Genomic DNA, 72,089 nt, shown 5'->3' on the forward strand with positions numbered 1-72,089 from the left:
GAAGAGAGGGGCGGTGGAGAGAGAATAGAAAATTAGGGTTAAAACGATTAAAACCTAAGTTATATTTCATCAATCCCCACTTTAATTGACATTCAAAACATGTTTTATCCATTTATCTTATCTAAACATTCATTTTAAAATTCCAAAAATTTTAGAAAAATTCTAATAAACTTTATATATTCTTATACATTTATTTCCTTATTAATTATCATTTATTTATTTATTATTTTACTCAATAAATTTAATTAGATCAATTTTAATAGTTTTACATTTCTATTATCTCATATATATATATATATATATATATATATATATCAAATTCGACATCCGCTCGGACAATAAGTCCAGTCAAATTTATGTCGAGGGTTCATCTTGCACTCAGCCGCTATACTTGAGTATAGAGTCTGGTCCAATTGAGTGATGCGGCTAGCCTATCCGATCGGCCATTTGGTTCGGTCGGCTAGAGCACTTGACAGTGACACTAGACTTATTTCAACATAACAATAATACGCCCCGAGAGTTGACCCCTTATTGATTTGGATCATCACATCACCCAACTCGGGGGGTCTTACCTTACTCGCCGTATCAATGTCTATATAGAAGTTTAGGTAGCGTTTGGTTTTCTCCTAGGAATCGGAATGGGAATGAGCATGTGTATCATTCTTAAAAATAATAGTTGGTTAGTTGAATATTTTCAATTGGAATAAACCTAATTGAAAGTGTGATGGAAGAAAAAGTGTGATGAGAAAAAATAAAGAGAGGGAAAGTATGATGAGAGAAAATGAGGAGAGAGAACGTGATAGGAGAGATTGAGAAAAGAAAAAGTACGATAAGAGAGAAAGTGTGTTGAGAGAGAAAGAGTGATAGGAAAAAATAAAGAGAGAGAAAGTGTGATGAGAGAAAATGAGAGATTGAGGAGAGAAAGTATGATGAGAAAATGTGATGAGAGAGAAATCATGATGAGAAAAATGGAGAGAGAGAAAGTGCGATGAGAGAAAATATGGAGAGAGAGTATGCTAAGAGAGATTGAGGAGAGAGAAAGCATGATGAAAAAAGAGGAGATAATGAAGAGAGAGAAAATAATAAGAGAGAGTGTATGATGAGAGAGAATACAGAGAGAAAATGGTAGCCAAGTGAGCGTCACTCACTTGGCTACCAGGATTCATAAACTCTAGTACTTAGCCTGGAGGTCTAGAGTTCGAATTCTAGGGAAGGCAAAAATCCACTGGCCAGGGGTGGGAAGACTTAGTGAGTAACAGCACGGCCGAGAGTCGTCGGTCGACGACATAAGGGGTCGCCAGTTGGGCCACCCAAGGAACCGCCAAGGGGCTGCCCAAGGGGTCGAGGGGTCGGGTCATTACAGAAAATGAAGAGAGAGAAAGTATGATGAGATAAAATATGGAGAGAGAGAGTATGGTAAGAGATATTGAGGAGAGAGACAGTATGAAGGACAAAATGAGGAGAGAATGAAGAGAGAGAAAATAATGAGAGAGAGTGTGTGATAAGAGAGAATACAGAGAGAAAATGGTAGAGAATATGTGATGAGAGAGAATGAGGAGAGAGAAAGTATGTTGAGAGAGAAAATATGATGATAGAATGAGGAGAGAGAAAGTATGCTGAGAGAGAACAAGGAGACAGAGTGAAATGAAAGAAAAATTGAACAAATATACTAAGGGTATTTTCGTCCAAAACTTAATTCTTATTCCCATTCCATCAAAACCCAAGGAAGGGGGTGAGTTTCATCCATACCCAAATTTTTGGATTTCATTCCAAAATCTTGACTCCATTCCCATCAACCAAACACAAGATTTGGGAATGAATCCATTTCCTCATTCTCAAATCTCTAAACCAAACGTCACCTTAGTCTTTGAAGATATGAATGCACTTGGATGACTATTCAGGGTATTTGGGAAGTATGAGCAAATTCTAATGATCTTTTCAATGTGTGAACTTAATATTTTATATATATATATAGAATCAGTGGTTAATATATAAGAAATAAATAAAATGGGCAAAATTCAAGAGAGCACTCCTTTTTTATTGAATTATCAAAGGGACACCCCATTTTAATTTTTTATCAAAACGACATCTCATTCCTATAAAATGACACAAATACCTCTGGCATATTACATGTTTTTGACGCGTGCACTCCCGCCGCAATAATTGCCAGGTACACAGTTATAGTAGGTATGGTTTTGTAGCTGTTATAACTGTGCAACATCTCAGTTGTAGAAGATACGAAACCATATCTACTACAATTAATATATTGTGCATCCCATAGTTCAACCCGAGCCAAAAGTTATGACCTTTTAAAATTTATCCATCATGCGTGTTGCAACAGCTATGAAATCATAGTTGCTACAATTACAAATTCAACTTTAAGATGTTATGACTTTTGATTCGGATTGAACCATATGATGCACAATATATCAAATTAAAGATATGAATGAGTTTCTATTTGATATATTATGTATCATGTGGTTTAATCTAAATCAAAAGTTATAGTATCTTAAAGTTTGCCCAGTATACATGTTGTAATAGCCACGAAACTGTAGTTGCTATAACTACAAGTTCTAACTTTGAAAGAGCTTCAATTTGATATATTGTATGCCCCATGATTCAATTTGAGTCAAAATTTATGACTACTCAAAATTTACCCAATATACACATTGTACTAGTTACGAAACCATAACTGCTACAACTATGTGTCAACTCAATTATAGCAGTAACAAAACCAGTTGTAAATGAATTGAATGTTCATGAATAAACTTGGTATTCAATTTGGTAAGATCTTGTTTATATTCATTTAATACACACAAGATCAATTAAATGAAAAAACTTGAACAACTTATTAAACTAAACAAGCAAGCTTGAATACATATGTGTTCAGCTCATTAATATTCGTGAGCAGTGTTCATGAACATCGTTTATAAATAATATTTGTGAATAATGTTCATTAATCTAACTTTTATCAACATACTAAATAAATAAATAAAAGTTTCAAAATGAACAAACAAGTTGATATTATCAGGCTCAATACTCAATCAAACAAGCTTAAAATGTAAAAGTTCAAACAATCAAACAAACTTGAATTAAGAGCTCAAAGGCATCTAACGAAACAAACTCAAGTCAAGCTTGAGCCACAGGCATAGTAAGGTTAGTACTCGGTGACAGATGATAAGTGTAAAGTATATAGGATTTTCACCGTATTTTTGCACTACATTCGACCAACTTTTACATGCATAATTTGATATAACTTGGTTCCATGCTTCATTTTTATATTTTATTATTCCTAGATAATGTTCTTATTTATTTTGGATGATAGAAGCGAAGATTAGCATGAAATGGGGAGCAAAAAGGCTAAGGAAAGGAGTCTTGCCCTACCACGAGCAATCATGGTCAGTGCCACTGTCCATGGCAGGCTCTGCTGCTAGGCCACAGGAGACCGTGGCCAGCGCCAACTTCGTGAACTTGTGTTGTTTATCTCTGCTACTTGTGCTGCTCCCCGAGTGCTAACTCAACTTCGTGAACTTGTTTCAACCTCTTGACCTATTTCTGGTTGTCTAGGACGACGGTGGCGCGACTTGGAAAGGAACGGAGAAGGGGCGACGAGTTTAGGGCTTCGAGAGGAAAGGAGAAGGGGCGGCGGGTTTAGGGCTTGGAGAGGAAAGGAGAAAGAAAAACATGGAGTAGGTGAAGAGACCATAGGTTGGACGGAAATGCTTAGGGATTGAGAAGGTAAAGGCGAGAATGAGGTGACAAAAAAAATTGAGGAGAGGGAAAGAAAAAATGCAACAGAAAAAAATGGCGAAGGGGAAAAATGGCGAATGAAAAAAAAAAACAACGGTAGTCAACAACACTTAATAGACAACGATTTTCAAAAACCGTTGTCATAATCCAAAAAAAACGCACATAGACAACAGTTTTCAAAAACTGTTGTTGTAGCCTTTAAAAATCATTCGTAGCCCCAAAAAAACATAAATAGACAACGATTTTTAAAAGCTGTTGTTGTAAGCCAAAAAAAAAATTCTAAAAGACAACGGTTTTTGTTAAAACCGCTGTTAAAAGGAAAAAAAAAACAATGATTTAGCATAAAATCATTGTCGTTTGAGTGTTGTTGAATGAGAATTTTCTTGTAGTGGTCTTACCTTACTCGCCGTATCAATGTCTATATAGAAGTTTAGTCTTTGGAAACATGAATGCACTTGGATGACTAATCAAGGTATTTGGGAAGTATGAGCAAATTCTAATGATCTTTTCAATGTGTGGACTTAATGTTTTTTTATATATAGAATGAGTGGTTAATATATAAGAAATAAATAAAATGGGCAAAATTCAAGAGAGCACTCCTTTTTTATTGAATTATTAAAGGGTCACCCCACTTTAATTTTTTATCAAAGCGACGTCTCATTCCTATAAAATGACACAAATACCTCTGACATATTACATGTTTTTGACACGTGCACTCTTGTCACAATAATTGTCGGGTACACAATTATAGTAGGTATGGTTTCGTAGCTGTTATAACGGTGCAACATCTCAGTTGTTGAAGCTACAAAACCATACCTACTACAATTACAAGTTCAACGTTATAAAGTTATAACTTTTGACTGAGATTGAACTATAAAATATACAATATATCAAATGATCTTCAATCAGATATATTGTGTGTCCCATAGTTCAACTCGAGTCAAAAGTTATGACCTTTTAAAATTTATCCATCATGGGCATTGCAACAGCTATGAAACCATAGTTGTTACAACTACAAATTCAACTTTAAGATGTTATGAATTTTGATTTAGATTGAACCACATGATGCACAATATATCAAATTAAAGATTTGAATGAATTTCTATTTGATATATTGTATGTCATGTGGTTTAATCTAAATCAAAAGTTATGGTACCTTAAAGTTTACCTAGTATACATGTTGTAGCGGCTATGAAATTGTGACTACTATAACTACAAGTTATTACTTTGAAAGAGCTTCAATTTGATATATTGTATGTCCCATGATTCAATCTGAGTCAAAATTTACTCAATATACACGTTGTACTAGTTACAAAATCGTAACTGCTACAACTGTGGAAACTCAATTATTGCAGTAACAAAACCAGCTATAAATGAATTGAATGCACATGAATAAGCTTGGTATTCGACTTGGTAAGAGCTTGTTTATATTCATTTAATACATACAAGATCAATTAAATGAAAAAGCTTGAACAACCTATTAAACTAAACAAATAAACTTGAATACATATGTGTTCAACTCATTAATATTCATGAGCAGTGTTCATGAACATCGTTCATAAATAGTATTTGTGAATAGTGTTCATCAATCTAACTTTTATCAACATACTAAATAAATAAATAAAAGTTTCAAAATGAACAAACAAGTTGATATTATCAGGCTCAATAATCAATCAAATAAGTTTAAAATTTAAAAGTTCAAACAATCAAACAAACTTGAATTAAGAGCTCGAAGACATCTAACGAACCAAACTCAAGTCAAGCTCGAGCCACAGGCATAGTAAAGTTAGTACTCGGTGACAGATGATAAGTGTGAAGTATATAGGGTTTTCATCATATTTTTGTAATACATTCGACCAACTTTTACGTGCATAATTTGATATAACTTGGTTTCATGCTTCATTTTCATATTTTACTATTCCTAGATATTACTATCGTTTATTTTGAATGACAAGAGAGAAGATTAGCGTGAAATGGGGAGCAAAAAAGACTAAGGAAAGAAGCCCTGCCCTACCATAGGTAATCATGGTCAGTGCCACTACCTGTGGCAGGCTTTGCCGCCAGGCCACGGGCGGTCGTGGTCGGCACCACCGACGGCTGTGGTCAGTGCCACGGCCATAAGTGACCGTGGCCAGCATCACGAATTGTGGCCATGGGATCTGAGCATGTAATTATTGGTGCGAGAAGCATCCGACAGTCGAACATGTGTTTTGATTATGTCAAAGGGTCCAAAGTTAAGTTGTTTTGTTATCTAACAAGTTAAATGAGATTGTAGGAAAGTCTTAATTGTACTTAGGCAAAAATCCTAGCTGCAGTTAGACAGGTGGAAAACCCTAGGGGATGATAACCCTAGGTCCTAGGAGGTGGTAACCCTAAGCAGAAAGTCTTGGCTAGTCAAGGGCTTCAGGTAAAAGTCCTAGAGTCGAGGACTATAGGTGGAAAGTCCTGGTGTCACGGACCAGGTGAAAGACTGGGCGGGTCGTGGAGCGGACGTCCAGCGGAAAGTCTTGGAGCTTCGAGCACTGAGCAAAAGTACAGTTAGTTTGGAGGATCAACTAGAAATAGGTAAATTCTCCTGAGTTGAGTAGGTGAGGACGCGTTCCCCGGTGAGGGAACAGTAGGCATCGGTTCGACCTAGAGTTTTCGGTTGGAAATCCGAAGTCAGAATCGGATAGTCCGATGACTGTCAAAATATTATGTTTAACTTATTTTATTGTGTTAAACTCTGTCTTGCAGGATGTGTTTTGTATTTTGGACTAACCCATCTTACAGGGGGTGAAAAAGCAGCAAAAGCCTCGGATGAATAGTCCTGAAGCGCCCTCTATGGAGCTTGGAGGCACCTCAGGTCACTGGTTGATGACCTTCGTGCAGCAGGGCAGAGGGCGCCCTCATGGAGCTTGAGGGTACCCTGAACGCTAAACAGAGGGTGCCCTCATGGAGCTAGAGGGCGCCCTGGACATAGGTGGAGGGTGCCCTCCATGAGGTTGGAGGCGCCCTCAGGCGGATAAGCTACGAAGTGATCAGAGCTCATCCACGCTGTGGATTTGGTGCGGATGAGGGTGCCCTCCATGGTGTTGGAGACATCCTAAACGGGCTTTATAAGGCATATTTGAGCAGCAGCAAAAAAACAACAACGAAATCATAATCTGTCTTCTCCGTGCTACTCAAAAGACGATCCAGAAAAGCTATAGCAAGACCCCGACGACCAGGAGCTTCAAACTTATTATTTTCTGTTGTCGATATATACGTTATTACTACTTTAATTGTATTTCAAACTGTAATATTCCCGTGCTTATAGTGATTGCTCAAAGTAAATGCTCAACGAGTGTGGGCCTTGGAGTAGGAGTTGTCCCATGCTCCAAATCAAGTAAATCTTGGAGTTCGTGTGTTTGTTTGTTTATTATTTCCGTTGCTTTTTTACTTTGAGTTTTTCGAAACAAAAGTGAAAGCCACGAGCGCTATTCACCCCCCCCCCCCATGCCCTCTAGTGCTTTAGATCCAACAGCAACGCCTCGCCATGGGCAGTTGTGCCCAGCGGCATGGCCAGTGGCGAGCAACCGACCCCAGTGGCTATAAAAGGCGATTCATTCCATCAAACCAAGGGGCTTGGGCCGGAGGACTTCGTCCCCCTGCTTGGGAGAATGTTTCCTCTCTTGGGTAAACTCTAGAGGCATCATCTTCATCTACTCCGGTGATCCGTCCACCTCCGGTGCAAGAGAACCACACCAAAGATAGCGGGAATCTTCTCCCTTAGCATTTCTTATCTCTATTCTCTATTTTGATTTGTGTGAATGCTCTATTTTGTGTCATTGGTTTGTAAATCATTCTCAATGGAGTAGATCTATAGATCTAAGAGTAGGAAGTAGTTATGATATGATGTGATGTATGAATTATGTATTTGAATATTTTCTTGTGCTATGATATGTTTATTGACATGTTCTATGTATGTTGTGCCTTGTATGTATTTAACGAAATGTGTGTGAGGATGACTCATGTAGATATAGAGTTTGTTTTTTTGCCGTGTAGAGGAGGTACTTAGAATTGTATGAAGGGGGAATCCTGTGATAGAGGGTATCCTTACTCTCTATGACATCCCCTTGAAATGAAGGATAATTCCCTATAAGGGAAGCTAATTAGAGTTTGTGGGGTTTTCCCAAATTAATGTTAGGAAGTGATTTACATAATCTAGTGATTGTATGACCGGAGTCTCTTAGTGATAAAGGGTAACCCTTTAACCGGGTTTTCTAGGTTACCTTTTCTACTTAATATTATTAATCTATCGTTAGGAAGTACGTTAGATAACTCTAGCGATTGTATGACCAGTTAATCAGACTTTCTAGAGTTAGTTCTTTACTTAATGACGTTAAAAATTGGGTAAACTCTCTAGTGTGATCTTTATGGGGTTGTGCCAGACTTTTTTTAGATACCGTACAAGAATGTAAGTATAGAGTTAGGTAGATGAACAATCTATAGAAACATTAACTAGCATCATAATAAAACTAAAATCCTAGGTTATCCCCAAATCCAACTTCATAATCTCCCTTCGTTTACTTGCACTCACAGTCTTTCCCTCTCTCTCTACCCTATTACTTGATTCACAATCCCTATGGATTCGATCTTTTCATTACTTGATGACATCTCCGTGCACTTACTGATTTGCCACCACATGAAGTTTTTAGCCCTATTACCAAAGACTATGACAATCAATATTAGTTGGATAACATTGTGGTTAATATAGATTTCTTTTCTTTATTCTATTTTGTTGCATTTTCATGTCCTTCTCTGATAAAGCAAAATAGATGCTCATAATTAATGTTTTAATCAATTTAATACTGTGAATTTTTCTCCTTATTGTTATGAGATTTATTGTGTAACATGACATGTGATTCATGATTGTTCACTACTAGTACTTGACCCTATATATAGAGTAGGTGGAGAAAAATAGGATGTTATCCCCGACTATAATGATTGGTTGTAACAATAATTATATTGTAAGGTGTGTGAAATAACAAGACATACAACCGATAATTGCAGTAGGTCTCACAACTTGCAAATCAAATTTTAAAATTGTATTGCAAATCAAAACAAAGCAAATGAAGCCATGAAGATAACACTTGAAGAAAAAGAGTTAGTTGCATCTACCGAAATTATTATTACTCCTATTGTTGATGTTAATCTTGATATATTTTATCCTGCCTATGATGATGTTGTGAATGGAAGTGTAGAAACTTGTACTATGGAAGCAATACTCCAAGAATCACTTCTTTTGGTTGCACGACCACTAAACACTATGGATGTTGTAGGATTAGAAATTTTTGATGATCAAAGTGTAGGAACTTGCATAATGGAGACCAAGCCCCAAAAATCACCTCTTTTAGTCACTCACCCGCCGGAGCTAGAACCTAGCCTAACCACACATGAAACCATGTTTGATAATTTACTAACTTTGATGCTTGATGTAGGTAAATTTTCATTTGATATATCTAAATCTACTAATCAATATTTTCTCGAGAATGTTTGTGGTAGGGCATATTTTTTATAGCAACCGCATGGATGAATTCATGGGAACCATTGAAGATGGGTATATTCAATGATGGCCTAAGACCTGGCGCAAGCAAGTACCTTGCTCCTCCACGAGCAAGGTTTAAGTCAAATGCAAGGCCAAGAACCCTTAGCAAGAGGGTTCTAAAATATCTCACCCCTCCAAGGGTGAGATTTAAATGAGTCAAATAAGTGGTCAAGCTAATAACCTAAAACAAGCGATTCTTGGGAGGCACCCCAAGTTCTTGTTCTCATTTCTCTTTTGCATAGCTCAAACCCTCTACTTAGTTTTTCTTGTCTATTACAGAGGATTCAAAATTGGGTGGGGGGATGCAACCACTAGAAGGAGGGGTTAATTACTTAGGCGTTTGACACGCATCACTTGGTAACCTTTCTAAACTTTCCTCCATAATATATTTTGTAATTATTGAAGATATTGAAAAGTTTATGTATGGGGGATTTGTACATACTTTAGGTTGTTAGTTAGTTTTTTTATGTCTCTCATTGCATGATAAAATCTACTTTTAGCTTGTATCATATCATGTTTATCTCTTGTGGATGTTTCAGATTCAAATAGAAACACCTATGCATGCTTTGTCCATTAGGCAATATTTTGAAGTGTTTAGTATTAGTGCTATCATGTGGATGCATTCTCTCATTTTTGGCAATTCATATTTTCCTATCTAGTAGTAACATTTAATAGAAGTGATGTTGAGTTGATTTTGGTTTTACCATATGCTTACTTGATAGTTTGACCATTACACTTCACTTTTGATTTATTTTTGAAAGGTTAATTTAGTACAATATAGTCATCATTTTGTTGGACCAGTACCATAGTGACCATAGGTGATGCTTTTCTAATATTTTAGTTATTGGAACATGCTCGATTTGTGAAAACCCATTAGGAAAAATTGAAATCCCAAGGGAAAAAAACAAGGGAATGTTTGAGATACAATAAAACACTTGAGTGACAAAAGAAAAAAATGAAAATGAAAGAAAATGAATAGTGGAAATAAATGGATAAAAAATAGTCGTCATAGGTGGAAATGATAAGATGACCCTTTGAGATCGAATTAGATTACTGGGAAAACATATATCCATTTCTCTTAATTTCAAGCATACCTTTGAGACTTTATGTTGGGAAGAGGAGACAAACCTCGCATAGGGCAGATAAGTGACTAACGCTAGAAACTATGGGAACACAATGGAATGATGACTTGGCTTAGGGAGGAACTTAAAATATTAGGAACAAATTATACACTGTGCACCTAAGATAGCTCGTTAGGTTTGGTGAAACTAATTCAATACCTTCTCTTAAAGATGATACTACTTGATAGGGTTAGATATACTTATTGAAATTTAAGAGATATGAACTCACATGCATTCTTGATATTGATGTTTGCTTGAGGACAAGCAAGAGTTCGGTCTGGGAGAATTTGATAAGTGCGAAGTATATAGGATTTTCATCATATTTTTGCACTATATTCAATCCACTTTTGCTTGCATAATTTGATATAGCTTGCTTTTATGCTTCATTTTCATATTTTTATTATTCCTAGATACTGCTCTGGTTATTTTGGATGACATGAGTGAAAATTGGAGTGAAATGGGGAGCAAAACACCAAGGAAAGGAGCCCTGCCTTGCCACGGGCAGTCGTGGCCAGTGCTACGGTCCATGGCAAGCTCTATCGCCATGCCACGGGAGGTCATGGTCAGCGCCACGGGCGGCCGTGGGTAGAGCCACGAGTAGCCTGGCCAGCACCACGGGCGGCCTGGCCAGCGCCACGGGCGGTCGTGGCCAGCACCACATGCGTGTTAGATTTTAAGGGATGTCCTAAGGAAATCACCTTACAATTTTTACTAAATATAGATTCACTATTTGAGTACATATTATATGTTTGATTGTCTTAAACTCATTTACTGAATGTCATAATACAATTCATAGCATGAGAGAAATTATGATTGGATCACAACTATTGATTATTACTATATGTGTAATTATGAACGTATTGGAATTTTCCTAGTCGTCGAATTGATACATTCGGACATCATCAATTCTGTAAGACAAGCAGTGTTATACTCCTTGGTTTGCCAAGCAACTATTTTATCACTAGCTAGACATTGGAATGTCAAGAGTTAAACATGGATGCTAGTTATGGTAACTAGTTCATTGGAGTGACTCACTATAAGACTTCATATAATTATCTATATATATGGATATGTTTGTGAATTTCTTACTGTAACTCGAGTGCAAGTTTTTTTCAACTTGAGGTATATAAGTCATCTTGGTCATAGATACTTATACTTTGACATCTTAAGCAAGCACCTCATTAAGGTGTGGATCCAGGATAATTAGGTATAAGTCAAAATATCTGAAGATATTTGGATAGCCCACAGAGGATTCACCGCTCCTTGCGAAGGGACGTATACCCTATGGACACTCGTTAGGATTATTATTCAAAGTCTTTGGCCAAAGCATCACATGTTAAGAGTGTGAGACTCTTAGACACATATATTAGTAATTTGAATCCGTAGAATGAGGAAATATTACTTGGGCTAGGTGTGACATAGTCATTCTAGTGGGGACAACCACATAGAGCATATCCCGGACCACGTGGGTATAAGACGAGTGAAAGGAACAATGCATAACTTACTGTAGCTGCTGAAGGGTTTAGAATTAATTCTAAGATCAACTATAATTTTTTGACTAATTGGGGATCATGATGTACTACTAGGTGTCACTCATGACCGTTCTATAATTAAGTAGTTAATTATGGATGGCCAAGATAAACTAGGAACCTATTGGGTCACATGCACTATCAGTCTCTAAAAGACATAAAACAAGTTAAAGAATAGGATTCTTAGATCAAGAGATAAATGTTTGGTTGGACCATACATAAGACAGATATGAAAATATTTATCATAATGAAAGAGCGGATGGGCTACTTCTCTTATGGTAGAGTTGAACCATAATTGGTTTAATCATGAATTAGTCATGAACCAACTTGGTTTAGTTGTGAGCCAAACCAAGGGGTTAATGGGTTAATTTTTGGTTAAGGGATAATGGGTTGGATTTGGTCTTTTTAAGCCAACTCATTAAAGAGGCATATATATATATAGATGTAGAGAGAATTAGATACAAGTTTTATTATTTGGTTGATTGATTTTTGGAAACCGAATTCTCATCTTCCTCTCCTCTCTCTCCCGCCGCTAACAAGAGGGCTTCCCCTCTTGTTGTCGTGACCACCACAAGGGAGAAAATCTCTCCCTTGTGTGCTTCTCTTCTTCTTCCTCTTGATCCCTCTTCTTCGCTCGTGGCTAGTAACTTCTGAAGGAGAGCTTGTACTCAAGGAGTTGTCTTGAGGAGCTCGGCATGGATACGAATAGAGGTGAGGTTCGACAACGTCGCTATGATTGATGCCCTTATCGTTACAGGTCATTCATAAGGTATTATACCTAGCGTAACTTTACTTCCTATAAAATTTTAATTATGTGATCATGTTTGGTATGTTGTATCCTTGTATGCGTCTGGTGAGTGTAATGTAATAATTAGAAATTATTATTATTTTATTTTTCGCTGTGCATGTTTACGAAACGTGTCTAACACGCACCCGCATCGGGCATATCCCAACACTGGTATCAGAGTCTGATTGTACTTTGACATAATCATAAAATTGTTTACCGTTCATAATTAATATTGTAATTAATTTTAGAATTTTTCTGAAATTATTAAGACTTTTTATTTTTGGAAGTTTCCTAAATCGTTAGGAAATTCTATTTTTAATTTCTAATATAATTTTAGAAAATTAAATTTAAAAATATTTTGTTAATTTAGAAATTATCATTTCTGGAATTTTCTGAAATTTTAAGATATATTCTATTTTTGAAAATTTTTCTAATTTGTTAAGTAATACTAAATATGGAAAGATTCTGAAATTATAAAAAAATTTAGATTTGAGATATTCTAAATTAAATTATAGAATTAATTTTTTCTAGAATTTTTAGATTTATTAAAATATTCTATTTTTAGAAAGTTTCCTAAATTATTAGGAAATATCAAATTTGGAAAGATTTAAAAAATTATTAAAAATCTAGATTTGAGATATTCTAAATTAAATTATTTAATTAATATTTTCTAAAATTTTTAGATTTATTAAAATATTCTATTTTTGAAAATTTTTCTAAATTATTATGAAATATCAAATTTGGAAAGATTTAAAAAATCATTAAAAAAATCTAGATTTAAATTATTATGTAATAAATTAAGAAATATTAATTATTTATTTCCTAAATTATTAGGAAATTAATTTGAAAATTTGTTTCCAAAATAATTAAAGATTCTTGAGTGATAGAAAAATTATAGATGAAATATGTTAATTAAATTTAGAAATTAGTTTCCTAATTTGATTAAATAAATCTTGATTTATTAAAATCAGGTTTATAATATATTTTTATTTTCAAAATAGAATTATAATATATGTAAATTTATGTCATATTCATACCATATTGTATGTCATGTAAATGCATTAATTATGACATGATTAGATTTTGTCATGCGTGTGATGTAATTAGATCTTACCATATGTGTGATGTGTCATGATATGTCATGCGTGTGATGTTCCATGTCATCACTTATGTCATGCGTGCGATGTGTCATGTCATCATTTATGTCATGCGTGTAATGTCATGTAGATAGAATATTTACATGATATAGATGAGACTAAATCTCTTACACAATATTAAAACCTACACCTTCCGTTAATATGCTAAGAACTCGAGTTTAAGTTCTTGTTTGAGTTGTTGGCCAAAGTCAAACTTAAACTAGAAATTAAATATGTTCAAATCATAGAGATACAATCTCATGATTAACGAGTTGATTTTAAATTTGAAGTGTTGATTTATTGTGCCAAAGCCATGATCAATGTGAATAAAGGTGAAGTTGGGTGATATGCATTTAATGTATACTTGTTAATGTGTTAACAATCCAATGTTTATGCGAAGATCAATTAGGTGCTACCATAATGTAATAGTTGCGTATAAGTGATATGCAATCGGTAAACTTGTTACCTACCGCTATAGTTAAGAATGACTTGTTGGTCAAAGTCAAGATTATTCTTATCTATAGTAGATATCAACCCACTTGGAGAAAACCTACCATGTCCCAAATTCAAAAATAAGGTTATTTAAATTTGATAAATAAATGGATTTTTATGTAAATTGTTTACATAAATAATATCACGTCTTTCATACATTCTCATTTTTATATTTCTAGGTTAATCATTTAATTATGACTTCTATTAATCTACGTTCGATTTTGGACTCGAATAAGTTGACTAGGCCGAACTTCTTGAACTAGTTTCAAAATTTGAGAATTGTTCTCAAAGCTGAGAAACTAGCTTATGTTCTTGATCAGCCTTTTATCACAAGTCTTGATGCCAATGCAACTGCGGACCAATTATTGGCCCTTCAGAAATATAAGGATGATTCTATGCTTGCAAGTTGTATCATGCTAGTTGCTATGACTCTTGAACTGCAGAAACAACATGAGCATTTGGATGCTTATGATATTGTCTATCATCTTTGTGAGCTATTTGATGAGTAAGCTAGATCCGAAAGGTTCGAGATCTCTAAGCTTCTCTTTTACTCAAAGATGCAGGAGGGTTTGTCTACAATACAATATGTACTAAAGATAAATGGCTACATAGAGCATTTAGCATCACCCAGTTTTACAATGGATCATGAGTTAAGTATTTACTTAATTCTATATAGTTTATTGAAAAGTCATTCATAATTTATGATGAACTATCAGATGAACAATTTAGAATTGACCATTCCTGAGATGATTAATATGCTCAAGACTATAGAGCCTTCTGTTAAAGGTGAACAGAAAACTATGATGTTAGTATACTTCTCCAAGAAAGGTTCTAAGATGAAACAAAAACATCAGGCTAAGGGGAAAAGCAAAAAAAAAGCCAAGACAGTAGAACTTACACAAAAGGGCTCATGCCATTATTGTGGCAAGATGAGACACTGGCGAAGAAACTGCAAAATCTATCTTGAGTCCGTGAAGAAGAATAAGGTATCTGATGCCCTATCCTCTTCAGGTATTTTTATTATTAATTGTCATACTATTTTCTCAGACACTTGGATATTGGATACTGGGTGTGGCTCACATATATGTAATAACATACAGGGGCTAAGGAATAGCAGAAGACCCATCAAGGGATAAACAAGTTTACAAGTTGGGAATAGAGCAAAGGTTGCTGTAGTGGCCATCGAAATATACTTATTACAACTTTCTAATGGACTTGTCTAAGAACTAGATAATTCTTATTTTGTTCCCATATTAATAATGAACATTGTTTCTATTTATTTTTTAAATAGAAAAAGTTTTCATTTAACTTTTAGTAATAATTGTTGTTATAACGTTGAATGATGTTCTTTATGGCACTGGAACTTTATACAATGACATCTATGCGTTAGATACATCTAGTGACGCATTCAATATCGATATGAACAATAAATGCGTCCGATTAGATAATCAATTAACCTCTTACTCGTGACATTATCGCCTTGGCCATATAAGCAAGAAATGCATGTCCGAATTGTAAAAGATTGTAGTTCTTAAATCATTTGAATTAGATACATTTGATACATGCAATTCATGTTTAAAAGGCAAGATGACAAAGTTATCTTTTTCTGGAAAGGGTGAACGAGTTGATGTGTTGCTTGGGCTCGTACATACCGATATATCTGGACTAATGTCAACTCATGCACTAGGAGCTTATAGCTATTTCATTACTTTCATTGATGATCACTCTCGTTATGGGTATATATCTAATGAAACACAAGTCTAAAGCCTTTGAAAAGTTTATAGAATTCAGAAATGAAATAGAGAAACAACGTGGTAAAAATATCAAGATACTTCAATCTAATTGAGGTGGTAAGTATTTAAGCCAAGAGTTTCAAGATTATCTAAGGGATAATGGTATATTATCTCAATAGACTCCGCCATATACGTCATAACATAATGGTGTATCAAAAAGGTGTAACCAAATCTTGTTGGACATGATTAGGTCAATGATGGATCGTGCAAATCTTCCCAAAATCTTTTGGGGTTATGCACTCATGATAGTTGTTTACTTGCTGTACAAATTCCCAACGAAGGCAATCTCAACTACTTCATATTGAGGTATGGACTAGTAAGAAATCCCTTATACCTTATTTGAAGATATAAGGATGTCCTGCTTATGTGAAGAGGACTATATCAGACAAGTTGGACGCTAAGTCTGATAAGTGTTTATTTATTGGATACCCTAAGGAAACTAAGGATTACCAATTATATCATCCATTAGAACAAAAGATGTTTGTTTCAAGGTATGTTACCTTCCTAGATAAAGAATTTCTCTTATAGGAAGCAAGTGGGAGTATGGTTGAATTTAATGAAGTTCAAGAGACTCCAATAAACACTAACGAGATGCTTAGTCAAGAACCACAACCAATTATGGCACAACCTCCTCGTAGATTAGGAAAGACACATAATATTCTTGAGAGATATAGATCTCTTGTAAGAGAATTGAATGACGTGTTACTCATTGAGGATGAGGAACCTGTTGATTACAAAGAGACTATGAATAGTTCAGAAAAGGATAAGTGACTTGCAACTATAAAGTTAAAAATGGATTCCATGTAGGAAAACCAAGTTTGGAATTTGGTGGACCCACCTGAAGGCATTACGCCTATAGGGTGAAAGTGAGCTTTTAAGAAGAAAACTGACATGGATGGTAATATAATTACTTACAAGGCAAGGTTGGTAACAAAAGACTATCGTCAAAGGTAAGACATTAACTATAACAAAACTTTCTCACCTGTAGTCATGCTTAAATTCATTCAGATACTCTTAGTCATATCAGGTCATCATGATTATGAGATATGACAAATGGATATGAAAATAACTTTCCTTAATTTGCTCAAGGATGTGTTGTTGGGTGCTACTTGGAATTCCGTTCTATTTCACTTGAAAAAAAATTTATACAAGCACAGAACTTTTCCTAGCAACCCATGTGGTTTTCAGAAGTTGAACTTGGATTGTAAACGAAACTTAACATTATTAATCCAAGTTTAACTCATGTGTTCATCAAAAGTTAAACTATATTGCAGAAGTTGATTAAATATCTATTTCAAGGATTGGCTTCCAGGTCATTGGCGAGACACTTGACCTTCTTGGTTATAGGATCATCCACCACTTCCTAGACAAAGTCTTTCAAAGAAATTGAATATTTAAGCTCCTTACAGTAACCTTAGGTTTAGCTACAGAGACCACAATCGAAGCACAAGATCGAAATACAAAATCAATACACAAAATCAAAACACAAAGTCGAAACACCAAATCGCTAGCCTCTTGTGTTGGTATTTCAGGCTCCATACAAAGAAAACAAAACTAGTTGCACTACAGAATAAATAACTAGTTGTACCTTTCTTCGTAGACAAAGACCTCTTGATCTTCTACTGTATTCCTCTCCTCTTATTGGACGTCATGTGGGTGATGATCTACCAAGACAAAAACACCCGAACCCTTTTTGTTTCCAAGCCGCCTACCACCAAAAGATGCAAAGAAAAGGGGCACCTCCTTCTTCTTTTTCTCCTCCAAAACTGCTGGCCACCAAGGTGCTTCGTCTCTTCGTTTTCTTTTCCTCCAAGCTCCGACCACCAAGAGAAGATGGGGTGCCGACCCTAGAGGGAGGAAAGGGAAGAAGAAAACGAAGTGGGGCACCGACCCTAGAGGGAAGAAAGGGAAGAAGAAAAGGATGGGGTGCCGACCTTAAGAGAAAGGAGAGGGTTTTTAGTTGTGGAGAAAAACTTATCAATTCTTAATTGATTGATTGTTGTGGGCCAACCTCCTCTCCTTTTATAACCCTTTGTACCAGATAAAAAAGGAGAAAAAGTAATAGATTTTTTTAGAATTATGTTGAGAGAAAAAAATCTCCCTTTTCATAACTCCTTTTTTTTTCTTTTATTGTGGTCGGCCCCTTGCTTGGGCACCAAGCAAGGCTTGGCTGGCCCTATGCTTGGGCAACAAGCAAGACTTGGTCGGCCCCTTACTTGGGCACCAAGCAAGGATGTGGCCAGCCCCTTTCTTGGGTAGGAAGCAAAGCTAAAACGGGTGAATGTGAAGCTTTATAGAGGCTACAACAGGGATCGAGAGGAGGAATTGATTTTGGCCTCCTGATGGACTTGAGCTTCCTGTGTTCGACTCGAACACCCAACTCAAGTTTATCAATAATAACTCATACCACTAAAGAGTTATTATTGAACTACTGCACTAATCTCATATTATAATATGGGCTCCTACTTATCATGAGTGTGTTAGTCTCCCTATGTTTAAGATATCGTATGTCCGTTAATTAAATGAGTTACTGACAACTCACTTAATTAACATCTAGCTCCAAGAGTAGTACCACTCAACCTTATTATTATGTCGGACTAAGTCCACCTACAGGGTTTACATGATAATCCTTATGAGTTTCTCAAGGGGACATCATCAACCTAAATAAATAGGACACAATTTCCTTTTATAATCAACAGTGCACCATATAAATGGTACTATCTCCCAACTCATCAGGCCTATTGATTTAACGAATAAATTTCACTCATTGATAAGTCAAAGAAACAAATACTAAGTATACGTGTTTGTTATTATATCAGGATTAAGAGAACGCACATCTATAATAACAGAGGTTCTATTCTTTTATGCAGTCAGTATAAATCGAATAATCTCAAATGGTCCTGCTAAATACACACATAGTGTACTAGTGTAATTTTATAGTCAAGACAAACTAATACCAAATTACACTATAACCGTTCCAATGGTTTGTCCCTATTCATCTCGATCGTGAGCTACTATTTATAATTTATAAGGAACTGATAACATGATCTTCTGTGTGGCACCACACACCATGTTATCCATAATATAAATTAAATGGGCAACTGCATTAACATATAAATATAAAATACAACATTTGACCAAAGTGATTCTCATTTCAAAATATAAATATTCATATAAAAAGCTAGACTTTTAGTATACATCCTAACATGTGTATATGACACAACCCGAATGTTTCACATCTATTTACAAAAGTAAAATAATTAAGCTTCAAATGTCAATTTATGGACTAAAGCAAGCATCCAGGTGTTGGAATATCTGTTTTGATGAGGCGATCAAATAGGTTGATTTCTCACAAAATCCAGACAACCTTGTGTGTATCAAAAGGTTAGTAGGAGTATAGTCGTATTCCTAATATTATATGTTGATGACATATTGTTTATAGAAAACGATGTGCTAGTACTACAGTCGTTAAAGTTTGGTTGTTCAAAACATTCTCCACATGGGAGAAGCAACTTACATTCTCAGGATGAAAATCTATAGAGATGGATCGAAAAGATTGCTTAATCTTCACAGTCAACATATATAGACAGAGTACTAAAACAGTTTAGTATATCTGAATCCAAGAAAGGTTTCATACCTATAATGCATGAAATTCACCTTTCAAAGTTTATGTGCCTAGGCACAGAAGATGAGAGGATTTGAATGGATAAGATACCTTATGCTTCCGCAATAGGATCTATCATGTATGCTATGTTATATACAAGGCCTGATGTATCGTATTCTCTAAGTATTATGAGCAGATACCAGTCTAATTCAGGATTGGATCATTGGGTGATTGTTAAGATGATCCTTAAGTACTTAAGAAGAACTAATGATATGTTCTTAGTTTATGGAGATGGTGATATGATCATACGTGAATATACAGATGCTAGTTTCTAGACGGACAAGGATGACTCCAAGTCCTAGTCTGAATTCATATTCATATTAAATGGAGGCACGGTTAGTTGAAAAAGTTCCAAGAAAGACACTATTGTAGATTCTACCTATGAGGCGGAATACATTGCAACTTCGGAAGAAGTTTAGATCAAGAAGTTCGTTACTAAACTTGGAGTAGTTCCATCCGCCATTGAAGTATTACCTATTTACCACGATAATATCGGAGTCATTGCACAAGTAAAGGAACCTAGGTCTCATCAATGATAAAAACATGTGTTTCGCTGCTATCATCTGATCAGGGAGATCATTAGTAGGAAAGAGATACAACTCGAGAAAATTCCCACTGAAAGAAATCTAGTGGATCCTTTGACAAAGGCTCTACTACAAAGCAAGTTTGAGAGTCACGTCCATGCTTATAGTTTAGGACACTGTGGCGATTGACATTAGGCTAAGTGGGAGTGTTAGATTTTAAGGGATGTCCTAAGGCAATCGTCTTATGTTTTTTACTAAATATAGATTCACTATTTGAGTAATATTATATGTTTGATTGTCTTAAACTCATTTACTGAATTTCTATAATATAATTCATAGTATGAGAGAAATTATAATTGGATCACAACTAGTGGTTATCTTTACATATGCAATTATAAACGTATTAAAATTTCCCTAGTCGTCGAATTAATGCATTTGAACATCATCAATTGTATAAGACTAGCACGGGTTATACTCCTTGGTTCATCAAGCAGTTGTTTTCTCACTGACTGAAGACATTGGAATGTCGAGAGTTAAACGTGGATGCTAGTTATGGTAACTAGCTCATTGGAGTGACTCACTGTAAGACTTCATATGGTTATCTATATATATGGATATGTCTGTGAAATTCTTATTGTAACTCGAGTGCAAGTTTCAAAGAGAAAGATTATGAACCATTTTATTTGAAAAAATTAGATAATTTTAAGCATGCAAACAAAATGTTAAGTAAATTAAAATTAAAACATGCATAAAGATTTAACCTAAGCACGATTTAAGAACCAAATATTGATTCCTATCTACTGGATTAATTAGGAATTTTCTTAGAATATATTTTCTTATTATTTTTTTAATTTGACCTTTGTGATATTTAGAATACCAATTTAGCCCTTGATAGTTTCTAAAATTTTGAACGTGTGTGCATAAATGATCCTTTTCTAGTTTTTATATTTGATCTTTTTTCATTTTCATCTTTTAATTTGTTAAAAATTTCTAATCGATAAGACTTTGCTAAGCTTACTCTTAATTCTAAATTTTTCTTTTTTAATTTTTAATTTTTTGTTTTAAGTTTACAGAGTGATTTAGACATAGATTTTATTCCTAAGTATAACTGATTAGGAGGTAAGAAACATACCTTACTTATTATATCAGATTTGAAATTGGATTCCCCCCCCCCCCCTTCATTGCTATATTTTTTTGATGTGGCTCCCCCTTCATTGATACTAGCTTCCGAGTTACTTGGTTCTTCACGACTAGCCATCAGTGTCAGTCCAGCATAGACTTCTATCTCGGATTCGGATGAAGAACTTTCACCCCAAGTGGTCTTGAGGTTCTTGTGCTTGGTTCAACTTGACCCTCTATCTTTCTCGTTCTTGAGCTATAAGCAATCATCCTTTATGTGTTATTCTTTCTGATAATTGCACCATCGAACCATATACGCTTCTTGGTTTGCATCAAGATCTGAGTCTGACTCGAGTTCGTCCTTCTTATTGACTCTCAGTGCCAGATTTTGACTTGACTCTTTTCTTGTACTTGTACATCTAGATTCATATAATTCTAATATTGAAAAAAAGACCTTCTAGCATACTTACCTCTAGATCCTTTGATATGTAATACACATCTATAATCGATGTCCACTCTAGAGTTCTGGGAAAGGCATTGAGTGCATAGCAGATTAAGTCATGGTTGTTTACCATTTCACCGAGATTGATCAGTCTGGTGATCAACTCCTTAATCTTCGTGTGTAGTTGAGCCACCATCTCATCTTTTTCCAAATGGAGGTTTGTTAGCTTACTCCAAAGAATGTCCCATCGTGCAAGCTACGCTTCGGATGTGTCTTCATGGAGCTCCTGGAATTTCTCCCAGAATTCTTTGGCTGAGTCTAGTTGACCTCTTGAGGTAGCAGAACACTGAGCAGATGGAACTTTGCTTTTCCGTTGGCCACGAATTCTACTTGTTCCTTCTTGGTACAACGATCTTTTTTCTTTTGTGTTTTCGTTGTTATCACGAGGTTCCATAAAATCATATTTTATTGTTAGCAATATATCAGAGTCAGTTTTAAAAAATATCTCTATTTTTCTCTTCCAATGAGTAAAGTGTTGGTTGATACTGGAATATCGTATCGGTTTCCCTGTACAAAAATTTTGTACAAGTCATGAACCATTCCTAACAACCTATTGTGTTCTTTAGAAATTAAATTAGGAATCACAAGCGGAACTTAACATTATTGATTCCAAATTTAACTTATCTGTTCTTAGAGGTTTAGACTTGGTTATGGGATCATCCACCACTTCCTTGACAAAGTCTTTTAAAGAAATTCAATATTCAATCTCTTTATAGTAACCCTAGGTTTAACCAAAAAGAGCAATCGAATCACAAGATCAAAAAAGAAAAGAAAATAACACAAAACTCGAATCACAAATTCGAAACCTAGAATCATATGCCTCTTGTGTTTGGTATTTCAAAATTCTGACAAAGGAAAAACTAGTATGATGTGGAATAAAATTACTAGTTATACCTTTCTTTGTAAGTAACAACATCTTGATCTTCTATCATATTTCTCTTCTTATCTCAGACGTTGTGTGGGCAATGATCTACCGAGATGAGAACCACCAAGACTCCTTCCTTCTTGCAAGTTTCGGCCACAAACTTTCAAGCTCCAAGGGATGCAAGAGCAAAGCCTCCTTTCTCTCCTTCTTCTCCTAGCAAGAACCGGCCACCAACAAGAACTCCAAGAGAGGGATGCACCAGCCACTAAAGAAGAAGAGAAGAGGAGAAGAATAGGGTCGGCCACACCAAGGAAGAGAGGAGAGGAATACTAGAAGATATATTGTGAGGTGAGGCACCTCTACCCCCTCTTTTATATTTCTTGGTCTTTGCATATAAGGAAATTTAATTATAATTAAAATCCCCTTATTCTCCTTGCCATTGGTTAATAAGGAAAATTTAATTAAAAATCCCTTTTAACCCTTTACATGGTCGGCCACCTCATGTGCTCCAAATAATGTAAGTTTTAAACACAAAATAAAAACTTCCTTATTTGTTTCCGGAAATTTTTAAATAAAATTTTCTCTAATTATTTTTCCTTTCATGGTTGGTTATGAAAGGAAATTTTATAAATTAAAATCTCTCTATTAAAACTTGTGGATGATTTCCAAAAAGGAAAATTTTCTTTAAAATTAAAATCTTCCTTTTAACTACAAATAAGGAAAGATATCTAATCTTTCTCTTAATCTTTTGTAGAAAACTATAAAAGGAAATATTTAAATTTTAAACTCTCTTTTAAAATCATGACTTCCACATATGGAAAGATTTTAAATAAAATCTCTTTTATTTTTATATGGCCGGTCACACCAAACCTGGGCTCCAAGCTAGGGTCGACCACCTTTACTTGGCTCAACCTTTGGCTTGGTCGACCTAAGCTTGGACTCTAAGCTTGCTTGGCCGGCTACTTAAGGTTGGGTAGCAAGGTGGGTATAAGTGGGTATAACACTTTATAAATAAGAGGCTACGATATGGACCGAGAGGAGGAATTGGTTTTGGTCTCCCGATGAAATTAAGCTTCTCGTGTTCGCCCCGAACACCCAACTTAATTTTATCAATAATAATTCATACCACTAAAGAATTATTATTGAACTACCGCACCAATCCTAAATTACATTTTGGGCTCTTTCTTATCATGAGTGTATTAGTCTCCCTATGTTTAAGATATCGAATGTCCACTAATTAAATGAGTTACTGACAATTCACTTAATTAATATCTAGCTCCAAGAATAATACCACTCAACCTTATCGTCATGTCGGACTAAGTCCACATGCAGGGTTTACATGACAATTCTTACGAGCTCCTCTTGGGGGCATTATCAACCTAGATTACTAGGACACAGTTTCCTTCTATAATCAACAACACACATTATAAATAATATCATTTCCCAACTTATCGGGCCTCTTGATTTATCGAGTTAAATCTCACCCTTTGATAAGTCAAAGAAATAATATTAAGTACATGTGCTTATTACTATATCGGGATTAAGAGCACACACTTCCATAATAACAAAAGGTCTAGTTCTTTTATTAAGTCAGTATAAAAGAACTTTCCTTAAATGGTCCTGTTCAATACACTCAGAGTATACTAGTGTAATTTTATAGTTAAGATAAACTAATACCAAATTACACTATGATTATTTCAATGGTTTGTTCCTTTCCATCTTAGTCGTGAACTACTGTTTATAATTTATAAGGAATTGATAACATGATCTTCTGTGTGTGACATCACACATCATGTAATTTACAATATAAATTAATTGAACAACTACACTTAGCATATAAATGTAGACATTTAACCAATGTGATTCTTTATTTCAAATATAAATGTTTACAAAAAACTAGGCTTTTAATATACACTCTAACACAAAGTCCCCCTCGAACTTAGGCAGATGAATGCTAGATCCGACCATCTTCTTCTTTGCTTCGATCGACAGTTAATCCTTCTAAAGGTCTCTTACTCTGATACCAATTGTTGGTCCCTTAGTGGTCGACTAGAAGGGGTGATTAGCCCTACAATTACAATTGAAATACCTTTCTCTTTCTTTCGGCGTTAACTTCGACAATAAAAGTTAAATGAAATAACTGAAAGAAATACGCAGCAAAAAGGTTACTTGGTTTGCAACTGGGGAGGCTACTAATTCAAGGCAAATGAAGCTATTTAAGTCATCTCCTTCTTCAACACAAGTCGGAGGCGGAGAAACTTTATACAAGACGTTGACAGCTCACGAACAATTAAGAACAATAAAGAATTTGATTACAATTCGAGTGTTGTGGAAACTAGGTGAACCATGGCTCTATTTATAGCCTCACTGGTCGAAGTGACCGTTTGCTGACGTGTCATCTCTAGGCACCTGGACCCTATCCGAACGCCCCCAGCAATGCAAATTCTATCGACTTTGCAATGGCTGAAAGATAGAATTTTTTTCATATCCGGGCGCCTAGACCGGTCAAGGCGCCTTAACCTTTTCTGACGTGGACCCGAAAGTTATCCACAACAATTGCTTTGTGACAAGGTGCCTATTGGGCACCTTAAGGGTCCGGGCGCTCGGACCAGTCAACCAAGTGCTGACTCGTCTAGTGTCTTCTCCGATCGTTGGCTTCTTCTTCGGTCTCTTGGGTGATCCTCCTACCTTCGAGAGTTAAACTCTCCCGAACCCAGCTCCGGCTTTCTCCTCGAGCAGCCTTCCGCTCTGGCTTATCATCCCTTGAAAATGTCATGCACATCCTTCTCGCTCCACCGACGTACTCTTTCATAGCTTCTCGTCTCTCAGATGCGCCGAGCCTGTCGACTCGTTTCTTGTGCCATCATTCTCATCCACTGCATCTTCTGCTCGACTTCTTGCGTTCATAAGTCCCTGCAAACTTAGATGCAAGACATCAAATACGCAGAGTCTAACTTAACTTGGTTGACCACATCAAAATTAACACGGGATACTTATACTATGTGTGTTATGCCTTATATGTGTTTGATGAAATATATGTGAGGATGACTCACGTAGATGTAGAGTTTTATTCATTGTGTAAAGGAAGTGCTTTGGATTGTATGAATGAGTAACCCTGTGATAGAGAGTTTCCTTACTCTCTATGTCATCCCTTAAAACAAAGCACATATCCCTACAAGGGAAGCTAATTAGAGTTTGTGAGTTTTACCGAAATTAATGTTGGGAAGTGATTTACGTAATCTAGGGATTGTATGACCTGATGCTCTTAGTGACAAAAGGTAACTCTTTAACCAGACTTTTTAGATTATCTCTTCTACTTATTATCATTAATATATCGTTAGAAAGTACATTAGATGACTCTAGTGATTGTATGATCGGAAAGCCCTAGGGTAACCTTTTAATCAGACTTTCCAGAACTACTTCTTTACTTAATGGTGTTAAAACTGTGGTAAACTCTCCGATGTGATATTCACGGGGTTGTGCAGGACTTTGGTTAGATGCCCTACAAGAATGTAAGCATGGAATTAGGTAGATAAACAATACATAGAGATATTAACTAGCATCATAATGAAACCGAAATACTAGGTCATCCCCAAATCTAACTTTACCATCTCTCTTCGTTCACTTGCGCTCACACTCTTTCCTTCTCTGTTCTTTCTCTCTCTCTATTGTCTACTATCTCCCTGCTCTTTCTTTCCTCCTTTCTTTCTCTTCTCTTAACTTTTTCAGCTCTCTCAACTCTCATTCTCTTAAGCTTGTTTGTGACTTCAACCACTCTTGATTCTCTAGATAGTAATTGATTCACAGTCCCTGTATATTCGATCTTTTTATTACTTGACAATATTTTCGTGCACTTGTGAATTTTCCATGACATTAGCAGACTTGTCGAATTGGGCACAGGTCGATTCTTAAGGATTTCATCGCTCTAGGTTATGCCCTCCCACCTAGGAGGTCACTATGCATCGTGATTTATCTGTCTATATCTTGTCGTGAGGCCGACGATATTGGGTCGTCTGGGGTGAACAAAATCACTTTTTTACCGGATTCAACTAAGCTCAAGCTCATAAAAAAAATCAAGTCAAACTTGAATAAACATTTTAACAACTTGGTTCATTTTAAGTTTGATTTGGCTTAATTTGGTGATCTTATCAAACAAATTTGAATACCACAAAATTTGACTTATTTACAACCCTAACAAAATCATAGCTCCTACTACTTGTTCTGATTTAGGCAAGAGTATAGGTAGAAGTGCACGTGTTAGAAGCACGCAGTGTGTTAGAACGTATTTATGTGATTTTAAAGGGTAAGGTGCCCTTTTAATAAAAAAATAAAATAAAATGGAATGCTCTAGGCATCTGTTTTTATTTTTGCCCAAATAAAATTTCATATAGAAAATAATTAGAATCTAATATTTTTTATCTACTCCAAACAATAAGCTAGATTTTTTTTTTCCGCTAACCTTGGGAAATATATATACCAATATAAATTATAAATGATAAAAAAAATTGACTAATAAATTACACGGGAATGTAGCTCACGTTACAATCAAATTAAAGATGTTTAACTCACTAAATTTTTTGTTCTGCATATTCTTCTTTATTTAACACAAGTTTAACTTCATCTAGCTATTTAATCTGTAAAGAATTTATTGTCCTATATATACTCTTCTTTATTCAACAAAGAAAAATGATATGCACAAAGAAAAAAATTCAAAGAAAACTTCAAGAATAGACATATAAAATGATGGAGCCCACAAAAAGTAAAATTATGGGTCATGACTTTATGTGTCTATTCTTGAGATTTTCCTTAAATTTTTTTTCTTGAGCATATCATTGTCCTTCAACAAAAGGGCATGATTCCAAATGCCACAAAATGAAATATGATAAAAAAAAAAAAAAAAAAAAAAAAAAAAACAGTTAATCAATTTAAAAACAAACAATAAATGGAATGCAAAGCAACTCACTTACATAAAGATCAGAAGAGGTTCGGTCCCCCTTTGCCATTTTTTATTTTTTTTATTTTTTTCTGTTTTCTCTTTATTTACGATCTTTATAGAAGATGGCAAAAGATCGACGTGTGGGCCATCTCCCGCTCCCAGTTCCCATCACTGCCGTCCGTTCGTGGGCTTTAAATCTTAATACGACAATTTCCTTAATCCTAAGTCACTAGTCTAATTCAGTATTAGACTGGTCAAACTATGTAACTTTGGGCACGTTCTACTTTCCTTATAGCTGGGCTCTGCTAGCGGGCATGCTGCCCTGCCACTGCTACGGCCATTAACTGCTGCGGCACTTCCGTCACCAGACTCAACTGCAGAGACGATGGGCATTTTGGAGGCATTACGAACGTCGTCATCTCGCCGTGAAATCAGATCCGAAAACCGCGTCGGCTGCTTGTCCGGCATCTTCCACTTCCTCTCCCGTCAACACAACCGCTCCCTCAAACGCCTCACCTCCGGTAAGCGGTAACTCTACCTGTTTCCAAGTCTCCCCGTCTCGCCGTTCACCGTTCCGGCCGTTGTGTGTGCTACAGCTAAGAAAACGGAGAACTCCACCGTCACGATTACCTTGCCTCCGCCTCCTCCGCCGACGACAGTGAAGACGATGGATGCCGGCCGGCGACCCTGCGAGACTACGCGGAGCCCGACGATCCCACTGCCGCCCACCGTCGCCGCGATTCCGGACAGCCCGCGGCGCCCGCCGACGGTGGTGGCGAGGCTAATGGGGCTCGAGGAGGACACACCCGCCCCCTCGATGGCTGCCACGCCACCGGAGGAGGACAAGCGGCAGGAGCTACTTCATGCGCTGGAGAAGTGCGACGAGGACCTCAGGGCCCTGAGGCGGATCATCGAGGCCGTCCGCGCGAATGAGGCCGCCTCCCCCGTCGTATCGGCGGCGCGCCGGGTCGAACCCGGCGCTGGTATTTCGAGCAAGGAGCGCTGCGACGGCGGCGATCAACCGAGCCCCGTTTCGGTTCTCGAAGCGATATCGTCCCCTCGATCTCGCGACAGTCTCTCCCCAAATGGTAAGTGTACCACGCAGCAGGCGACGCCATTCATCGCGACCAAGATCCCGAGGCCATCGCCTACCAGCGTCCTCTTCGTAGATAGTAGTAAGAACAAGAATTTTGACGACACAAACACATTAACAATTCTTTAAAAAAAAAAATCCGTATGCGAAGCTCGAACTACTACTTGACGCATCAGTTAATTGTGCAGGAGGAGACGACAACAATAAAGTGACATTGTCCGACGATGCTCAAAGCTGCTCCTTCGACCGTCGGAAGGTGCTCGACGAAACGCCCAAGTGCAACGCGATCGTCGAGATCACACAGCCGAGCAAGGGCAGGGGCATGGCGCGGTGTCGCAGGTGGCCCAGAAGGAGTTGGGCGACGGCCAAGCGTAGTGTGGGCGAGAGATGGGAGGACAGATTTGGAGAGGTGGAGAATTTGGGCGTGTTGGTGGAGCTTGACATCCTGTGGGAAATGGTGGAGGAGTTGGTGGTGGACATGCTTGAATTGTGTTGGAATTTGCCGTCGCGGTCATTCGAGTCTGGATGTAGGTGCAGGAAGAGTTTGTGTTTCTAGTCTCTGTTGCGTAGTGGATCGTGTTGTAGTTTGTCACCCATCGAGGGACTCTGATTTTTCAATTGTTTAGATTTTGCTCGATTAAGTTTTAGAGATGGACGGGTTCGAGATTCAAAATATACTTTACACTTTCTAAAGCTGATGATCACAAAATTTCCAACTATTTACATGGAAAAAAAAATATAGAACAAAATGTCAAAAAGATTAAAAAAAAAAAATTAAGCTTCTTTCATTAACAAGAATGAGTGAGCTCGGAGATCAACCTCGACACTGGCCGATGAAGACCTGCAAGGGGAATGCAAGGAGATGATGATCATCATCAACATTAGCTGATTAGTACTTCGAGATACTTTCCTCATCTGAATTCTCATCCATTACCATGCTCCCCTTCAAGCAACTGGACTTGGAGTATAGTGGATCTTCGTCGATAGGTTCTTCGATTCCGGGGAAAGCTAACGGATAACAATCATCTTCTTTGCTTCTTACTTTGTCTTGTAACTTATCGTCGATAGAACTGCAATCTAAATTTTGTAGGACACTAGAAAATCGCCTGCTACTACCTAAATCAGACACATTGCCTATTTCTAAGTCAATCATCTCTTTTGATCTTTTAATGCTCATCCCTCCATTCGAAGCAGTGGAGAAGGCATCCAATTCGAGCACCCAAGACCGAAAATCATTCAATGATGGAGGAATCTTTGTGAAGAAAACATCTTTTATGTTTCCTAGTAGCCCCTTGTTGTATGGATTCTCTCTCTTGTCGTAGCGATAACGAAAATTCTCATATGTTGTCTGTTGAAAAACAAGGCATAGTAAACTAATTTAAAAAGAAAAGAGAATGAGCATGAAAGACAAAGAGTGAACCAATGCCTATTAACATGCTTAAAACATGAGTTGCTGTGATGATCAACACTATCACCTTAAGCAAACTTGCTTGCACCTCAACCAACCTCATCAACTCACTTCAATTGAGCTCCTTTTGGTTCAATTGAACTAAACCTAACCCATGTCCCGACTTGACTATGTTCTTCTCATATGTTACTCTAGTCAACTTTCCAAATCAAGATTCAAGTTAGATTAAGAGTTTAACAAACACTTTCATATCTATAATAATTTTTATCCACAACATACTATCATCATATGTGGGGAGGAACTAGGTGTGGAGTCATGAGGTAGAGATTAGAATAGAACAATTGAGAACTCACTTGACTGATTTATCAATGAAAAGTGTCTAAAGGATTCAAACTAGGAGGAACTAGGGTTAGAGTCTTTTCTTGCTTGAAATTCAGAGAAACAAAGGTTAGAGTTTCTTCTTTGCAAATGGAAAAAGAAGTCATTCAATCTCAATGCCACACTCTTCTATTAGTACTTCATGACTTTGGATGTTTGGTATTGTTGGTTGAAGTAAACGGTCTTTGTTTAACAAGATGACCCAATATGCAGGTTGGCTCTGATACTTGGAATGAGAAGCTTATGGAAGAGGAATTGCACTTAGATGGCTGAGGGAACCAAAGAACTTGAACTATTCTAGATCATAGTTATTCTAGATCATGAGCTTACTTGTTTAATCCAAATCATTTTAGCCTAATCATAATAGCCGAAAATCAAGTTTAATTTTCAATAGCTTTTGAGCATGCTCCTTGTCATGCAAGGATAGAACAAACAAGAGAGGAGTCTACTACTCCACCAGTAACACCAACTTCAAGTACTTAACGAAACTCATTTGTATCAACTTTAAGTAAAAATTCAAGTGAAAGAATATCATGCTCCAAGAGCTTATGGGACCTTTATGAGGTAATTGAGAATCGAGATAATCTTACTCTCTTTTATCTTTTTGTCAATTACGAGCCCATGGATTTCCAAGAAGCTATAAAGAGTAAGAAGTGAAAAGATATTATGGATGAAGAAATTAAGGCGATCAAGAAAAATGACATATGAGAGCTAACTCTACTTCTTGAAGGATACAAGGTGATTGACTTGAAGTGGATGTACAGGACAAAGAAAAATGTCAAAAGAGAAGTTGAAAGATACAAAGTGAGATTGGTAGCAAAAGGCTACAGTTAAAGAGTAGGCATTGACTATGATAAGATATTTGCTCTCGTTACTCCATTAAAAACTGTTAGACTAATAATTTCTTTAACAACTCAAAATAAGTGGAGAATACATCAAATGGATATGAAATCTGTCTTCCTAAATGAAATTCTTGAAGAGAAAGTCTATATTCAATAGCCATCATGTTCTAAATCAAAAGGCAAGAAGATAAAGTTTTAAAATTGGAGAAGACTCTCTATGAGTTAAAGCACGCACCAAGGGCATGGAATCTCTAAATAGATAGGTACTTGCAAAAGAAAGGCTTCATCAAATGTCATTATGAGCATGCACTATACATAATGTCGTCAATTTGGATTAGGCTCATCGGGTTGACTCATCCCACCAAATAATTTAAGTGAGTTGAGTTAAAATTTTATCAACTCATTTAAAGGCGGGTCAAGGCAAGTCGATCCGCCTAGGCTCGCGACCCACACGGATCGGCCCACGACCCACACAGATCGGCCCACGACAGGCTTGAGTTGGCCCGTGAGTTGAGAAAAAATATAAATTTTTCTCCCAAACATAAAATTAAAGTGAAAATTTCAATGGGCTTGTGGATTTGTTTCACTTAATCTATAACCTAAACTTAAAATTTTTAATCTTTTATATATATATATATATATATATATATATGGGTCGTAGGTTGCCCCACCAAGCCAACAACCTACTTTAAGTTGGGTTGGGTTGGGAATTTCTTAATTCGCCAAGATGATGGGTCAACTTGCCCTACTCCGCCAATGGCTAGCCCATCGCGGGCCAACCCAGTCCACTATGGGTTGAATAAGAATAAAGATATTTTTATCATCTTCCTATACATCGATGACTTAATCTTCACTGGAAGTAATCCAAGCATATTTGGAGAATTTAAAGAAGCAATGACTAAAGAGTTTGAGATGACTAATATTGGACTCATGACATACTATTTGAATATTGAAGTTAACCAAAGGGATAATGGAATCTTCATCTCATAAGAAGGTTATGCAAGAGAGATATTAAAAAAAGTTCAAGATGGATAACAACAAGGTCATAAACACCTCCAATAGAATGTGGAATCAAGCTATCAAAGCATGATGAAGGATAAAGAGATGATCCAACACTCTTTAAGAGCTTGATTGGAAGCTTACAATATTTGACATGCACAAGGCCTGATATTGTTTATGTCGTTGAACTTGTTAGCCGCCATATGGAGGCTCCAACCACCACCCGGTTTAATATTGCTAAGAGAATTCTGTGTTATATCAAAGGTATGATAGATTTTGGGTTGCTTTATTCATCATTTGACAATTTCAAACTTGAAGGATATAATGACAATGATTGGAGTGAAGATATGGATGATCAAAAGAGTATTACAAGATTTGTGTTCTTTATGGGTGACACAACTTTCACTTGAATGTCAAGGAAACAACTTATTGTTACACTTTCTACTTGCGAAGAGGAGTATATATGGTTGCGACTTTATGTGTTTGCCACGCTATTTAGCTTATAAATTTATTGAAGGAGCAAAGGTTATCACAAGAAGAGAACCAAGATTCGAGTTAATAACAAGTTTGCAATAACACTAACAAAGAAAACAATCTTCCATGATAGAAGCAAACATATTGATACACACTATCACTATATCATAGAATGCATCATAAGAAAGGAGGTATGAGTGGAATACATAAAATCTCAAGATCAAGTAGTTGATATTTTTATTAAGCTGCTCAAATTTAGACTTTATTAAGATGCAAAGTTTGCTTAAAGTGACAAAATCAAGTTTAAGAGAGCGTGTTGAAAATTAAACATGATTTTGGGCTATTATGATTGAGCTAAAATGAATTAGATTAAACAAATAAGCACATGATCTAGAATAACCATGATCTAGAATAGAGTAGCTTATTCTAGAACATTCTGGAGAATTATCTATATAAGTATATTATAGTGGAATAGTTTAGAGAGTTCTAAATAGGCTTTAATAACCATTAGATGGAAGATGTGTTGGCACAATCTTAACCATTGGTTAGGAGGTACAGCTAGTATAAATAGGAGTGAACTCTCATTTTGTAACAAAATCAAGATTTCAAGTAAAGCAGAGGTTTCAATACAAGTTCAAGTTCTCTTGTTCTCTCTTCCATCTAAGTGAAATTTCTCTTCCATAAGCTTCTCATTCCAACAATGTTTAGGTTGGCTTAGTTGAAGCATAAATTTGTAGGGAGCTTTGATCTTGAAACCAAGTGTGCACACAAACTAGTTTGCTTCAAGCCTATTTCACTTAAGCCTATTTCTTGGGACATATAGTTCGAGTTCTATCAAACTCTCCTTTAATGTGGTTGAAAGAACGTTACGTTTAACCATCGAACTTACTGAGTTTTGACCTAGTAGTCACTAGAAGATCAGCTATGAAGGGTGCAAGCATTGTTAGATTTTATTCATCAAGAAAAGACACAAAGCTGGTCACCTGATTTTTGCTGATTAAGTAGGCGTGGAATGCTGTGAGCCCGCCAACAAACCAAACCACAAAGAAAATATAGAGAATGAGTGCAAGTGACACAAACTGGCCGCTCATGGATTTCCACACCGAATTGTGGTAGTTCTTCTTTTCTTCGAGAATGTTTAGCCACGAGAAAGTGAATACGTAAATGCTGAGGAGGGTCGAGGACAGTATAAACATGAAGAAGAACCGATAGTTGCGCTGCAGATCACATTTTAGAGAGTTAAAAAAAACATAAAAATTGTTAAGTATCTTCAGCCAAAAGTGATGCTTATATATAATCTCACAGAGTGGCTTGGCTTACTAATCCAATGCACTGGCCAACCCACGGACAGTGGTGATCAAACTTCTGCACGCAATTGTTGCAGATGGCACAATGAGAAGCCCGAGGCGGACGATACAGCAAACATGTCTCACAGTACTTCACTCTCACACTAAATCCATTTACCTCCACTTCCTTGGTGCGAGGTAGCCTCAAGTTTTGACTGGCTGATCCATTGGGCCATTCCATGGGTGGATTCGCGCCACCGTCAAATCTTTGTTCAAATTCTGGCGCTGGCCACAGATTCCGCGGCACTATGCCTGGATCTCTACTAGAAGTCAACATCAAGAAAGCCAAGTCCTGCATAGTTATTAATGTATAAAGATATGTTTCCTGCAAACTGATCATGTCGAATCGAATCTACACTTTGTGTTAGAAAGTAGCTAGCTAGCTAGCTCATGATGATCTCTTACCGCGACTAGGAGAATCATTGCGACAATGAGCACTGGGTACCCAAGTATATGATGGCTTTGGGGTTGAGTTCGATTCATCTCGCGGTTATGGATTTTGACAATAACTTGAGTACAAAATATGATTGTTGGTGTAGCTATCAAAAACATCGATAGGAATATTGAAGTAGCATCCGGACCAAATACCAACCTTCCACCACACAGGAACCTCTGAGAGGACATAACTCTAGATCATAATTCATAACAGAAAGTTGAAAAGAGAGAGAGAGTCTCAGGTCGATCGAAAGAATAACACGGGGATCTCTTAATCTTACATTGTTTCCGTGCCAAACTTGATACAACCTCTTCAATCTGGGCGATTCCATGGAGATAAAAACTATATTTCAAAGGAGATATGGAATTTCGAAGGCCGAATAAGAGAGAGAGAGAGAGAGAGAGAAAGAGGGAGGGAGGGCGAAGCTTCCCCTCCGGCCTCTCTATTGCTCTTCTCCTTTGGACATTTGGGGTGGGTCACGACTAGCTAGCTGCCCCCATCCTTGTTTGGATCTTTTCCCCTGCTTAATTAAGGCAATGCCTTTGTTCTTCTCCATTAACCAATTTGTCTACGGAATTTGCGCAGGGAGGCAACGACGGTGAAAGCGTGGCGATAAGCATGCCTTTTTTACAAGCCATTGTTATGCGCAATGGAACGGTGGAAAAAAGCGACGACAACAAAATATAAAGGCCGAACATTTAGGCAGAGCTGGTTAAATTTAACAAATCTAATATGCACTTTTAGCTTTTAAATAAATCTAACCACACAATAATAATACCTTTTTAATTTTTATTAAACACTATCTATTTTCAAATTTAAATATAATATAAAAGCAACCAAATAATAAAGGTTAATCAATTCTAAGGTCATTTAATTTTATTTTTAGAGATATTTAATTGTGAAATTTGAAAATTTTAGGATATTTGAAAAATGGGACATTTAAATGACGACGGCTACTTCAACTTCGAGTCGTCTTGCAGAAACCTAGCCTCGTTATCTCTGTCTCCGCCGCCGTGGCCAAGAAGCGAAAGCTTACCTCGCCCGCTGCGGCGGCGAAAATGCACGCCGAAGCGGGTGCCTTCGAGGAGCAAGCATCCGGAGATGTCCCGGTCACTGAATTTCAAGAGGGACAACATCCGTCTGGAGCTGACTCGGACCCCCAGATCCATGATGGCCTCTCCGCGGACCTTGACGTAGGTGTCGCGGAGGTGGGAAATGGCGTCGAAAACGCGCATAAAGGCGGAGTCGACGAACACGATGAGAACGACAGAGACCCGGCCTCGATCCAGAAACTCCTCGAGCCCTTTCCCAAAGATCACATCATCGAGCTTCTCCGTGACGCAGCCGTGAAGCACCCGGACTTACTGTCGGAGATACATCGCATCGCTGACCTCGATCCTCCCATCGCAAGATCTTCGTCCACGGCCTCGGTTGGGACACCAGCGCTGAGATTCTTACTGCTGCTTTTCGCCAGTATGGCGAGATCGAGGACTGCAACGCAGTCATGGATTAAGCGACTGGCAAACCCAAGGGCTATGGGTTTATTCTATTTAAGCATCGGATCGGTGCCCGTCGCGCCCTACAGACGCCCCAAAAGAAGATTGGCAACCGGATGACTGCCTGCCAGCTCGCCTCATCAGGGCCTGTTCCGCCACCTGCTCCTCAAGTGTCAGACAACACACAAAGGAAAATATTTGTAAGCAACGTCGGGGCGGAGCTTGACCCTCAAAAGCTGCTTCAGTTCTTTTCCAAGTACGGGGAGGTCGAGGAGGGACCTCTAGGACTGGATAAGGTGACTGGAAAGCCCAAGGGCTTTGCTTTATTTGTTTACAAGACGATTGACAGTGTGAAGAAAGCATTGGAGGAACATCACAAGAATTTGAGGGTCATATATTACATTGTCAGAAGGCAATCGATGGGCCAAAGCCAAATAAGCCGGGATTTCAGTTTCATGGTTCTGGGGCTCAACATGGTCGTCTGCATCATGGGGCTGGTCGAATGTTTGGGCCAAATTTGCCAACAAGTGATAATCCTCCATTTTTTAGTGGAGTTAGGAGTCTTCTCTCAAGTGCCACAAGTGCTGGGCACCTCATGGCTCCATCAAGTTCTGGAATGGGGTTTAAGCAGTCTATTCAGCCAGCAGGTGCAATGGCTTCCGGGTTGAATCCTGCATTTGGGCAGGCTCTCACTGCTTGGCTTGCTACCCACGGATCTGGGTTAGGCTTGACAAACATCCCGGGTAATTTTCGGTCCAGTGGGGTGGTAGGAACTACCGGGACATTGCCAAACAACTCTGGGCATTGTTTGCGCAGTGGTGGTATGGTGGTGGTGGTGTTGGGGAGAGTGTGAATTATGGGATGATGGGAGGTTATGGTTCACAGGGACATGCGCAAGGTGGATATGGAAATTCCTCAACGACACAGGGAAGCTCTGCTAGGAGCCAAACAGGACACGGGCAAACGGGTGGCCTAGGCACTTACCTGGGTCGTTAGATAATTACAGGTATAACTACTATCAAATTTTAACAGTTTTTACTGACCTTTCGCTTATATTTGAACTCCAATCTGAATCGATTAGGCTTTGTTTACTGGGATTGTGAGGATAGAAAATGAGAGAGAAGAGGATGTGGGACAGAAACACGAGGAATAGAATGAAAAACAATTTCCTCTCCCATACAATTACTTGTATAGACAGAAAAAAAAAGAGGGAGTGAAAAATAACATTTTTTATTGTCTAGTTATCATTTACTGACAGAACAAACTGCCAGTTAATATTTGCCAATGTTGTCAACCAGTTTGTTACTAATTGGCTGACGTTCATGAGTAGATTTAGGATTCATTCAGAAGCACTTCTTCCTTCCAAATTTTATTTTGGGGATACGATTGAATGTTTTTTGTGGTTTGTATAGTAGGAACTGCAACAACATGACACTATGAGCAATACAAACTAGTTTCTTTTTCCTTCTTTCTCTGTCTATTGGCTTGCACTGGCAACTATTAGTTGCCCTGTTGGTTCCTGATATTTTCCTGTGCAATTGTACCCTAGTGAACTCACTCGCTACCTTATAGGATTGTCTGATTGTTGTTGTCAGCATAGTTTTCAGAATCGTATGATTCACAAATTATCAAACAATACAATGTGGTTCATATATAAAACAATAGCGTTCTTGCATATGAGTTGGAAATAACTGTTACGATTGAGTTCAATTCAATATGAATCTTATATTTTTATACAATTCTGAAAATTAAAAAAACAATTAAAAGTTAAATTTAACCAATAAAAAAATAAATTAAATGAAATGTACTATAAACTAAACTGAATTAACTAAACTGAATTAATATAAAAGAAAGGAAGAAATGATGAATTTATATTATTCAATAGAAGTATGTGGTTAAATAGAGTGAAATCTCAAAGTTGACTATGATATGGATGAAAACATCTCTTCAAATTGAGACACGAAGTAGATGATAGCCAATTATGAACTCGTCATCGATTAAGAATGAATAAATCCTTTTATATTGATAAATAGAATGACAATAAAAATGATATGTTAGTGAGTTAGAAGTCATGTTAAGCCCAAGTTACCTACCTTTGATGACAATGATTTCTGTAAGTCAAAAACATTTGGTGAGTAAGTTTTCTATTGCTTATTTCATTTATATTCTTAATAGAATGAAATAAATTATAAATTGTACATTCTTATTAGTGGGACACATGAACTTGTGCAATTTTGTTATGAATCAAATGAATTTATTCTATATTGTTCATCCCAAAAGGGTGTCCAATCCAACCCAAAATGGCAAGGCACTCACGATGTATTTAAACATAATTTAACTCCTCACAACATGACATCTTTTTTAGCAAATCTATTCTATTATGTTGTCAAATGCAATATTATATTATTTTACATATTATTAGATACCGAAATTATTCTGAATTAAGTAATTTTTTTTAATAGATTTTATAATTTTTATCTGAACCTTAGATTGACGGTTCGATACAATTGATGGTTCAACAATTAACAAAACTGATTCATGATATGAACCTCGATTTGACAACCGCCATTGATTTTGTTTTTATGGTTTTCTTACTAACTTTAGAATTTCAAACAAATTGAGGAATTGCTTTTGATGTGTTTGAAGGCACACACTCTAATGCTTCAGTTCTATAAGCTCTTTGCTATTCTTGGATCTTTCTCAATCATAGTTGATTCCTTCCCCTGTTTACTTGTGTAGTTTATGTTTCCCTTTTCCAAGTCCCACCGTTCATTTTTTTTCTCATCCATAATGTTTTTTTTAAAGAAGCCAGAAAAGTGTAGCTAATTTAATTTACTTGCATGTTTGATATTTACCTGTCATAAACACACCCTTGAGTTGGGACCCATTGAATATAGTGCAAGTGTACTGAAAAGCTTTTCACATGAATAAAAAATTGTCTTTGCTAAATTTAATGAGAAATTCCATTGAGATCCACATGGAGCCTTTGTATTGCTTTCTATAAAATACAATTGTCTGATAAGTTCCCAATAGTCGACCATGAATAGTTGCAACTCTCATGACTAATGTTTCAAGTTAATTCTCCTGTAAATCTCAATTATTCAACAGATTATTACTTTAGTGAACTTACCTTTAATTAAGACATTTTGGTTATTTATGTTGATCATACTTTTAATTAGGTCATCTTGGTTGTTTATGTTGTGAAGAATGATATGCAACTGTTTGGTCATAGTTCATTAGAAAGGTTGCTGTGTTATATCATCAATTTCTGCCATGATAAAATACCACCGTAACTTTTAAAATGCTAACCCAATTGGTAAAACATTATATTTCCAGCAAGTATTATGAGTTTAGTTTATATTTTCAAAATTGCCAAGTTTAGGGAGTGAAGTATTATCATTAATCTTAGTTTTTCTCTACTAAACCTATTTATTTCTGTCAAAATTATCTGGCCGTGAGATGATTAATTTTGAATCAAAATTTCTGGCAGCCTCTTCCTGTTATTGTTTTTTTTTTAATTCTTTTTTGGCAGCATTTTGAAAACCTTTTGTGCAAATGTTTTCACACTTAATTATATGGCAGATCCTTTCTTGGCACATAAATCTTTTTTGTACTGGAATGTTGCTCCTTCTGAAGTTCCTGCTTCTGCGATCAATAAAATGATTTTTTAACTTGTTTTACAATAATTTAAAATGATGTTTTGAGCACCTCGGTGGTAAAATGTTTATCATGATCCTTTTGACTTATGCAGTATTTTGAGTTACTATATGGGCCTATTTAAATCCTCTGTCCTCTGAATGGTTTCTTGTAAAGACCTTGCTGATTTAAAACTCAAGATTTTTTTTTAGTTTATTATTATTATTCTGTTACTAATACGTTTACTCTGGTTCTACCATCAACATTTTTCTAGTCACGCAATTGGTAAAATTGGCAAGAAATTCTTTCCACTTTACTTATAGGTGTTGGTTTATGTACTGAATTCTCTTACAAAATGATTTTTTTTTAAAAAAAAGTAAAGGTGATGTTTGGGCTGTAAATGGTTACATAATCTATTAATATTTTTGGAAAAATAACTATTCAACTTATCAAAGTACATTTTTGTCTTTCAAAAATGTTTATTGATTACAAATGCTATGATTTGGCTGCTTGGCCAAAAATTTGATTTTGTTTTAAGTTCTTGATTCAGTTTCTTTTTCTTGATTCACCATTTTGCACCATAGCTCTTGCCCTTCTGGATCAGTGGCCTTATCATATTTTTGAAATAAATCTTACATTGGAATTATTATATTGTGCAATTAGGCACCGAAAGTAGATCGCATGATTTGGTGTCAACTGTCAGTACTTTCGCTTTCTTTTCAGTGTGTTTCTTCTCTGCACAGACCACCTATAAGTTTTGGTCAAGTTGGAATAGTCTGTTCGTTCATTAAAACTATTCATTATTGGCCATTCTGAAATCATTATTTATTCCATTATGTCCTTAAATTCTGTAAAGTTTTGTCATTATAGTGTCAAGGCTTCACGAGTCGTAGAGATGTAGATGATCAATTCTTAGATTGGATAAGTTGTTTGCAGACAATCAATCCTTAGATCAGGATAGCCACCTTCTCTCGCTTGAGTTCTGTGTTCCTGAGAGGAAGGAAGCAGAAGGCGAAAGTGAGAAGAGAAAAGGGAGGGAAAGGAAATGGGCAAAGCGTGGAAGAATTGACTACCATAGCAGTGAGGGGAGAGAGTGAAAGGAGGTGAAAGTGAAAATGTCGTTTATCTCTGCTTGTATTGGACATTACTGCTTCCAGAGGATTGTGAGGAGAGAGGGTTGCATTGAGGGGCTTATTGGACATTTTCATCCTAACATGTTCCATTCTGCTTTGGCTCGATTTTGGACTGAGTGTCTCGAGGATTATGAGGGTGGAGATGAGGATAAGGAGGAGCATCATGATGAGGATCCAATAATAGTACCACTACCATTTGTAGCTCAGAGGATGTCAGGATGGGCACTCTAAGTTGGAGACAAACTTTTTCACACATTATCATGTGTTTATTGCTTGTCACATACGCTCAGTAGATGAGTGTGAGCTTGATTGCAATTCAAGTTGCAACTACTTCATGAGTAGGATGAAGAATACTGGAGATAGATAATGGCCATGTTCCAAGTGTGGAACTTAGGATGTTAATTCCCACTCGAGTAGTGTCGTATCTTAGGGGCATCCTAGTGTTGTGGAAACAAATGCTCCTAGGTGGTTAGATTTGTATATGTTGTTTTGATGAATTTGGTAAAGAGTTTAAGTTATGTTTGACTTGTACCAATGATATATATACATCGTGTGCCCAAACTTAAAATATTGCACATAAAACTTGCGGAGTTGGTTGACTCGACACAGTATGTTGGTTGCACTCAATGGATTAGAGGCCTGGAATGAATGTCTAAGCTTTGGTAGAGCTTGGAGGACAGTCTAGAGCGTGTGGAGTGTTGAGTGGTGATGTATTCATAAGGATGAAGGATTAGACGACGTGATGCAAGCTCAAGGTGCTTGGTGTATTTGATTGACTATAAGCGTTGCATGAAGTGGGCTTTAGATGCATCACAAGGTGCTTGGTGTATTTGATTGACTATAAGCGTTGCATGAAGTGGGCTTTAGAGCAAGGAACATCGACGAGCTTAAGACATGGAGATATGAGAGTGAGGGAGGTTTGTGTTTGGGTAGCAACATCAAACACAATGTGCTGGGTAGGGCAGACTACCTAATTGTTTATTTTGAAGCCTTTGACCAAGGGGTTGCTAGTCCCTAATATTTTATGGATTTAGCTTTGCCCTAGGTCTTTGCATAGGCTATAGGGGGCGTAAGCCAAGTGAAGGAGAATCACTTTCAATAGACTGAAACATTGGTGGCAATAGTAAACTGGAACATGTTAGTTGATTAGGAAGTCAATTAAGTCTGAGAGTCGGCGAACAAGATGATTCTGCTAGAGCAATAGTAAACTAGATATGACTTTTAGTTGACTAGCAGCTTTAGTATTTAACTAAAGGTAAATAATTCCATGACATAGCCGACTGGAGAAGCATTCCAATTGACTAGAGGTAGACAAAATTGATCCATTGAACATCTTTGTACTTGTAACTTTGCATAAAATCTCTCTTAATTCTCATGCGAACAAGTATTAAGTGCTCAAAGCTTCCAAGGGAAGATGAAGGTTTCGACAAAAGTCCTTTGTAATTTCCTTCTCACTTGAGATATTCATTTCATCATCTGTTTGAGAGAAGGGACATATTGTTTACTTCAACATCTCTTATGAAAAAGTAATTTTAGTGGATATTGGAGCGTGATATATCAGGTGCGCCATAGGCTATGGATTAGAAGCATACTCTTTGAATTACGTTATATTGTAATGTATTAATATTGTGGAATGTTTTATTCTTATTTTTGCTGTCTCTATTCTTGACACGATAACTGAATACACATGAGCACGCATATGCTACTAACAATTTATATTGTCTTTGTATTTGAAGGATATATTTTTTTGTCTAGTCAAACGTGTTGACCATTCACCTATGAAATTTAGGTCTACCATCTCATTTAATTACCTTATCTGATGTTATACTTTGAATATTTGATGTTGTGCCTTGGATATTTGATACATGATCACGTATCCGTTGCTTTTCATATTTAACTAGTTCTGCTTGGTTGTGTATAATTGTGTAGGACCTTTGATATTTAAGTACCCCTTTTTATTGTATGCAGATGCTTATCTTGTTGTATTGTTTGTTTATTTTCTCGGTTATCTTAATGTATCCATTACTACTATCATGCTTTATTTTATTTTATTTATTTATTTATTTATTTTTACAAGTGTGTTTGCTATAACATGATAATTTTTACTTCTTTGATAGTCGATGTTTGTCAAAAGAGTAGTTATTTAAGTAAGCTTTCCTTGGTTTATTGGCTTGTCATTCTTGTTGAATGCTAATGCTACTTAATGTGATATTGTGTTATCATGTTGTGATCATGTATATTGTATGGTGATATTATTGTGATATATCATATTATGATCATGTTCATGATCATGTATAGATCAGCGCAACTCTTGTTTATGTTGTTGGAGTGGGTAGCGTATGGAGAATGGAGATGTTTCTATATACAGTGGAGATTGTAAGTTTTTCGTCAAAAAGGTAGAGTTCTGCCTCAAGAAGCAGGCAACTTGAGGGTGTCGTTTCCTTGTTTAATAGCTTGAATTGAGAGAACTCAAGGGCCTAGATCCAATAAACTTGAGTGTCAGTAGCCTAATTCAAGGGTGAATTTCAAGATAGGTTAAGAGTTTTGGGCTCTGAGTGAAAATTGGTTTGAGTTGAATCTAATTTTCATTCATGCTTACTATTGTTTATACCTAATTTAAGCTATTTGTCAAAGGATGATTGTCGGTTCCTTGTGATTAGCAAAAATAATAGGATTTTAATGTTTGATTAATGCATTTAAGTTAAAATTGTAAGTGGAGCTGGCAGTGAAGCTACCATTCAATGTGCCAAGGTAACGAGTACAAAAGATTCATTGAAGACTACGAATTTTGTATCTGATTGATGGTTTTTCGTGGAGCTTGTAAGTTGGCTATAAGGGACTTTTGAGATAATACCAGTTGAGTAAAAGAAAACATAACCCTTTTGTTCCTAGGCATTTGACCATACAGCCAATAAGAATGAAAATAAAAGTATTCTATTCCTAGGTCAGTGCCAGTGATTGTTATCTAGGCAATCAATCAATTAACAACACATTTCATATGGGCATCAATATATATGCTTTATGGAGTTTGTTTGGGTTCAATAAATGATCTTAGTGTTCGTTCCTATTTGATCATCTTCCTTCTATAATTTGGCTTTGTTTTTTTTACACATCTCCATGTCACCATTCGCGCAGCCCCGCACCAACTGTACGAACACACGTAGCCACCGCCCGCTCCCTGTAACCATTCATGCAGCCAAAGCATAAAACGGTTTCACAAGCGTCCAAAACCCCCCGATAGGAGATAACGAGACGACGAAAACGTACCCGAAAAGGAGCACAATCCTTCTATAAATGCGCAACGGACGAGACTCGTATCAAACGGTCCGTTGCAAGGTGACAGTGGGCGGTTTCAAGTGCAACTCCATCCACCCACCAACACATGCGCCATGTCCTTCCAAATCTGACCGTAGCGGCCGTTTTCTTTCCCTCTCCCAGTCGTCTCCCCTTTCGTGCGTGAACACGTAACCAAGAAGAAAAGCATGACTCGTCTCGTGCAATATTAGAATTCATGACACATGCAGAGGATAAAAGGCCAAAATAAAAAAAATTTATAACATAAATGAAAAAAAAAAAGAATTGAGGAAGCAGGTGGAAAGGAAGCAGCTCGCCCTGCTGCCCCCCTTAACACCTACCTGCAACGGCCCCTGAACAGTCCAAAACAAGGGGCGTCACAGCATCCGTTTGGTGTCTAAATCACCAAGTCATCAGTCAGTCCAAAAATCAAATTTATTATTATTATTATTATTATTATTATTATTATTATTATTTTGGACGTTGTGTTTTACGATCAAAACATAAACATGTCGTGGGACTCGGATTGTTGTTTGTCATTACTCAACAAGTCAAATTTCTTGAACTCCAAACTATTCTTTGACTGATAAAGAGGCGAGGGTGGGACAGGGATTAACTCGAACTAATTTTAAAACCAACTATTAATTACTCGAGCCAGTTAATAAAGGGAAAGTGGAAAGTAAAGCAAAAGCAGAATCGGCTCTCCTCCATAATGCTCTGTCTCACTCGCAGTGCAGGATACAATTTTCATCTCATGAGTTGCAAAGTTGACTTAGAATTAAAACGTCAGTTATAATGTATATTAGGTTTAAAAACACGAGAATCGTATTTGGCCTTTTACTGTGGGGGATATCAATTACCCTTCTTTTTTTTTTTTTCAAGTCTACCAAACAACTAATGGAACTCCACCCTGCATGTCACTCTTAATATTTTTGAGAGAAGGCAACAGGTTCAAATTCCAAGATATCACTTTTGGAAGAAATGTTAGAATGATTACCTATGAGAAGCTCTCTTAAAGAAAAAACAAAGGAAAGGGAAACCTTTTGAAGTTGAAAGAAGAGCATAGTATAGGGAATCAAACACTTTAAACTATTTACGCTTAACCTTTCTACAAACATGTGTTCATAAGAACAAAATTTAGTTAATAATATCAATTCGCTGACATTATGAACGAAGGCTTGTAAATTTAGAATTGTCACTGGTGAGATAGTGGCTGCTTTCATAATGCAGAAATCAATCAGTAATTGTCAAATGCCATGGTTAATTGTCTTTTTCCCTGAAGATCTACAGGAAAAGCAAAAAAAAAAAAACAACTATATTTTTGAGATCGATTAAAAGCAATCTGAAATAAGAAGTTAAAGATAAGTTTGGGAGGAGTCATGGGAAGGACAAGAGTTAGGAAAGGGGTACAGTGAATAAAGTTGTACAAGTACCACGAAAATTGAGATGGCCAACTAGCAAAGGCAGCAGTAGTTCCTCCATTTATGGGCAGATTTGTTTGTTTTCCTTTGCTTTCAGCCAATATTTTTGTTTGGTGTTTATCTGAATCGACTGTGTGTTTTTTGGGGCATTGGCAAGAATTGTGTGTGCCTGCTAATGGACAAGGGAGTTCTGGTGGTTTTGCCCAGGCCGAGAGAGACAGGGTGCAGCTCCAATATAAAGGAGAATGGCGAGAAGACTCAGACTTCCCACCCACACGAGTGGCTCCCTTTTGAACCCTGTGGTTGCGTCCCCCAATGCCCACACCCCCCACAGTGTTATCAGTCTCAGAATAAGGGAAGCATGGAGACAGCTCACAGGTGTGTGTGTGTTATAGTGAGAGAGAGAGAGAGAGAGAGAGAGAGAGAGAGAGGACGCTCGGTTTCCTTCTATCAATGCTAATGCTGTCTCCCCCCACTTAGCCCTTTGATTTCCTCCATCTTCATGTTGTGTAGGTCTCGTTCCTCAAACATCCTGAGAAAGCAATAACAACAGTGCTTCATTAAATTCTTTTTTTTTTTCTTCTTCTTCTTCTGGTCCTTTTTGAAGAAGTAAAATGGCTTCGGATGAGATGAAACCTGCTGGTGACATTGGGCTGTTTGCTGGAGGACCACTTCTGCCTTCATTCGTTGGATCTTCTGCTTCTTCTCCTCCTTCTAGTTCTAGGGAGAAGGGCTTGGTTAGCAGTGGTGAACAAGCTTGGGGATTGCAGTGTTTTGCAGAGGGAAAGGAGTACCATGAGAAAGGCGAGAAGAGCAGCAACCAAGGCGAGGAAGCTGATCAAGCTGGCGACGACAGTTTCAATCTCGAGAGCGTGCAACAGCAGCAGAAGCTCTGTGTCAGGGGTCACTGGAGACCAGCCGAGGATGCCAAGCTCAAGGAGCTTGTCTCTCAGTATGGCCCTCAGAATTGGAATCTGATTGCTGAGAAGCTGGAAGGAAGATCAGGTAACAAAATAATCATGTCGAATGGACGAACCTTTGTACCAGCTGCCTATTTTTTTATGTGTTCTGGCTTTGATGATTCTCCTCTGCTTTGCTTTGTGAGTTGTGACAGGGAAGAGCTGCAGGCTGAGGTGGTTCAACCAGTTGGACCCAAGGATCAACAGAAGTGCCTTCACTGAGGAGGAAGAAGATAGACTTTTGGCTGCTCACAGGCTTTATGGCAACAAATGGGCACTGATTGCCAGGCTCTTCCCCGGGAGGACAGATAATGCAGTGAAGAATCATTGGCATGTGATCATGGCAAGGAAGCACAGAGAGCAATCTGCCTATAGGAGGAGGAAGCCCACCGCTATTTCTTCCTTAGACTCTCCTCCACTTCCACCTCACACCCTTGTTTCCAGAAGGATGGAGCTGAACATACCCATCAATGCTTGCAGTGGTGACTCCTCCACCATCACCAGCATCAGAAACGAGTCCGCCTCCACCTGCACTGACCTCTCCCTCAATTCCTCCTTCACCAGGACTTTTCCTACCTTCTGCAGTCCTCTCCAAACCCAATCCTTCCCTCCCTGTGATATCTTCAGTGGTACGGGACACGTTCTTGTTTAGCTAGTTGCTTCCATTGCTGCAATGCCGTGATGCTTAATATATATCTATGCATATGAGGCCTTTGTTTATTGTACATGCAGGATTGAATGTCTCTGGAGTCGCCCCCATGGAGAAAGAACCTGCGATCGATCATCCTAATTACTCGACTGCCGAGGCTTCTGCAAGGAGCAACGCTTGGCCACAAGGGGAAGCAGATCATGGAAGAGAGAAGATCAGGATAGCCTTCATTGATTTCCTTGGTGTTGGTGCAACATAGAAGATAAGGGAGTAGGCAAGGGAAGTGACCAGAGCCGGGCAAGGCAAAGCAAAAGTGAGGAGGAAAATATACACATTTCGAGTCGAGTGTGAAAGAGAAGGGAAATTTTGTAGCAGCAGCAAACCTATACTTTGCTGCTTGGATCTTTAATTAATTTATGTATGAACTTTCCCCTTCCTTCATTCCTAGTAAGCCTCTACGTTCCATATATAAGCCAAGGCACATGCAAACTTTTGATTGATCTCTTCTACTATTTGCTGCTTAGTTGTTGAATCCTTCTCTGTTCTGTTGTCTTGTCCTGTCTTCCTGAAGACATGAAGAAAAAAAAAGATTGATCAAGAAATGTGATGCTGTGAATGCAAGCTTAGCTTTCAAAATGCTGTCAGATTTGTCTTTCTTCTTATCTTTAAGCCCACTCCAGTTCCTTTTCTCTGCACTGTCTGCATGCAAGAAGAAGACATAATGGCAATTGAGGCACATCGGATAGAAGAATTGTCTCAAATTCCAGTGATTTCTCTTGCTTTCTGGAAGAGCCTTAAGCTCCAAACCAAACCGCTGCACCATCTCGTTTTTAGATAAATTAAGCTTCATTTCCTACACAGAAAAACGAGAAGAAGGGCTTTGGACGAATGAGCAGCAAACTTAGAAATGAGGAAAAGGAAGAAGATTCAAAGGCAGGAGTGTTCATTTTATAGAATTTCGGTTGCCGAGTGCAGCATGAGTTAGTACTTACTAATGGCTGCTTGAATCACCCAATGCATTTAAGAGATTTGACAAAACTTATCTTCTGGTCTTTTGGATTGTAGCGTTTTCACTGTCGTTTTCTGGTTAGGTTGACTCTTGTTTTCCTGTTTCATTTTAGTGATTAATTTCAGATGATCAGTCTTTGCATTGTCTTCGGCTAAGAATCAAATACAGTTGCATAGTTAGGTTGTTTTCCCAATTGTACAGGGAAAGTGGAAGAAGAACAAATCCAATCGCAATTTAACAAAAGAAATAAAGTATTTTATGGCACAAATTATAATTAAATTCTTAGTAAATATAGTTAAATGGAGAACTTCTGTATGTACATCTCTAATTCTGACAGAATATGTTTTAACCATAACGCTTTGAATTATGGGTCTACGCACATGATGTAACAATAACATTTTCTTTTATTTACTTCATATATTTTTCACTGAAAATGTACAATAACCAGTGTCATATTGATGATCGTTTAGACAACTAGCTCAATTTGCATTTGCATTGCACTTCTCTTAATCAACCTATCAATCTCTAAGATCTCCCAGATTTATAAGCATTTTTGGAGTAAAAAGATAGTGCAATATCATCGGCCTCACGGTGGCAAAAGGCGAATACGTTCACCCCAGCGCCCCCGCTAACCCGTCCCAGGGCTAACACGGAGGAAGTAAATCACGGACGGCTACTAGCCATTGGAATAGTGACTAGCACATAAGGGAGGTATTTACCTCGACTTTATCGAGATTCGAAGTCCAGACCTCATGGTGGCAACATCTCATGTGCTAGTCACTAGACCCATCCGAGGGGACAATATCATCGGCCTCACGGTAAGATACAAGGAGGTTAATCACAGGAGGCATTTTACCCTAATACAATCATCTTTTGCATAGGAGAGGTCAGACACTCAACGAGACATTTTATACTCACTGGAAATTTATCCTAAGACCTATTGGAACGAATACTCGTATAAATACCAACTACGCAAACCCATTGGGCAATTGCATTTATAATAAGTTGCTAGTTTTGATCGACTATTGAAATGGAGAATATTAAAAATCTCCACATGTACTAAGAATGTCAATAGTTATATTGGCATAGAGGTCCAAGTAAAGATGGATCAACATGATCACCTCCACTTGATTGCTTCAAGATGAAAGGCCTCGCCATTTGGCTTGGTCGGGTCCATTCTTACAGCTCAATTGCCACCGCAAGATGACATGGTTTGACTACACAATTTTTTTACGATATAGGACGTAGGTCATATAACCTTTGATACGATGATGTGACACTTTTTCTACCGCGAGTATGACGTCTCATCAATCAACACAAGAAAGAGATATCATTTCATTCCTTCAACAGTAATATAAAAGGAGTCTGCTTCTCTTTAGACAAACGTACGCATGCGCCAACGCACACTTAGCCACTCACAAACTATCACAAGCATTCTTTTTATTCTTCTTCTTCACCTCCTTTGTCAGAGATTGATTCGAATATCGGAGTGACTGAGTCAAGACACTTCCGGTCTCCATTCTAATTCTCTCTTTCTCTCGAGCTGCACAAGCATTCCCAACAGTCTCACCTTCCCCTCAGGGTTTGATGATTTTATCATCATCAATAATAACAAGAACAACAACAACAACAACAACAACAACAGATACAATTTATCTATGGCTTGATCTTCATGTGTCTCAAACAGGAACAACTATAGTTCCAAAAGGTTCAGACTCTCATATCTATAATTCCTATATTCGATCAAGAGATCTAAACCATTCTCATACTTGCAAATAATAAAAAAAAAGAACTAGACTAATACATCTACTAATTAATCAGACATTTATTTTGCTGACAGAACAAAAGCTTAACGAGTGTTTTACTTTTACTCTACAAAACAACTACTTTATATTGCAACTTGCAAGCCATGAAAAGGAGAGGGAGAGATTGAGCATCAAATAGGCCTGAGCATTCTGAAACAGAACTCTAGTTTCCAATGGTTAAAAGAGTGTTGGAAGATGAATCCCGAGTGGAAGACTGAGAGTGTCCCAACGAGATGTGGCCAAAGGCAACAATAGTAACTTGTTTGACACAACTCCACCTACTGCCTGCCCTGCAACCACTTGTTAGGATCCTTCGTACGGCTAGAGAGGGGGGTGTGAATAGCCGACCCCAATCTTTCTCGTTTCTTCCTACGATTAGGTTAGCGCAGCGGAAATACAAAGTAGAAAGAAAACAGGAGAAGAAAGACAAACCATATAACGAGGTTCGGAGATGAACTCCTACTCCTCGGCGTGTCCGTAAGGTGGACGAAGCCTACCAATCCGTCGGTGGATGAGTCCCCGGAAACCCGGCTAATAGATACTCCTTGTGGGTGGAGAAACCTCACCACAATCTTTGCAACAGCAATAGGAGTACAAATAGGAACAAGAAAACAAGAACAGAAATGTAAACAACACTTGCTTGCCTTCTTGAAGTCAGTAGGAACCCTGGTGAAGCAGCAGCTTCTCGGATCCAAGCTTAGCTAGAAAACCAGCAACAAGAAGAAGCTCACGCGAAGCTTTAGCACCCAACGAGCTCAACAAAGCTCAGCAGGAAGAAGAAGCAGAAGCTTCAGGCAGAAGAGTACTTCCAGAAGGAAGAAGAAGAAGCCCTGTAGAAGCCCTCAGCCCCTTTATACCTGCGAAGAAGAACCAGCTAAGAAACTAGCCGTTGCGTCGCAACGGCTAGAACTCTGATCGGTCTGCAGACCGATCAGGGAAGAGGTGGATCGTCTCTGATCGGTCTGTGGACCGATCAGAGAGGAGATGGATCGGTTCACAGACCGATCCCCTTCCTTTCCCCTTCTCGCGATGCTCGTCTCTGATCGGTCTCGGACCGATCAGCCCTGCGCGTAGCTCATGTTTCACCGATCGGTCCCGGACCGATCAGGTGTCGCGATCAAAGCCGATCGATCCGTGCCGATCGGGAACCTCTGATCGGTCCATAGACCGATCGGGCCGCCTCACGCCATCGATCTATGCCCGATCGGCCGATCGATCATGGGTGGATCGGTCGCGACCGATCCACGGCTTCTTCTCGCAAGTTGCGTTGCCTCGATCGGTCTCCGGACCGATCGATTACAATCGATGAGCCATCGATCGATTACGATCGGTCACCGACCGATCAGCAAAATATCTGGATCGGTCACCATCGATCCAACTCCTAGGTTTAGAGTGCCCTCTCTAACCTAGTTCGGAGAACGAGCTACCGAGCCTTCTCCGACTCCATATGCCAAGCTTCACTCACTTGGACTTCTCAACACCAGATGTTCGATCACCCTTGATCCATCTGGATTTTCCCTTGTCCGGCTTTACTCACCAGGACTTTCCACCTGGCTTCACTCACCAGGATTTCCACACTGCCTAACATCCCAGTTAGGACTTTCCCACTGCCTGGCTTCACTCACCAGGACTTTCCAACTGCCTAACATCCCAGTTAGGACTTTCCCACTGCCTGGCTTCACTCACCAGGACTTTCCCCGTGCCAAGTCTCCATACTTGGACTTTTCCAGTGCCAAGTCTCCATACTTGGACTTTTCGCGTGCCAAGCTCCCTGCTTGGACTTTTCCGTGCCAAGTCTCCATACTTGGACTTTTCCCGAATCAGGTCAACCAGGTCAACCCTGACCTACGGTTGCACCAATAATCTCCCAAACATCTATTCTTGTCCCACATCAAGAATAGAACTCTCACGAGTGTCAAACATCAACATGCAACACAACTAGGTCAACCTTGACCTAAGGTTGCACCGACAATCTTCCCAAGTCAAACATCAAAATACAACTCGAGTCACGTCAACTCGAGTCGGGTCAACCAGGTCAACCTTGACCTAAGGTTGCACCAACAATCTCCCCCTTTTTGATGTTTGACAAAACCATAATCAAGTTAGGTTAACCCGATAACCTAACTTAGGTTTTCAATCATCTTCCAATGTCCAATGTTCCTTCCTTGAACATTCTCTGGACATTCTCCCCTTAGGTTAACCCGATAACCTAACTTGGGTTCTCCAATAATTCTCCCCCTTTTTGACACACATCAAAAAGAATTCCAATGTTCTTCCTTGAACATTCCTAGACATTCTTCCCCTAGCTTAGGTTAACCCGATAACCTAACTTGGGTTCTCCAATAATTCTCCAATGAACACTCTCCCCTTTTTGACACACATCAAAAAGAAAAAGGAGGGTATCAAGGTCAAGATTTTCTTCCTAATGAAAGTTCCATACCTTCCATTGAAATTCTTAATTTCCCCCTTGATACTAAACTCAACAATCAACTTAGTGATAATCCCATATCACTAATCCTCAAAAAGTCTTAAGGAGTAAAAACTCCCCCTAAAAGTCAACTCCCCCTTGACAATTAGATAAAACTCCCCCTAAAGGTCAACTCCCCCTTGACCATTGCACCAACAATGTCTTGGAGAGTTTCAAACCTTTAGAAATCCACAAAACCCAATTTTCAGCTGAAATTTCAGACCAACAGCTGAAAATCAGAAACTGGCACGCTCTGATCGGTCACCAGACCGATCAGGATCCCATTGGATCGGTCCCCAGACCGATCCACATTCACTGGGATCGGACTGCCTCACTGCCTCTTACTGGATCGGTCTCCGGACCGATCCACACCTCCCTGGATCGGTCCAGTGACCGATCCACTCCTTTCTGGATCGGTCCAGTGACCGATCCAAGCTCCCTTATCAGAATTCCTGAATTTCCTTTACCCGAAGTTCAGAAACCCATAAACAATTCCAGAAAATTTCAAAAATTATGAAACTTTGAGGATACACTCCTCATAACATATACAATCATGGAAAAATAGTTTTCTATGAAAATAACTTCCATTTTTCAATCTTGATACAAAGTTCAAAAACTTTGAAATAGTTCAAGTTTTAACTCAACTTTGTATCACAATGTTCAATGATGAATGCAATCACTAAGATGGCTTCATCAAGGTTTTCCAAATCAATTTCAAAATGATTTTAAACCTTTTAATTTAGGACCACAATCTTAGGGCTAAATGTACATGACTTGTACACAAGCTTTCCCTATGATCCCCAATTTCTTGAATTAGGCTCATCTAGGTACAATAACTATGCACCTTGATCCTAACTCATGATCCTAATATCTCACACACATCTAAGGTGTATCAAACCACATTCAAGTCAATTTGATGTGAGATATGGGTTAAGGTCAACTTAGGCTAAGTTCTCATGCATTTTCTAAACTACACTTTGATCTCAATATCAAAATATGTTTTTATCCTTAAATCAATTTCATTGATTATTAATGCAAGAGATGATGACATGACATAAATGATATCATAAGTAAAAACATGTGCCAATGTCATGATGTCATGGCATAAAGCTTGAAAACTTAAATAAAGCATGACATATAATAACCTAAGCATTATCATGACATTTCAAATGATCATAAATTAAATATGGTGTCATGACATGACATATGGCAAACAACCATGGTAAGTTAACACAAATAAAATACCTAGATTACCTATCTAAGTATCCTTAATCACTTAGCTAACTTAAATTCTAATCCTAGATTGCCCAAAGTGCTCCAAGAAAATGTCAAAACCCAAGTTGGCATTTCTTGATCTCTTGTTTGATTTATACCATTTAAAATTCTACAAGAGTAGCACTTCTAAGTTAAGGCCCGGATTGCCTTGATTACCTAAGAGAATATCAAAATCCCAATTTGATATTTCTCTAGGTTTTTCAAAATTGTGTCAATTTAAAGTAAGATTAATATATTCTCACTTTGGCACAACTTACTCTTCCAAGGAGTGAATGACAAAGATTATTCCATTTCATTTTCAAAGGTTCCCAAACACCTTGAAAATGCTCCTTGAGTGTCAATTTCCTCAAAGTTGGGTTAACTACCCTTCTTATTGGAGTTGACACTCTCTAACCCATCTATGGGGTAGAGAAGATGCTCTTAGGAACCCAATACCTATTAGAGCTCATTGGGTTCACTAAATATTCACTAGGGATAACTTCCCTAGCAACCCTCCTAATGACCCTCTTAGGCTTTAAAGCCTTGGTCATTTGGGTCTCATCAAGGTCAACTATAGGGGTGACTTCCCTTGTGACCTTGGTAGTGGTCTTCCTAGCCCTAGGTTTTGTTCCATAATCGAATGGAACATTATGATAGGTGGGCTTGACCAATTGGGACTTAGGTTTGTGACCCAAACCTTTCTTGTCCTTGGACTTGGGTTTTTGACCCCTAGACCCTAAAGTCAAATCCTTAAGAGCCTTTTCTAGAGAGTCAAGTCTTGACCTTAAGACTTGATTTTCTTTCTCTAATACCTCAAGTTTTGATTTGTCATTCTTTCTTGAGGTATTCCTAGGCATGTGTCTAGTTGATTTAGGGTTTCTACCTAGGTTTTCCTTAACCTTAGAAGTGTTAATCCTAGGGTTAGCATTCCTAGTAGTATCCCTATCTAGGTTGACATGTTTAGCACCTAAGCACATGTATTGATTTCTAGTGTTAACATGCTTATCATTATTGACTAATGCAATAAAATTACTAGCATGTATCCTACTAGAATTGCACGAATGAGCCTTAAAAGATACCTTAGGGTTTGCCTTAGCTCCCCCTATCGATGTGCCCGGTCTCTTGCCCTTATGAGGTTGCCTCCCCCTTGGACAATGGCTCCTATAGTGTCCCCTTTGCTTGCATTGGAAGCACACGATGTGCTCCTTGCCCTTGCGTTTCGGGACTCCGGCTTCCCTGACCTTTGGCGCCGGTGGAGTCTTTCTTACCCTCTTTGGACATTTACTCTTGTAATGTCCACGTTCCCTACACTCAAAGCACATAATATGTAATTTAATTGAACTTAAATTGCTTGAGTTACCTAGGGTTGAGGGTGGATGCGAGCTCTCTTCTTCATCCCTCCCGGAGGTAGAAGCTTCTTCTTCTTGCTCCGAACTTGAAGAAGAACTCTCCTCCTCTTCTTCCTTGGATGTTGAGTAGCCCTCAACTCCCAATTCGCTTCTTCCATGATGTGAGCTACTTGGCTCACTAGGCTCCTCTTCATGGCTTGAAGTGGAGCTCTCCTCATGGAGTTTGGCCAAGTTGTTCCACAATTCCTTGGCGTTGTTGTACCTATCTATCTTGCACAAAACATTATTAGGTAACGCAAATTCAATAATTTTTGTTACCTCGTCATTGATTTCGGATTGTAGGATTTGCTCTTTCGTCCACTCCTTCTTGATAGGTTTTCCTTCCTCATCCATCGGAGGGGAAAACCCTTCTTGTACACAAAACCAATTTAACATATTAGTCCTAAGAAAATACATCATCCTTACCCTCCAATACGTGAAGTTGTCGTGAGACTCGTAGAAGGGTTGAATCGTGATATCTTCTCCATAGAGATCCATCTCTAGCCCGTGCTCCCCCGGGTGTTGATCCGTCGAAGAGCGGCCTCGCTCTGATACCACTTGTTAGGATCCTTCGTACGGCTAGAGAGGGGGGTGTGAATAGCCGACCCCAATCTTTCTCGTTTCTTCCTACGATTAGGTTAGCGCATCGGAAATACAAAGTAGAAAGAAAACAGGAGAAGAAAGACAAACCATATAACGAGGTTCGGAGATGAACTCCTACTCCTCGGCGTGTCCGTAAGGTGGACGAAGCCTACCAATCCGTCGGTGGATGAGTCCCCGGAAACCCGGCTAATAGATACTCCTTGTGGGTGGAGAAACCTCACCATAATCTTTGCAACAGCAATAGGAGTACAAATAGGAACAAGAAAACAAGAACAGAAATGTAAACAACACTTGCTTGCCTTCTTGAAGTCAGCAGGAACCCTGGTGAAGCAGCAGCTTCTCGGATCCAAGCCTAGCTAGAAAACCAGCAACAGGAAGAAGCTCACGCGAAGCTTTAGCACCCAACGAGCTCAACAAAGCTCAGCAGGAAGAAGAAGCAGAAGCTTCAGGCAGGAGAGAACTTCCAGAAGGAAGAAGAAGTAGCTGCAGAAGCCCTCGACCCCTTTATACCTGCGAAGAAGAAACAGCGAAGAAACTAGCCGTTGCGTCGCAACGGCTAGAACTCTGATCGGTCTGCAGACCGATCAGGGAAGAGGTGGATCGTCTCTGATCGGTCTGTGGACCGATCAGAGAGGAGGTGGATCGGTTCACAGACCGATCCCCTTCCTTTCCCCTTCTCGCGATGCTCGTCTCTGATCGGTCTCCAGACCGATCAGCCTAGGCGCGTGAAGCTTCTGTTTGTCACCTGATCGGTCCCCAGACCGATCAGGTGTCGCGATCGAAGCCCTGATCGGTCTGTGGACCGATCAGGCTTCGGCTCCTCACGCCACTGATCTATGCCTGATCGGTCTGCCGATCGATCAGGCCATGGGTGGATCGGTCAGCAGACCGATCCACGGCTTTCTTCTCGCAAGTTGCGTTGCCTCCTGATCGGTCTCCAAACCGATCAGATTACAATCAGTGAGCCACTGATCTGATTCTGATCGGTCACCAGACCGATCAGGGCAAACACAATATCACTGGATCGGTCACCAGTCCGATCCAACTCCTAGGTTTAGAGTGCCCTCTCTAACCTAGTTCGGAGAACGAGCTACCGAACCCTCTCCGACTCCATATGCCAAGCTTCACTCACTTGGACTTCTCAACACCAGATGTCCGATCACCCTTGATCCATCTGGATTTTCCCTTGCCCGGCTTTATTCACCAGGACTTTCCACCTAGCTTCACTCACCAGGATTTCCACACTGCCTAACATCCCAGTTAGGACTTTCCCACTGGCTGCCTAACATCCCAGTTAGGACTTTCCCACTGCCTGGCTTCACTCACTAGGACTTTCCCGTGCAACTCCATACTTGGACTTTTCCTCGTGCCAAGTCTCCATACTTGGACTTTTCCATGCCAAGTCTCCATACTTGGACTTTTCCAGTGCCAAGTCTCCATACTTGGACTTTTCGCGTGCCAAGCTCCCTGCTTGGACTTTTCCGTGCCAAGTCTCCATACTTGGACTTTTCCCGAATCAGGTCAACCAGGTCAACCCTGACCTACGGTTGCACCAATAATCTCCCAAACATCTATTCTTGTCCCACATCAAGAATAGAACTCTCTCACGAGTGTCAAACATCAACGTGCAACACAACTAGGTCAACCTTGACCTAAGGTTGCACCGACAATCTTCCCAAGTCAAACATCAAAATACAACTCGAGTCACGTCAACTCGAGTCGGGTCAACCAGGTCAACCTTGACCTAAGGTTGCACCAACAGCAACCACACAGCCTTTGCCCTCCGTCAGTGGTAACGGCCCCCCTTTCGCAACAACAGGGACAGTAACAGGGCTCGTAGCCCCCCTGGCCCAGAATGCTAGGGTGTGGGGTCATCATTTCACCCGCCATAAATGGCTTGGAAAAATGCATGGCCATTGGTTAGGCAAGCGAAGACCTTTTCTGTTGTCTTCTTTTCCAACTCTTAGGACCATTTGGTGTACTCAAAGCTGAGACACGGGCAGACCTGCAATCATGTGGTGAACAGTTAACTCTCTGAATGTGTGAGGAAAACAGCAGTGAAGTGGTGGAAGGGGAGTTAGGGGAAAAAAAAAAGAAAAAGACTGGCGATCACAGTGGTTCCAGTGTTTGACAGTGAGGTGAAAAGATGCTTCATGTTCAGGGTAGCAAAGAAGACAATGTCACATGAAGGAACGAACGTTTTCACTCTTCGGTAACTTGCTTCCTCTGGTAATTTCTCAGTCAGTATTCAGATCCATTCAATTCAAAATGCACACGCAAGTGTCTTCTCATGAGACGAGAGGTGGTACATGCATGTTTGCATCGACTCTGGAAGACCACTGTTTTGCCTGAGGAATCAACCTTAAATCCCATGTACAATTCAAGTTAACGAAGCATGGCATGATCTTGATGCTAGTACTAGAGCTTGGACAGCTACAGTGCGTTGTAGAAGTAGAGTTAGGTGGATTATCTTTGTCTTAGTCTAGAGCAGAGATGATCAGCTTAATTGTGATCACATTAAGCTCAAACACGTGAGAACAGTAGGAGGAGGAAAGAAGGTAGAAGAATTAAAAGGGTGAATCTCTTTTCCTTTAGTTACAATGAGTGGGCAGGCATGATGGAGACGTGTGTGAGGGGAGGTCTGTGTAGAGGGTTGATGAGAGGTTTGAAAGTGCCATCAAACTAAACTGAAGAGACATCATTTATGGGGAGCAGCAGGTGACAGATGAGACTGCCAAACCAGAAGCAGAATCCATGGGATTCATAACTGAGGCCAAATATTTATAGTACAGAGATTTAGTGATCCTTTTGAGGTCGATCTGATTGTTGGAGCAATCTAGTGGCCATAAGTTTTGATGTTTGGGCAAAGGTTTAAGTTAGGTTTATTGTTGTATTTGATATGCATTGTAAGTGTGCAGGATACAGGTACAACAAGGAAAGTCCAAGGGTGAGTCTTGGCGGTGTAAGTCCAAGCATGTAGTCTTGGCAACGTAAGTCCAAGTGTGATCTTGGCAAAGGAGGAAAGTTGAAGGATGAATCTTGGCGGTGTAAGTCCAAGCATGTAGTCTTGGCAACGTAAGTCCAAGTGTGACTTGGCAATGGATGAAGTCCCGGAGGCACGACCTCTTGGCAAAGGAAGACCCAACAACAATGACAAGGCCGATGGAAGCTCCAGAAGGCAAGACGTGAAGGATAGGGAGGCATCCGAGGGACGCAAAGCTGATGGAGGAGGCTAGAAGGCTAGGTCTAGGTTGGTCGGGTGAGAACGAGTGCTGAGTGAATGTACTCGGGGTAAAATTCCAAAAATTAGGGTTTACTGTAGCAGTACTGTAGCGTTACTGTAGCAGTACCGTAGCGTTACTGTAGCAGTCGACTGCATGTTTTAGCAGTCGACTGGTGCAGTCGACTGGCAGCGAACAGAATGTGTGAAATCGAGCCGTTGAGGTGTAACGGTCAAATTTCCACAGAGGGCAGTCGACTGCATGTTTTATCAGTCGACTAGTAGGCGGGGTTTTCAACCCGTGGGCTATAAAACCAAAGCTTGGGAGCTTGGTTTGAGCTGACGAAATTAGACTTGGTTAAGGTCTAATTAGTAGTCTACAAGTGCTCAAGAGTTTTCCTTGTGTCCAAGAGGTCTTGGTGAGTTTGTGGTGAGGTTTCTCCACCCACAAGGAGTTTGAGCTAGCCGGAGGTCTTCCGGGGAGTAATCCACCGACGGATAGGGATCGTCCACCTTACGGACACGCCGTGGAGTAGGAGCTTTATCTCCGAACCACGTAAATGATCGTGTAGCTTGGTTTGCATTCTTTCTTGTCTTGTATTTTGTTTAGCTTGTTTATTTTTGTATTATTCCGCTGCACAAGCTAACAACGTAGGAAGCGAACGATTTGGGTGAGCCGCTATTCACCCCCCTCTAGCGGACACATCGGTCCTAACAATTGGTATCAGAGCGAGGGCGCTCTTCTACGTACTAACCGCCAAGAGAGCAAGAAGCTAGAGGAAGAAGAAGATGGAGTCCGAAGGACCACTCGGATGGGATATCCGAATTCCACCTCCGTACGACAAAGAAGACTTCAATTATTGGAGGAAGCGGTTAGAGACATGGTTCCAAATGGATTGGAACCAATGGGTTGTCTTGAGTGACCCATTTGAAGCTCCTACGGACAAGAAGGGTAAACGCCTCCGACCTCGGCATTGGACCGAAGAGCAACGGGAACAAGCGAAGGCCGATAAGAAGCTAACAAAAATCTTGTTAAATATATTACCTTCTAACATCCTTTTGAGTGTAGGTGAATACACAAGTGCATGTGATCTTTGGAAAAAGATCATTGTCCATCATGAGAACCCTACACAAATCCAAGAAGAGGAGAAGCCCAAGGAGAAGGGCTCATTGGTCCAAGAAGAGAAGGACCAATCGAATGTTGACATAAGTTCAACATTCGAGGAGGAGAAGGAAGATGAGGAGGTATCATCCACATCTTCAAGGGAGGAAGAAGTGGAATCATCCACATCTTCAAGTGAAGAGGAAGAAGAGAAATCCGAGGAAGAGGAGATCTTGGAAGCTCAACCCTCTACCTCAACTACCAAGAAGAGCACAAAGGACCGCATCAAATGTTTTGAGTGTGGTAAGATAGGGCACTACAAGAGTAGGTGTCCTTCACTCAAGAAGGTAAAGGAGGTAAACCCTAAACTCACTAAAGTTAATTTAGAAACTAATGTGAGTTGTAGGAAGAAGAAGAAGGAGAAGAAGCACATTAGGTGCTTTACATGTGGTGAGTGGGGTCACTACCACACAAAGTGCCCAAGGAAAGGAGAGCTCATGAAATTGGCGTACTTGAAGAAGTGGGAGAAGAAGGGAGCTTCCAAGGTAAAAACCAAGGTATCATTTAATGAATTCATTCCGTTGACACATGATAAAAAGCATGCTAGAAACAACTCTTATCATCTTAATGTTATTTATCATGAGAATAGGAGGCATGATAACCTTAAGGATAAATATATTCCTCCTCATGCTAGATTTGCCACACCTAAGGTTAGGAAGGTAAATAACAACTTAGGCAATAACACCAAGGATTTTAGATATATGCCTAAAAATAGAAATGCTCAAGGATTCAATGAAAAACCAAAATCTAGGGATTTATGGGGTGAAAATCAAGTCTTGAGGACAAGACTTGATAATTTAGAAAGGACCTTAACAAGAATGGAAAATATTCTTAGGGGTCAAAATGAGCATAACCTAGGAAAATCTAGACAAGAGCCATCCAATGGCTATAGAGGTTTGTGATACAAACCTAAAGCCAAGAAGGATGTGACTTCCTTTCATAGGGTTCCATATAGTTATGGGACCAACCATAGGTTTAGAGGTCAAGTTAAAGATACTAGGGAAGGAATCCCTAAGAGTATTTTTGGCAAGACCAATGTGACTAAGACTTCTAAGAAGTCCAACAAAGTCACAAAGAAGGTCACAAGGGAGGCCATCCCTAAAGTTGATCTAATAAAGGTGACTAAGACTCCAAAAAGGACTAATAAAGTCACAAATAAGGTTACAAAGGGAGTTAACCCTAGAAGTGACCTAGTGGAAGTGACCAAGGCTTCTAAGAAGCCAAGAAAGGTCCTTAGGAAGGTATCTAGGGAAGTCATCCCTAGTGAGTACCTAGAGCATCCAAGGAGCACCAATAGGTTTTGGGTTCCTAGGAGCATATTCTCTACACCCTAAATGGGTTTAGAGAGTGTCAACTCCAATTAGAAGGGTAGTTAACCCAACCTTGTTAAAGTTGACACTTGAGAGCATTTTCAAGGTTATTGTTAACTTTTGAAAATGAAAAGGATTATAGGGTTACTCTTTGAAAGAGTAATATATGTGTCAAAGTTTGAGGAGTTGAATCTAATTTAAATTGACACACTTGAGAGAAGCAAAGTAATGCCAAATTTGGAATTTGGCATTTTATTATGGAATTAAGGGAAATGTAAACCTCAATCCAAATTGTCACTCTTGGAAAGAGTAACACGTGCCAAATCTTAAGGAATTATATGTGAATTAAATTGGCAAAGTTAGGAGAATCATATGAACTACCAAGTTGGGATTTTGGTATGTTCCTAGGGAGCCAAGGGCAAATCCGGGACACAAAATATAAGGTGATTATCTCTTTGGAAGGATAAATATGCCAAAATTTGAGGAATGTGCTTAATTTTAATTGACATAAATAAATCAAGAGATCAAAGAAATGTCAAGTTGGGGTTTGACATTTTCTTGATGAAATTGGGCAATCTAGGGTTAAATTTTGAGTTAGCTAGGATTAAGAATACTTAGATAGGTAATCTAAGTAAATTTTATTTATGCTAACTTGCCATGTTTTGTTTTCCCATCATATGTCATGACATCATATTTATATTTAGCATTCATATTTCATTATGAAAAATATAAAAATACCATGTCATGTCATACATACATCATGTAGCTATAGTTTGCTTTTCATTTTGAAAATTGCTTATTTTGATGTATGCCATGTAACATCATGCATTACTTTAATTTTCTTGTTATTTAAGGACAAATGGCATCTATTATAAATGGTAAATATCCCAACAAGAGGGATTATATCAAGTGGCATCCTAGATGGATGATCATGATTTTTACAATGCCTAGATAGAGATGCATGATCCCTTAGCTTAGGGCAAGACCAAAAATACATCTCACAAAGAACTATAAGGTGACTTGTATGTGTTTTAATACACGTTAGATACAAGTGAGATGTTAAGATGGTGAACTAAACTCAAGATATTGATCTAGTGCATCTTGTTGAGTTTTAGGTTCATCAAAACACATAGTTATATGTCTTCCAATCATTGGGAAAGCTAATGTACAAGTCATGTGCATTGAGCCCAAAGAACATGGTTGGATATTGGTTTTGAAAAAGATTTCAAAATACTTTTGAAAAACCTTGGTGAAGACTATTTTTTGATAGTAATCATCATTGGAAAGTTAGACACAAATTAGGAGAAAATATTGAAGTTTTCAAGAGTTTTCAAATTTGTGTCAATCTTTGAAAATAGGAAGTATTTTCATAGAAAATTATTTTTCCTTGATAAAGTATATCCTAAATAATGTCTACATGAGTTTTCATGATGAAAACAAGTATGGTTTGGTTAAGAAAAACCAAAGTGAAGTTTCGGTTGAGATTTAGTTTCATTATTGAACTTTGAACCTCAAAACTTCAAGTTTTGGTTTTCCTAATTATTTAGGAACCCCAAGTCATTGTTGGTACAATGATAGAAGTTTGACCATGTTTTTAGGGGGAGTTACTCTTTGAAAACATAAAAATCTTTTCAAAGACCAAAAGGAGGTCAAATGTTAAGGTAGCACATGACATTGGTATGGGAGGTGTTACCAAGGACAAGGGAGAGTCATCCAAGGCCAATAAGAAGGAATATGCTAGGGTAGCATATTATTATAGCAAGGATGAGGTGTCCAAGATTAAGGACAAGAAGAAATTAATCAAGGACAAGGTGTCCAAGGTTAAGAAGGTTAGATTTGTAGGCCAAGTGTCACCGGAGGTGTACCGATGTGGCCTAGCGATTTTGGATGAGTCACTTAGGGAGGTGGCTAAGGCTAAGAGCTCTAGGGGGAGCTCTAAGAGTCAATTTGGGACCCATGGACAATGGATCTCAAGTGAGTTTTACTTGGGAGTCTAGGGAAGTCATGGGTTATGCCAAATGGTTTGGAGACGGACTTGAGTCTCAAACCTAGGGATTTGACACAATTGGATTGTGTTTCATGCTTGGAAATATGACATTGGGGTCATATAGCATGATAATTGATTTTGGATGTATAGATGCCATATAAACCAATGCTAGAGATGCATTGTGGGTTAGTATGGGCAAATACATCAAGAGGAAGCCAAAACTAGGACTTTAGGTCAAGGTTCAATTGAACCATTTAGATAGTTTTGGATTTTGTGTCAATCTTGGGATCTGTGATAAATATATTTTTATATATATTTTTCCCAAGTAGACAAGGTTAAAATAGACCTCTCCACAAAATTTGGGAATTTTTGGAGGTCTGTGGAATTTCTGACGCATTTCTGAAGTTGGCTAGAAAATGTTGATTTTTTCATGAATAGTGTACCAGTCGACTGGTAACACTGTTCACGAGCACAGAATGTCTCTGTAAGCTCGTTTTCATGGGGGCAGTCGACTGGTACTTCTTGCAGTCGACTGATATGGTCTAAAAATATTTTTCACCACTAGAAAATGCCTAAAAGAGAGGTGAACATGTATGTAATCTTATGGGAAATTAATACATGATGTCTATGGTCATTAGATGTCAAATAGTCCGATAATTGGGATATTGTTGGAGCTCTTTTTGATATATGACAAAGGGGGAGAAATTTAGGTTTAAGTGGGAAACCTACATACCTTTGCAAGAAATCCTAACTCAAGGGGGAGCTTAGGTGAAGGGGGAGCGATTGCTCATTTATTAGCAAAGGGGGAGAAGTTTACCTTTGCAAGAAATCCTAACTCAAGAGGGAGCTTAGGTGAAGGGGGAGCCTAGGATTAGGTTCCATGATTTATGCATGTGTAGATTGCATGTTTATTTGCATTATTATTGATATATTGTTTCCCTAACTTAAACGGTTTGTCAAACATCAAAAAGGGGGAGATTGTTGGAGCAATCTAGTGGCCCTAGGTTTTGATGTTTGGGTAAAGGTTTAAGTTAGGTTTATTGTTGTATTTGATATGCATTGTAAGTGTGCAGGATACAGGTACAACAAGGAAAGTCCAAGGGTGAGTCTTGGCGGTGTAAGTCCAAGCATGTAGTCTTGGCAACGTAAGTCCAAGTGTGATCTTGGCAAAGGAGGAAAGTCCAAGGATGAGTCTTGGCGGTGTAAGTCCAAGCATGTAGTCTTGACAACGTAAGTCCAAGTGTGACTTGGCAATGGATGAAGTCCCGGAGGCACGACCTCTTGGCAAAGGAAGACCCGACAACAATGACAAGGCCGATGGAAGCTCCAGAAGGCAAGACGTGAAGGATGGGGAGACATCCGAGGGACGCAAAGCTGATGGAGGAGGCTAGAAGGCTAGGTCTAGGTTGGTCGGGTGAGAACGAGTGCTGAGTGAATGTACTCGGGGTAAAATCCCAAAAATTAGGGTTTACTGTAGCAGTACTGTAGCGTTACTATAGCAGTCGACTGGGGCAGTCGACTGGTGCAGTCGACTGGGGCAGTCGACTGGCAGCGAACAGAATGTGTGAAATCGAGCCGTTGAGGTGTAACGGTCAAATTTCCACAGAGGGCAGTCGACTGCATGTTTTATCAGTCGACTGGTAGGCGGGGTTTTCAACCCGCGGGCTATAAAACCAAAGCTTGGGAGCTTGGTTTGAGCTGACGAAATTAGACTTGGTTAAGGTCTATTAGTAGTCTACAAGTGCTCAAGAGTTTTCCTTGTGTCCAAGAGGTCTTGGTGAGTTTGTGGTGAGGTTTCTCCACCCACAAGGAGTTTGAGCTAGCCGGAGGTCTTCCGGGGAGTAATCCATCGACGGATAGGGATCGTCCACCTTACGGACACGCCGTGGAGTAGGAGCTTTATCTCCGAACCACGTAAATGATCGTGCAGCTTGGTTTGCATTCTTTCTTGTCTTGTATTTTGTTTAGCTTGTTTATTTTTGTATTATTCCGCTGCGCAAGCTAACAACGTAGGAAGCGAACGATTTGGGTGAGCCGCTATTCACCCCCCTCTAGCGGGCACATCGGTCCTAACACTGATAACCAAGGAGGGAGGGAGGGAGGGAGGGGAGAAAGAACAAAAGCCCACTGACTTGGGCACGTGAGAAGCTTAAACAATAGGCATGGCAACCAAGCCCGAAGCAAAGGTGGTCCTTTTTGTTTTTTCTTCTTCTCATAAGGGACTATTTACTCAGAGGATAAAATATCTAGTTACTCAAAAGGATAAAAGAATAGAGAGAGGTGAACATATGGATAAAATGTTGGACAATATTGTACCAAGAATATTTTGAATTGAAAATTATATGATAATCTCAAATGTTAGACTTACCTAATTTAGATGGTGTGATATGATAATCTCAAATCGTTGATACAAAATATAAGCTATCGAGTTATCCGAGTATGAATGCGATGTCACTGACGGATTGCCAAATGCTTCCCGAATGGGAAGCTGAGCGATGAGTGTTCCCGAGTGTTTACTTTCAGAGTCCAAGTGGAAAGTTGAGTCTGTGTCGAGATGTTACCCGACTGCCGATGCTGAGTGAACCGAGCTTTGAGTCAGGATGCTGAACTGCCCGAGCGGGTTGCTGAGTCGGGATGCCAAGTGCTCGACTGTCAAATGCTAAGTGGCCGAGTCTAAATGGGTTGAGTGCTCGGGAACAAAGTCATAGTACTTAGGAGGTTGTCTAGCCAATCGGGAATTGATGTAGAGTACGCGGGAAGTAATCTCCATTCCAAATGGGTTTTCAAGTGCTCGGAAACATAGAAGGCCTCGTCAAGGTCGGTGTTCAACTTAGTTTTCTAAAATAAATTCGTCCTCTCAGATAGTACTTTGATGTTACGATGAACATTTACTTCTCAAAATACAATGGAAAAATCATGTATACAACCAAATACTAATTGTTAGTGGCAAACCGATTGTGTACTTGAACGCTATCATCAAGATTCTACTAAGCAAAATACACTGCAGAGAGAAATGAAGTAGATAGATTTTTCATCTATTTTTCTTATGCCTCTTGCACTAGTTTTCTATTCATGATCACTATGATCTCCTTAAATAGGAGTGTCAATCTTTAGCTGTGTTGAATGGCCTTGTCAGTCATCAATGATCAGTCACTATTAACATGATCGTCAATGATTCCGCCGATTATTAATGGTCAATTATTACTATCTAGGTGGTTATGAATTCATCATTAACATCTACCGTTGACACATTAATGTCTCCGTTAATTTACATGGTAAAATGCTGATTAATTTACTTGCGAGAGAGAATATCTCCTCATGTATATGCTCATAATTTCAATACTTAAAAAAAAACACTTCAATACTTATGATTCTATGTAAACCAACTATTACATCTTAACTCTAAACATGCAATTAAAGTTCTCACGTGAAGTCTCTTCCATCCATCATTTTTTTTTTTCCATTTACATTTTTTCTAACCTAGAATTATTTAATGGTGTAGTTCAGACGAGTAGGAGTTCAAATTTACTGCTTATGGTGTAGTTTTGTTATAATTGTTAGAATCACAAGATTTCAATCAATGACAAATTCAGATGGAAATGGTACGGGATTTGACAGGCATGATGATTCAATTTGATACTATAGGACATAATCCAAATCTTATTTTATATGATCCTGAAAGAAAGAAAGAAAAAAGTTAATGATATTCATTTAAGTAAACTGAACGGTTTGTTAACCCAACAAAAGAGGAAAGAGTGACTTTTATTACACAACGAAAGTTAAAAGTCATAGAGGGTGGAACCTCATAGTTGACAATGACATAAAAAAAAAGCTTGCTACGTGAGTCACAAAGCCAATGGTAGGAGCCAATGGGAGTCGACACATATGGTAGAGTAAATACGAAGCAATCTTATCTTCTACTCCTCTCTCATCGTCTAGTACTGTTGTTGTCTTCTTCATCGCTTCGACAATGTCGATGACAGTGAGACTCGAAGCCAACCACAAAAGTGGATCAATGATAATTTTTCTATTTCCAAAAAGCAACGGACAAGAGCATGTTTCACTGTCCTTTCTTTTTTTCACTTGACCCAAGGAGATAGACAATATTCCAAGGTGATAATTCATAAACAGCTAACATTGACGCAAGTCTATCACTTGGGTACCATGTCATCCTCCTTCACATCAGAGGAGAATCCTTTCTCTTAGACATGAGCACTATGATGAAGTGGTGCTGAGTTAACTGGAGGTCGCCCAGCTCATCACCTGAGCATTTTACAGTGCCGGCGGCTGGAGACCCAACAGTGGCTGGACGAGCTGCTCCAGTTGGAAATTATGGTGCTGACTGATGCTAACTCCGCGGCAAGCATGGAGATGGAGGGCAATGAGTTCATCGACTGCAGAGTCAAGATATGGTACGAGTGCTCCTCTGCACCTTTAGCATCGGCAACCTCAGTCCTTTGCACTGCCTAAAGCTGACATCAAGGAGATCTTCAAGCTACATCATCTCTAGAAGGGCAGGACGAGACAACTGTGACTGGATGAAAAGGGGAAAAACAAGAATATCTTTGAACATGAGATCAACTACATTTTTCACACTTTTGAACAGAAGCATTAGGTCTTCATGTTGGGCTTGAATTTGAGCCAGAAAGTAAACGAGAACAAAGTGAAAGACAGACGCAAGTAATCACACTGATCTTAACTCCGGAAATGTAGTCAGTTGGGCGACCAAAGAGAGTATATTGCATTTTTTTTACTCACTGAGATTTTATTCAAGAATCCAACACCTCAAGTTCGGTGCGTTCAATTTGTACAAGGAGTGGTTAATGCATGGAAACTAGAGAACAGAAATAACCGAATTTGATCGATCGACAAAACGGGTAGGTATTGGCGAGAGTATGTATAATTTGCAGTCATGAGTGTCCACCTCTGTAGAGAAATTTCCAATAACTTCGGCTTGCAGGGTGTCATGCTGCAGAAAGACAAGGATAAGATAACTGGAGATGTAAATCGTTAAACAAAACAAAAAATAGAAATGCTCAAAGAATCTCATGCTGTAGTAAGGAAAAAACTTACATGAGCTAGAAATTTAAATCATGAAGCAAAGAACAAAAAGGAAACACAAGGACAAAAATAATGAAAAAAGAGAACGCTCAGTCAAAACTTTCATTTTCCAATTTTCATACATTTAAAATCAGAATTATTAATACATGAGAAATAATTAGGTTAATTATATTTGTTCATCTTTATCACGTACACGTAGAAATTTTTATAATGGACTATAGAATAATTTCCATTTCATGTTACAAAATGTCATTAAATCAGAATATGTGTAATTATTACCATTTAAGTGTTTAAATTATTGTCATATCATGATGACAAATACTTTTAAGAACTTGGTTGCTACAAAGTTCCATTAAAATTTAAAAAGTTTCATTAATCATCAATTAATTATGGAGATAAAAGCATTAATCATCAATTAATCATCATTAATCATATTATGATGACAAATACTCTTTTTATTTTTTGACGTCACCATGTTGGAAAGTAAATTTTTTTGTAAATATAACTCTTCTCTATTCAAAGTATTGAAATTTTATTTCTGTTAAATACTAAATTTGAACCTATTTAAAATTTTCATGTTTTAAATTAGTTTTTAAAATTTTTAGACAACAAATTAAGCGGTGAACTGAACCATTATTTTGAGTTTTAAGTCTTGAGTTGAAATAGGGCTAGATGGAGCTCATCAAATACACATGATGATTAAAGTTGTGTGAGTTCAAACTGAACACGATATGAACTCATTTTGTTTGTTAAGTTTAGAGCTGAACCAAGTTTGTATTTGGAATAGTTCAGTTCTCCTGTGTTTGGTTGAATTAGTGGAATTATTGGGAGGTTAGAAGTTATTTATATCTCCTCTGTCTCTTTGCTTATTCTCACCCCTCTGTTCTTGATCATCCCCTTTTCGTCTTCATGTGACATTGTCACTTGATCTCTCCCTCACCACATGCACATGACACCACCCCAACCCACCACTAGTTCCCTCTCTCTCTCCCCACTTCCCTCTCTTCTATGTGCACTGCTACTCTAAGCTAGGGCAAGAAAAGCTTATTCCATAACTATTCTACACTTATTCTATTCCCTAGGAATAACTATGCTATTCCTTATCAATTTTATTCAGTGAACTAAGTACACCATTATTAGTTCTATCGGGAAAGCTCACTTAACATAATAGACAATACAAAAGTATCCCTGTGTAGATTATTCTCCATGTAGAAAAGCAGAACATGAGCCATGTAAAACCCATTGAATGTTACAGAAGAACAGCTGCTTAATGACTAACAGTGGTTAATATATAACTGCATATTTCAGATGGACCGCAAAGCAATGATAACGTTCCTTGGAGCTACATGTCGCCTTCTAACACTAAGACATTGTGAATGCTAAGTTTCAGATCACTTGATCACTAAACAGATTGAAACAGATATCTACAGAAAACATTTAATAATCTGAATATGGAGAATAGTTTATTTTCTATACTAAAAAGATGGACCCAGAGATATCCACTGATGAACCATGCAAAACAATGTGGCCTAAAGTATCCATAAAAATTTGTGTTGCAAGTAACAAGAATATAGCTACACATACCTTCCAAATATCTCTTAGTGAAAAGCTGGCTGCAATGTCGAGTCCAAGTATTTCCCAGCTGACAGTGATTGTGACAACTTCAGAACAACGATTCCATAAAGCCACAACTACGCGACTTTCAGAAAGTGGACCAGCCCACACCTGGATGAGGCAAACATAGATATGTAAATATGGGATAAAATACCAAGAAACCCTTGATCTCCAACAATATGATTTTAGCATGTTTCTATTACATCAATCTACTGCAAGTAGCTGTAATAAATTTGAACAAACGTGGATCCAAATTAGGTTGAATCACAAACATATGTAGAATGGCAACAACAACTAAAACCATATGACTACAGCTATTTAAGTGCCACAACCAAAATTGCAGGAAGACCCTTGAAGTACAGAAAAAATTTGAAGGATACATCCTAGTTAATTTGATCATGTTGACTACTAAACCTGAATGAGAATCCATGTGGATAAGAATGGAAGAATTTTTTAGAAATAGAGCATACATTTCAAAGTTCAAAGAGAGACGAAAAGAGTGCAAGATACAGAACCTGACTACAACCATCATTTCCTTGAGAATAAATTTTCCTTCCTTGAATACCAAGAGGATCTGAAGCAAAAAACAATGGAAACCATCTGATAGTTAAGAACTAACTAGTATATGATGGGTTCAATTAATGTCTCTTTTCCAGAAGTGATTGTTAGACGGTTCCAACTTTTTTTTTCCAGCTATGATGGTAATGGTTCTAAGTATTTAAATATATTTTCTATTTAGTTCAAAGGTACCATGCAATTTACCTGCCTATTCATAGAAAATCATAATATATAATACTAATCAATGATTTATAATAAAACAACTAAAAACATCCAAGGGGAAATGAGTGAAAGAGTACATAAAAACTTGGGAGCACATTTTGTTACATATTTATTTTTGGCTTTTTCTGGGTTTATTTTATTTTTAATAATAATTAAGTATTAGAATTTTATTTAATGATAATTATCAAATTAAATTTAATGAGAAATATGAATCATTGTAAATTCTCAAGTTTTATAACTCAACTTGTCTTAACTTTTAAATTTTGCATTTGAAAATTATAGGATAACTATTGCTTTAGAAATTGAAGATTTCTCAAATTTTATTAATTTTGTGAATTCAGAAAACTAGAAAATGTCTGATCCAGTTTTAATATAAACACCCTCTTATCTTTATGTTGGAGAAAAGCTGTCTTTTCGGGTCTAAGAAAATGGTTACTTAACATATCACAATTTTTAATTTTAATTAAATTAAGATTCTAGTTAATTGATAAACTTACATTTTCTGGTTTAATTAAATCAAAAGTCTGGTTAATTAATAAATCTAAGTTTTCTGAATTAATTAAATCAAGATTTAATTGATTAATAAACCTAGGTTTCTTAATAAAAAAATATCGGTTAATTAATAAATCTAAGTTACTGGTGTAATAAACTAAGTTTCTGATCATTTCAGTCTAAATTTTATGGTCTAACCAAACCAAGTTATCGGATTAGTTGAAACCTAAATTTATTGGTATGATAAAAAAATGGTTTTTATTAATATAAAGATTACTGGTTTAATCAAAACCAAAATTTCTAATTAATTTAAAATATTACTGGTTTAATAAAATCAGGGTTTCTAACTAGACTAAAACTATAATTCTAGATTATTAAACATACAAATTTTCATTTAAATTTGGCTACTCAAATAGGAATACACATGATGACATTATAGGAATATGAAGCTGAGAATACTCAAATTAAGATTTATTCAATTAACTAGTTACCTAGCATAATTTTGTTATTTCGTTAACCATGATAAATTATTTTAGTATGGTTTATATTTATGTTATAATCCTTGTATACTCAAATACTCGTTTGC

General features: G+C 38.2%; 4 protein-coding genes and 1 pseudogene across 4 annotated transcripts in view; 3 read left to right on the forward strand and 2 right to left on the reverse strand.

Moving 5' to 3' along the window:
* The first annotated feature begins 27,954 nt into the window (after window positions 1-27,954).
* Window positions 27,955-29,573, forward strand: LOC122024566. Its single transcript, XM_042583223.1, has 3 exons — window positions 27,955-28,308; window positions 28,384-28,962; window positions 29,069-29,573. The coding sequence occupies exons 1-3, from the start codon at window positions 28,173-28,175 to the stop codon at window positions 29,434-29,436; spliced, it is 1,083 nt and encodes a 360-aa protein (XP_042439157.1). The 5' UTR covers window positions 27,955-28,172; the 3' UTR covers window positions 29,437-29,573.
* Window positions 29,574-29,769: 196 nt separating this feature from the next.
* On the reverse strand, window positions 29,770-35,401 carry LOC122023212 (probable protein S-acyltransferase 4). Its single transcript, XM_042581290.1, has 6 exons — window positions 35,395-35,401; window positions 35,044-35,105; window positions 34,733-34,939; window positions 34,302-34,619; window positions 33,965-34,198; window positions 29,770-30,228 (listed from the first exon to the last, which is right to left on the reverse strand). Exons 1-6 carry the CDS (start codon window positions 35,399-35,401, stop codon window positions 29,770-29,772), a joined length of 1,287 nt encoding a protein of 428 aa, XP_042437224.1.
* A 329-nt stretch (window positions 35,402-35,730) lies between these two features.
* Window positions 35,731-43,711, forward strand: LOC122024032 (annotated as a pseudogene).
* Window positions 43,712-45,895: 2,184 nt separating this feature from the next.
* LOC122024602 (transcription factor CSA-like) lies at window positions 45,896-47,847 on the forward strand. Its single transcript, XM_042583259.1, has 3 exons — window positions 45,896-46,748; window positions 46,858-47,331; window positions 47,435-47,847. The coding sequence occupies exons 1-3, from the start codon at window positions 46,358-46,360 to the stop codon at window positions 47,608-47,610; spliced, it is 1,041 nt and encodes a 346-aa protein (XP_042439193.1). The 5' UTR covers window positions 45,896-46,357; the 3' UTR covers window positions 47,611-47,847.
* A 20,426-nt stretch (window positions 47,848-68,273) lies between these two features.
* LOC122023496 (alpha-galactosidase 3-like) overlaps window positions 68,274-72,089 on the reverse strand; it is a 15,667-nt gene continuing 11,851 nt past the window's right edge. The window contains exons 13-15 of the mRNA XM_042581621.1: window positions 70,747-70,805; window positions 70,202-70,342; window positions 68,274-68,525 (exon numbers count right to left, since the gene is read on the reverse strand). Of these exons, the coding sequence (XP_042437555.1) occupies window positions 68,391-68,525; window positions 70,202-70,342; window positions 70,747-70,805 (335 nt within the window). The 3' untranslated portion in view covers window positions 68,274-68,390. The remainder of the gene's footprint in view (window positions 68,526-70,201; window positions 70,343-70,746; window positions 70,806-72,089) is intronic.

Source organism: Zingiber officinale, chromosome 9B (genome assembly GCF_018446385.1).
Source record: "Zingiber officinale cultivar Zhangliang chromosome 9B, Zo_v1.1, whole genome shotgun sequence".
Taxonomy (NCBI): Eukaryota; Viridiplantae; Streptophyta; class Magnoliopsida; order Zingiberales; family Zingiberaceae; genus Zingiber; species Zingiber officinale.

Bases quoted from the DNA above. Each gene is read 5' to 3' on its own strand.
- LOC122024602 (XM_042583259.1), top strand. From the start codon at position 46,358: ATGGCTTCGGATGAGATGAAACCTGCTGGTGACATTGGGCTGTTTGCT. The intron at 46,749-46,857 runs GTAACAAAATAA...GAGTTGTGACAG, and splicing joins GAAGCTGGAAGGAAGATCAG to GGAAGAGCTGCAGGCTGAGG. The intron at 47,332-47,434 runs GTACGGGACACG...TTGTACATGCAG, and splicing joins TCCCTGTGATATCTTCAGTG to GATTGAATGTCTCTGGAGTC.
- LOC122024566 (XM_042583223.1), top strand. From the start codon at position 28,173: ATGGGCATTTTGGAGGCATTACGAACGTCGTCATCTCGCCGTGAAATC. The intron at 28,309-28,383 runs GTAAGCGGTAAC...TGTGTGCTACAG, and splicing joins CCTCAAACGCCTCACCTCCG to CTAAGAAAACGGAGAACTCC. The intron at 28,963-29,068 runs GTAAGAACAAGA...TTAATTGTGCAG, and splicing joins CGTCCTCTTCGTAGATAGTA to GAGGAGACGACAACAATAAA.
- LOC122023212 (XM_042581290.1), bottom strand. The intron at 34,940-35,043 runs GTAAGATTAAGA...ATGTCCTCTCAG, and splicing joins AAGTTTGGCACGGAAACAAT to AGGTTCCTGTGTGGTGGAAG. The intron at 34,620-34,732 runs GTAAGAGATCAT...ATAACTATGCAG, and splicing joins CAATGATTCTCCTAGTCGCG to GACTTGGCTTTCTTGATGTT.